Below are 71,685 nucleotides of genomic sequence, written 5' to 3' on the forward strand. Positions count from 1 at the left end.
GAATAGTAAAGGAAGGTTAGCAGTGGATAGTCAGGAGTGATTGCAAAAGTTAGAGTGGACGTCTTGTCCCAAGCCCTATGCTTAGTTGACCGCGCTACGCATGCTAGGTCATTTCGCTGTGTGCCCTACGAACGTTGTCTGTATCGGGTCTTTAGCTCCCCGTTTTTATGTGGCCACGGCATTGTGCAGTGCTCACCGTCTTTATGCACTGTGCGTTGCTCCTTTTTCCAGCATCTGGTCGGCTCCTGACTCTTGTGCCTCATCCCTATACCAGACCCCCCTATTTCCCCTTCCCTTTCTTTCTTCTTTTGGTGACACAATCGCCTGCACGCCTGCCTCATCGAGCGGACCCTCCTCTCCTCTCCTTTATTTCTCCCTCCGCCGCTCGCGTAGGAAGCACGCCATGTTTCTGACCTTATCTCCACAGCATGCACCATCTATGTATCCCATCTCCGCCACATTAGCCTCCGGTGTGTTGCTTCCCACCTTCGTTCGCCTATATAAGATACCCTTGGCCCCTACTTTTTTTCTTCATCCCATTCCTCTCGCATTCATAGCAGAGCTATGAAATCCAGTCGACGTTGTGAAGCTAGGTTCGTCAGTTTGAGGTGATGGTGTGATTTGAGAAGAAGAAAGGATCCGGTTCGTCGAAGAAGTTCAAGATCTCGTGGTTAGTTTGGTCTTAGGGTTTGCGATGTTTTACTTCTTAGTCGACTGTTTCTAGATCTGTTGGTGCTACGCCATGTTTTGGATAATCATTATCTTGTTGTTTCTCCATTGTCCTCGTATATCTCGACTTCCAGATTAGATCTTGGTTGTATCAAGTTGCTCTTAACCATGTATCCCTAGCTCCCCATGTGGTTTAGTATTCGAAGTCGTGTAATCTTTCGTGTAGTCCCTGATCTTCGGAATGTAATCACGTTTCCCCTTTTTCTGTTCCAGCTTTGAATCTCAGGACGAGATTCTTTTTAAGGGGGGTTGGTTGTAACACCCCGGTGTTACGATCTTATTTAGCACCATGATTTAGGCCAAAGAAAAATTTCCGAAATGAGTTTCTCGAATGTTAAAATTTTAAATATTGCACTTAGGGTTAAAATACCATTTTTAGCAAACTATATAAGACAATACCACGCAGTTTAGGGCACTACGGATGGGCAGCCCACATCCTTTACATGCATACTTGAGATTTCCAAGCCTAGCGGAGACTGGGAGATTAATACGATGGAGTGACAGAACAACATAGATCGTGTAGACGTCTATCAGTCTACCGATGTAGTACCACAACAATTTCACTAATGGACGGTAAATTTGAGGCACTAAACAATCTGAGGCCCTGTACGGTTGCACGGCTTGCACATCCATAAAGCACGGCCCTGCGCACACACACACACACACACACACACACACACACATATATATATATATAGCACACACATACTGCATTGCCGAACACCCGCCTGCCTCCGTGGTCACGTCAGGATTAATGCCTTGTCGCGGTAGCGCTGCCTGCCTCCGCTGTCCCTCGGTCTTTATCAGCTGTGTTCCATGGATGCATGGACATGTGGCCTGGTGCATGAGACTTCGCCGCGAAGCAAAGCTCAGTCCGCCGGCCGGCCGGGTCTCATCTTTGAAATTGCACGCATGCTCCATCTCCCTAGCCCCTAGCTAGCAACTTGCAACAATAGTCTAATACATGCATGCATGTGCATTTCTCTTTTGTTTAGAGCGAGGACGGGCTGATTGGAGATGATGGGATGGCGGCACGTTTCTCTCCCTGTGTCCTTTTTCCTGAGAGCGCTTTAAAGAAGGTTGGCTGAACCCTCGGTGTGTCTGTGGCCTACGCCACTGCCCGTTTGGTCTTGTCTTGCCTACCGTGGTCTGTCGCGTGTCCTGTCGGTGTCCTGATTTTCTAGTGCCTGTCTCCGTCTGCCTCCTGCTCACATTGCTTTTCTCTCTCTCTCTCTCCCTTCCTTTTTCTACTGAGTTCCGGCCATCATCGCTCGACCACAGCGCAAGTGTTGCCTTCTCCCCTTTTCTGCTTGCTGCTCATCGACATGTCGAGCCACAGTGCCCTCTCCTTCCCCTGCTCTGCTCGCCGTGGTCACCGCTGTCCCGCACCACCGCCCATAGGTACCGGCTTTCCTCTGCACAAGGGCACGCGGTCGTCCGCTGCTCCTTCCATGCATGCGTGCACGCTTTTTCCCACGGCTATGCCGGTGCTCTATCCGTGCCACAACTGCCACACCCGTAGGTGCGCGCGTGCCATTGCCGCGGCCTACCGTGGCTATGCCCGAGCAGCAGTGCCCTTGTCCCACAGTGCCCGTCGACGCTCGGTGCCCGCGCCGCGTCTCGCCGGGGCCACACCGAGCCCCGCTTAGCTCTCGGTCGCTGCCGCTCGAGCACGCACCGCCCTCCTTCTTCCTTCCCAACGCGCGCGAGCAGCAACTCCTGAGCCTCCATTCTCCGACCTTGTTTTCCTGAATTGTCCGCCGTGGCTCCACGCTGCGCCTGGAGCGCAGTCCCATGCCTAGTAAACCGATCTCGACAGCCACAGCCAAAGCGCCTCGCCATGGAGCCATTCCGTCCCCACGTCGCGCATCCTCGCCGTGGCCACGCCTCACGTCGTGCGGGCACCGGCGTCCTGTGGTCACAGCCCCACGTCGCTGCTCCACATCATGCCTGGAGCACAGCCCATGCTTGGAACGCCGCACCGCGCGTGAGCGCGCGTGACTCGGCCGAGCCGCAACCTCCTACGCCCGGTCCCGCTGCTCCTCGGCCCACCACCGTCCGAGCTTCCATCAGCGGCCGTGCCTCTCACTGCCGGTCACCGTGCCTCTTCCCGGACCCATCGCGTCGTTCTAGCCGCCGACCCACATTTCCTGTCGCCCCGCTATTTTGAGGATGAAGACAAGGTGAGAAGGGCATGGATCCAAGAAGATATTTTATACGGGGTTCTTTACGCAAATACTAGACTCAAGTTAATAGTGTTGATGGACCTTATCATAAATTAAAGGAAGTTCAGTGACCATTTCACATATGTGACGCGCCTTGTCCCCTCACCTAGGCCGCTTGGGCCGGTCTATTGTCCACGCGTGGCCTGCTAGGCCACCGGCGCCTGGTCGCTGGGCCGTGCAGCGCTGCTGGGCCACCGCGCCTGCGCTGGGCCAGCTTGCCGAGCGCGCTTTTGGGCTGCCCGCTGCCTACGCGCCTGTGGGCCGAGCTATGCCATGCGGCCTATTTCTGTTTGAATGTTCTCGGTTATTTTGTTAAATCAATGCTCTTCAAAAATTGAAAATAAATTGTAGAAAAATCATAAAAATGTCAAACCAGTTTTGTTGAGTCTATGAAATTAGGACCTGCCAATTAGTATATTTTGTTCACATAGTTCGATGATATTTTTGGAAGCCATATAATTAATCTAAGATATTTAATATTGCAAAATATAAACTTGTAGGAACTTTCGTGACAAATTGGTAATAGTATTAGACCTGAAATCTTTACAGTAGGTTTCTAGCAAAATTAGCTGCTCACCATAATTTTGTAGCTCTAGAATAATTAGTTGCTAGATAAATAATAATGTCCTATTGCGAATAAAGAAACACCATTGGTTTATATAACTAAAAGAATTGTTGAGAAATAATGTCTTGTTCGACAACATGGATACATAGCTAAGTACGGTCGTCGTTAGAACTAGCTCGTTAACTTGAGAGGCGTAAAGCGTATTTATACGAGTCACGATTGCAGTCAATTAATTATATCTTTGCATGGCATTACATTGCATATCATAATAGGGACATCGGTGGATCACAGAGTTGTCGGGAGTTGCTGGAGGAATGGTGCTTTTGGAGATCATGTCGCCATGATGGAAAGCTAACTTCTGATTATATTTTTCCCAGGCAAGCCCCGGTGCATAACCCCTACTTTTTGCAGTTTAAATTATATTTGTGCATTAAGTTTTAAGGAGTTGAATGAAACCCACTTGCATATATATATATATATATATCTTTATTCCTATGAGTCTTACTAGTATGACAGGATCGTGTAGAATGCTATGCTACAGGACTCCGGTAGAAGTCGAGTGATTGCCTGTCACTCGTGAGAGATAGGAAATATATTATTGGATTAATATCACTTGGAAAATATAAAATGGTGGAAAGGAAAATGGTGGCCGGGCAGGGATATGGTTTGGGTATTGGTGGGTGTAAGAAGTTGTGTCGCCGCGGAGGCGGGTCATAGCTTGGTTACACTGTTTTTCTCTGTCTAGTTGGTTAAGGACCGATCATTGCATATGACTCTAGGTAGGTCACAGACTTATTATCCCGAGCACATACTTGTGTATGGGCGCTTGGAAGACTTGTTGCTCTCTTGTCACGGATCCGGCTCTTTCCGGACCGACTGCTTGAGTTTGTTTTTTTGGAGGAGATCCTTGCACCGCACTGAGTCCAGGACTCAGGGGCAGGGGCTTGGAGTCCCAGTTTGGATGGGGACCTGGACACCTGGGATAGGAGAGTGACGGGTTGGTCCTGCTCGTGCCTGGGGTAGAAGCGGGGCGTGTGTTTTTAGGGTACCCAGCTGGGGGCATTGATTCACGAATCGCCGGGCTATCCGGTACGGCTTGTCTACGGTTTAGCATTATAGTAAGAACTGATAGATGGAAGATAGAAAAAGGAAATCTGATTGCTTACTACCTGCTTGAAAGTAGCACAGGTGCTTACATAGAATGGTTAGATAATTAACCAATACGGCTATTAATAAAAATCGAACATAAGGACGCACACTTAGTAATGCTTCCTGCAAGTGCAATAAACCCACAAGCCAGATAGCCTTGCATATCCTTGGAGTCTTTTCTTTTCTCCTGTTGGGTAAGTCTTGCTAAGTACAATTGAGTACTTAGGGTTTTATTCCCCCTGTTGCAGGTAATAGGTGGATGCTTGAGTTGACCTTTGTGTGTGGATTCCTCCTGGTGGGCTTAGAGAGGATTTCCTTTATGCTACGATCGTAGATGTTATTTATAACTCTCACCAAATACTTTTATAAACAAAAGTTTCATAATCTGTTGTCATAGTCTAGATATCAATGCTTCATCATATCATTAATAGATGTTTATTCCTGCTGTAACTCTGTTCCCATGTTTCTATTCCGCTGTTCAATTAAATTGTCTATAACTCTAATAATATGAATTCATTCCGCTGTTATAATAATAAATATTACACTCTGATGTTGTATTAAAAGTGATGTAAGAAATGGTTACGAATGATGTAAGCTTTATTCTCTCATTTGTGATCCTGATGGCAAAAATGTGGATTTTTGGGTTCTCCCCTGGGGTGTGCTTGATGGAACCAAGTAATTTAGTGTTTTCCCTTGAGTGCTTAGTGTCTAATGGAAGACAAGCACTCCTGTGAGGCATTAGACTAGGCGGTTCTACCACACCCTCGAACCATCCGGTTGGTCAAAACATCAGCCCCTGCTGAACTTATACGGTAACCATAACCCAATTCTGTGCATAGTTGTTCATGTTTCCGTGTAAATGCTTGACTCATAAAAGAATGCGATGATCTAGAATCAAATAGAACAACTGCAGGGTTTTGGTTGACAGGAAACTTACCAGCGGTTACGGGCTCTCCCTCAAGAATCTCATCCACAGTTGTACTATGCACCCGAGCATTATAGGTCTGCTGCTTCTTCTTGGGCGGATAGGGACAAAACCTAGAGAAGTGGCCATGTTGGTCACAATTATAGCAGGGTCCCCTTACTATACCAGCAGATCCCACAGCTCCTTTGGAACTACCCTGTACCATAGTTGCGGCTGCCTTGTTAGACTGTACTGCCATCTTGTAAGGCTTCTGGGGTCCCCAGAAATTCTGACCTCTCTGCTGTGCTGGCCTGAACCTAGCGCCAGGTGCAGATGGATGACAGGGAGGACGACCTCCCGCAGGTGCTCTTGCTTGGGACGGACCACCTTCTAGGGCTCTCTTGCGAGTCTTGGCTGCAGTGCTAGAGTTGTTGTTCTTTTCCTGCTTCAAGCAATCACTGGTGAAGTCATTAAATCTGGCGTGGGTGTTGGTACCCACATGCTTCATCATCTTTGGATTGAGTCCTCTCTTGAAACTGGCGATTCTCTTAGCATTAGTGTCAACCATGTTAGGAGCATAACGACACAAGTTATTGAAAGCATGCAAATATTGCGTCACAGTCTTGGTGCCCTGATTCAATGCCAAGAACTCTCCCAACTTCATCTCGGTCAACCCGGGTGGAATATAAACTCCACGGAAGGCCTCAGCGAACTCTCTCCATGTAATCTGAGCATTTGGAGGGAAGGTGGTGCGATGGTGCTTCCACCACATTCCTGCTTGTCCTTTGCAACTGATGTGCAGCATACTCAGTTTTCAATACCTCAGTCATCCTCAACACACGGAATTTATCTTCCATAGTGTTGATCCATTCCTCAGCATCGAGTGGTTTAGTTGCTTCCTTGAATATTGGCGGCCTGGTGTCCATAAAATCTTTGAAGCTGCTATATTGATTCACCCCATTGCCACCACCCTAATTGTTACCACGTTGAACATTGTTGGTGATAGTATGTAGAAAATCCTCCATGTTCTTCTAGGATTGTTCCGTGTTGCACTGACTCCCGAGCAACTGTGCGAGGAACACCTCTAGGGTGAGCGGGGGAGGAGGTGGCAAATGCGGTTCATGGGGTGGCTCATTGTTGTTGCCGTGGTTTCCACCACCACCACTGGTCCCAGCACCATTAGCACCGGTCTCAGCGACCTCATAAGTGGTACGACGAGTATTTGTCATCTGCATATTTCAGCAACAAGTAATGATTGAGTGAAGCTGTAATAATTGTGAGTGAATGAAAAATTATGCCGAACTGAATTTACTGGAGAGAATAAATTCATACAATAAAACAGATGCACAATAATCGCATCCCAATTAAAACAACATCACTAATTAAATTACTTCAAAAGCAAACATCGCGTCCATACAACCAAATTGCCAGCATACATACACTGGACTTTTATGCGTTCAGATATCGCATTACTAGCCAAGTTCCAATCACATGCCAAGTCTCATAAATTCAAAGCAAGATACATTAGGTTACATGCCAACAAAAGAAAGGTCATCGCGACAGGACCTAAACACTAGCGCAAGGCAACTAGCCTACTCCTCGGGGCCGTCGTCGGGATCGGAGATGTCACCATCGCCCCTAGGTGAAACTACAGGCTCGTCCTCATCGTCATCATCAATGTCCATGCCAACGATGTCTGGAGGAGCATATGGGCCAACCCCATTGTAGAGCGCGTGAAACTCCTAGTGCAGGTTGACATTATACTCCTCTAGCTCATCGACCCTCTACAGCAGAAGGTCCCTCTCGTCCCAGGCTTCATTCCTTTCCTGAACCAACTATCCAATCATACGGTCTGCATTGTTGTTGGCTTGAGTCAATGTATGCGCCCGCTGCATAGCTCTATCACCTCTCTCTACCGCCTGGTCCCGCTGTAAGCTCATATCAGCCAACTGCTCCTACAAACTAGCTATAGCACGTGCCTACTTCTTCTTCTGCTTTCTTACCTTGAGCTTATCATGACTATGTAAGCCAGTCAAAGTCTAGTAGGTACTCTCAAGACCCTCATACGCTCTGATGGCGGTGAACATAGCACTCATAGCATGGTTGTCGCTAGCCTATCCCTTAGCTAGACCTCTGACCAAGGCACTTCCCTAAGGCTAAAGCCAAATAGCATCATGAGGATCATCCCTAGGAAAGGTGCCAGCTAGAGCTGCTGCAAGCTCACTAGGAAATCTGCTCATGATATCCCTAATGACACGGAAAGCTACTCCCTCTGCACCTTCAATAGGAGTGCGACCCTCAAACTCCAAGTGCCAACCATCCCATTCTGGAGCATCACCAAGAGCAGAAACTGTGATCTCTACCACTACAAGTCCATCCTCTGCTAATTGGCTCTCATTCCAAGAGTACACCGGCTCTTGACCCTCTAGGTACCCCACATCATGGAGCACTCTCCAAAGCAAGTTCAGCATGTCAAACTCGCTCAAGAAGGTGTCCATGGTGCGGTGCTCCCTCAGGGCTAACGGACATTGAGGTGCTCTTCCTCCGGTGGACTTACGGGCGGTCTGCTTCATGTGGGCCATCTGTAGCAAAAGTTCTTTTATCACTCCGTGGGAACATATTTTAGGTGATGCAACTTTTATCAAAATGAGATAATCAATTTATAAGGGGAGGAATGCGTGACATGAATGAAATGCACAAGTAATATGATGTATGTACGTGCCGTACGTTCTCACAAACTTATGAAATAAATAATTTCTAGCAACGAATTCAGTGGCACACAAATGATCTCTCAAATATGTATCTAATACATTCTACACGATAACGTTGTTATGTACCTGCAGAAGATTCATTTCAGCCCAATTCCCAATGAATGCATAAAAGCAGTAAATTTTATCTACACGCTCTACACGAATCCCTAGATACGTGTACAACGGTAGTAACTACCCAAACCATCATCCTATTGACGGCATCACCTCAACAGATGGAATACCCATACATGAGATACCTTTGTAAAACATACGTAGAACATGTAATTACTCCAACATCATATAAGCATTCACCCTAGATCGGCGGTGTATCCGATCATGCTCTCACAACTCACACTTACCAAGGCGTAGAGGCAATTGATCCATACACTACCACTCAAACAAGTGGCACTCATACAATAGCACGCCATATGAGCAACGAAAGAGAAATATGATGCAAGAACCCTAAGTCAGTACTTAATTAAGCCACCTAGAGTCCTTAACTAGGCGTAAAGGATATGACCACTGGCACACTTTTTAGTTTAGAAATCACATTTTTCAAATGCCTTTTTGTTTTAAATACACTTATGAACAGTAACACGCTAAAACCATGCTCTGATGCCAGCTGTAACAGAACCAACCAATTATACGAAATTAAGTAAGAAAATCATCCGCTAGAGCAGACGATTTAGCAAACTTAAGCCCGTATAACCCGGTAGTCCGTGAAATCATGAAGGATTCCAAACCAACTCACATACCAGCCAAGATCATAATAAGTTTAGCGGTCACCATCACATATTACATAAAAGTTCGTATCTCAGATACATCAGAGTTTAAACATAGTTATTACAAAACGAGTTCAAATAGAAGTAGCGAAAGCCATTTGTTCAAAACCACACACACTCACATGGAGTTCAAATACAGTGCCAGCTAATGATCATCTCCAACAAAAGCATCAGACGAGACATAAGGAATGACCATGCCCATGGTCCTAAGCATCACCCATCGTAGGATAAAGGCAGTTGATACAATAGCCGTAATACATCTGCCCATCTGCAACAAGTGGGAATAAAACCCTGAGTATGAGAAGGTACTCAGCTAGACTTTCCCGACATAACCAAAAATAAAGTGACACCAAGGATTATGAAGGGCTTTATAGTAGGGTAGCTGACTCATTTGCAAAAAGAGGCATTTTTAGCATTTCAAGAACCTTTCCAAAAGCATTATTGTCAAGTTAATTATTATTAACCTGTCGACTATATTTGCACCTATACTAGAGCAAGCATGTGATTAAGCAAATAATGATAACCAATGATCATTAACAACTTCCATAATGTCATATTCATTATAACTGTCCAAGTGTTCCATCAACATTACTACGATGAAGTCACTCAAGTCAAGTGCTCACTATCCAGGAGCGATGGCGATTCGAATCGATTCCTAACCAGCTAGTGATTTATTCCTTACACAAACCTCACTCACCCGCTAAAGTGAGGTATCGGTCACCGAGTCAACTATCTAGGAAAATCTCAAGTTTGCCAGGAACCACATGTACCCGGGGGCCGACCGACTGCCCTTTGGTCTTATCATCGTGCCCCCATGTCCTACCACGCCTGCTCCGGTACAGTGCGCTGCGGGCAATCTACTCAGCCCGAATAATCTCCCAGCTTCACGGTCGAAAGGTACTTTATTCGGCTAGCTAAATGTAAGGCATGCGTTCAACATGACTTGAGGCCCAACAACGATCGGTCCTTAATCGACACAGACGGAAAGCACTACAGTCCAAAACTCTGTAAGTCTCCATTTGGTCTCAACTTCAAATTAACACTTAGTTATACGATGATTATATAGTTATCCAAGCAGATCCAGGTAACCACCTATAGCTCGCAGGTGATAGGAAATCACCTGACTTCTACCGGTCTAAGCCAGCTAAGCATTGACTCAATTGCGGATACCACGGTAACAAGGATATAATATAACAAAGGTAGACAAGGTATAATGCAGCAACGGTTGCAAACAATTCCTGAACATAATGCATCAATTAAAGTAAAGCATTTAATTAATAATTGCAAACCAGAGAGAAAAATGCTCCGGGGCTTGCCTCTCTCGAAGGAGCTCGGGGGGTGATCGGGGCACTCCAGAAGTTCCTCAACGTCCTCCTCATCTGCTTCGGTCACTTCCTACGGCTGCACCTCGAGCTGCTCCTCGGGCTCCTCGGGTATGACGACTGGGCTCTCGATTTGTGATCCTATATGATGCATGTGCGTAAGTGCTTATGCAAAAGGTGCATCAGATGAAATGAACACAATGAATATGCTTACATGCAAGGTAGTCAACATTATCCAAGAACATGTACTACAAGCACATGTCATCTACTGTATTCTCTTCTACTATTAAGATGTTAAGTCAACACATCTCATTAAATACTTCAAAGATACACCAAAGCTTCACTGATTTCTTAATCATGCATAAAGCAACATTTGATTAAACCCTAATTAATAATAGGTTTGAATAGCAACATATATTTTTATAGCTTAGAAAAATCTTAGAAAATTACCATAGCACAGTACTACCCTAAGTAGTCTACCATCAGATTTTTATGACATTTGAATAAGTGGAGTAGCCTACACAAAAATGACAAGCTATGGCATAATTATGAACATGAAAATACTTTGTATTATGAAAAGTGTCAAACAACAGATGTAATATTTTTCCTATGTTCTATACAGTAAATAATCATTGCACAAAAATTATCACATGCATGTTTTCTACAAATTTTGCTCTCTAGCAAAAATAACAAAAATCAGCCATTAAAGGCACTTGAACTACACCTCACAATTTTTCTACAGGACATGCATGGCACATATTTTTCCTAGGAAGTACTTTACACAAGAAGAGTAACAAACTTGGAAGCATATTTTTCTAATCTTTCTATGATTTATTATGACTTTCTCAAGAAAACAGCAATTTCAATGATTAAATAAAACTCCACAGAAAAGTATTTCAAGAATGACATGCAATATTTTTATCATGCAGATCTGGTGACAAGAAGCACAACAAAATTTGTTTCACCATTTTTGGAGCAATATAACTGGAGATATACATTTTACAAGCTTTGTAAATCAATTTCTGAAATCATTTTCTTTAACACTGAAATTCCCCCAACCCAGAACCGCTAGGTGCACCCGGTGCAGTGCACCCAGAGGGGCTGCCAGGCGGGACCCTTGGTCAAACCGGGCCCACGCATCAGCCGGAGCCAAGCAGGGCCGCCGCTGGCCGGCCGGCGTTCGCCGACGGTGAGCTAGCCGGCGGCGCGGTCACCACTAGCAGCTCACCCACGACAAGGCAGACGCAGTGCACCAAGTGAAGGCACGGGAGGAGCTCATAATGAAGCTCGGCGGTGCGCATGGCGGAGTGATGGCGCGGCTCACCGACGGCCGGCCATCTCCGGCCGAGAAGGGGCGCGAGAGGTGGTGCGGGAGCTTCACCGAGCTCGTGCGGTGCTCGTGCGTGCGAAGGGAGAGCAAGAAGGAGGATGGAGGGGCGAGGTCCATGAAGCGGAGTGCTCCGGCGAGCTCAGCCACAACTCCGGCGAGAGATTCCCGGGGAGAGGGAGCTTCTCACAGCTTACCGAGGCGAGCACGAGGTGCGCGAGGAGGCGGAGCTGCGGGCGAGATGGAGGGTTCAACGGCGAGCTAGGACGGCCGGGCGAGCTACTTCCGACGAGGCGCAGCGCGCGGTGGCGAAGGCGGACGTGCGCCGCTACTGTTGCTGCTGCTGAGCGAGCGAGAGAGTGGAGTGGGGAGTGAGAAGGAGCGCAGCGCGGTCGGGAAAGTGAAGGCGCGACAGGAGGGCGCGGGGCAGGCCGGGGCTGCCGCGCGGCGTGCGTTGCCAGCGCATGGCGGCCACGCGGCGAGCGCGCTCTGACGTGGTCAGGCGCGGCACTAAGGCAGGCCGGGTGAGCGGGCCGGCGCAGAGGCAGGCCGGGCCGACGTGAGCGGCTGGGCCGAAAGCGAGGCTGTGGCCCATTCAAGTGAAATGTGATTTTTTTTAATTTATTTTCTATCCCCATTTCCTTCAATGCAAATTTTGAGCAATTTCAAAGCAGTTTTAAAAGTTGGTGTAAAAATGAAAGTTGTTCCATTTTTCAAGATCTACAACTTTGCTTTTATGACCACAGTCCAATTCCAAATAGATTTTGAATTACAAAATAAACATCAATATTAATTCAAAACCCTAATTTTGAAGAATTGTTTAAAAGCAAAATTTGGCAAAACTTTGAATATGAACTTGGCTCCTATTTGTATCCTAAACATTTATAAGCTATCTTAGTGATCAAAACAAGAATCATGGCATCCAAACATGAGCATGGCATTTCACATTGTTTGAAACATGAATAAATTTTCAATCAACTTAAGCATCACATGAAATGATACTTCATTTCTTTCGAAATGAAATGCGTGAATGATGCTTATGCATGAGGTGATGATGATTATGTTCATGGGATGGAATGTTAGTGCATGCTTAACACCGAGGTGTTACAGGTGGGAGGCTTAAGCCCCCCTCTATCGCCGCTGATCTCATGGAGCCCCCTAGAGCCCCTTTAAGATTTTTTTTGTTATGGCTGCTTTGAGGAAAAGAAGCCGGAGATTGAAGAATAAACATTTTTCACAACTCCAAGCTAGCACAATTAAGGAATATGTACCAAAGAAAGTTTCATTTTTCTTTTAGTCTCTGAAGTCTGCAGGCAATAAACTGAGGAGGAAGAATCCACAAAGGAATATGGAGGGTTTCTATAAGCTATAAGGACTGGAATACATTAATAGTGAAAAAGTAGAAGCTTGCTAGAGTTTTGTATTTTCTACAAACGGTACATACATAAATGGCCTAACAAATGTTGAACACCCAACCCAACAACTTGGATGAATTTCTTGCCTGAAAAGGAAAACATATATAGTCATGCAGGTGATTAAGCTTGAATACCCTGTATATAATAAGAATAATGTCAAATTCACCGGGAGTGGCATAATTAGCTGAGCAAATTGGTGTTTTTGAATAATGGATAGCATCAGTGGAAAAGAAAAGCATCATATATAGTAGAGACAATGACAAAGGTAAGTAGGGTAAGAAGCAAGTATTGCAAAAAAAACCCCCTCAAAAGTATGGTGGAACTACTGCTAAGTTTATAAGAAAAATTAAGCTCTAAAGTAAAAGATCAAAGTGAAAGGTGATATCTTAATTGGAAAATACACCTATTCCAATCTGAATGAGACTTCACTTATTGTGTCCAACAAAGCTTTGTTGTTCGGTTGATGGTTTCTGTGGCTGATAAGCCGGCTGAAGCTGATTTGATGTGAGAGAAAAACACTGTACCATGACTGATAAGCCAGGCTAACAAGTTCTAGCGAACAGAATGCGAGCTGTCATTGCAGTTAATAGTTAAATTAGATTATACTAGTTAGGAAACAATTCGATTTTTCCTTGAAAGGTTGGTTATTGTCGATAAACAGTGACGATAGAGTATCTTGCATGGTCTTTGGAGAGAAGCTTATGTACACAAGATTACTGTGCAAGCTGGAAAAGGAACCGATGGGAAGATAAATCATGACTACAGAAGAAGATACTCAAATTCGATCTGAATGGACAGATTGAGTGATTAGATGAAGAAAATAGCATGGCTAAAAGTACCTGTAGGTAATCAGTAACATGGATTAAAGCTAAGCTCAACCGAAGAGGTTTCTGAACTAATTATGTAGTTAGGTCAGTTTAACACAATTAGGAATCACTAAACCACCATGATATATCAAGCATCTTACTATTTTATACTCCCTACATCCTAAATTATAAGTCATTCTAATTTTATTGAAGAGTTAAAGCATCTTAAGTTTGAATAAATTTATATAATAAAATAATGACATCTATGATACCAAATAAGTATTATTAGATTATTTATTAATTATATTTTTATAGTATACCTAGGACTTTATAATTCTCTCTAACTTTGGTCAAACTTGAGATACTTTGACTCCTAGCTCTAGTTGTTGCTCCTGCTTGCCACTGCCAGCCTGCTGCGATGGCGCCGCCACACCAGCCTTCAGGTGAGCGCATGGAGGAGGATGGTTTCTAGGGTCAGGGGCGACGACGGAGGCCAGCAGGTGAGCAATGCTAGCGTTGCCCACGGGCATGGCCGTGGGCGACGTATATTCTGATTTGTTCATGATATTATTATCACATATAATCATCTGATTGGTGCAAATGTTCATGTCATTATCATACATATAGTAGACATTCATATATGCGCCATGCAATTATTATTAAGATATATTGCCCATAGTCTGGCCCACCTAAATTTCCTGACGAGCTCCGCCACAGACTTACCGTGAGTCCACGACGTGCTCAACTGCGTCTGCGTGCAGCCGTGCACCACCGGTCGACCGCTGCGGCTTCTCGACGACGTTGGCCACCTGAAGGGACGATGAGTAGCGCTAGCTACTACTGGTACTAGGGGTCTATTTGGCATAACTTATAATGTTTTTTCTTTGCTAAACATTTATTTTCAAAACAGCTTTATGGGTGAAGTTGTTTTTCTCCTTCTTTCACGTAGACATAAGTTGGAATGAGGCTAAAAATTATACTACCTCCGTTTCCGTTTACTTGTCACCGAAATTTTACTGTAGCAATTTTGATCATATGTTTTTTTCTGCAAAAGATTTTTTAGATACATAAGTTTTCACATATATGATTCTTTATTAACATACTTCATTAGTGTTATGTACGTTGAAGTATCTAAGATTTTTTTAGAAGAAAAAACAGATGATCAAATTTGCTACAGTAAAAAGTTGCTGACAAGTAAACCCAGACAAAGGGAAGTAGCTTATTCTAGCTTTTTTTTTTTTGACATATGTGGGCCCAGTAGATGGAAAGGACTGCGAAGATGTTCGGCTATGGCCGCTTTTTTTTTAGAGCAGTGTTTTTCTCTTAAAAACCAGCATCAGTGAAAACCAGCATGAACAGTGCATCTGTCCCCGCGGGGAAGCCAGACGCGGGCGCGACAACACCGAGGAGAGCACGCCGCCGGGAAGGACCGTGCAGAGAAGGGGCTCGCGCCGCCGCCAGGGCGCAGCCGCCGTGGCTCGCGGCCACCAGGGAGCAACCGCCGTGGCGCGCGGTCACCGGCGCGCGGCCACCGGGGCGCAGCCGCCGTGGCTCGCGGCCTCCGGGGCGCGACTGTCGGGGCTCGCGGCCTCCGGCGGGCGGCCACCGGGGCGCAGCCGTCGTGGCTCACGGCCGCCGGGGCGCGACCGCCGGGGCGCGCAGCCTCCGGCGCGCGGCCACCGGGGCGCAGCCGCCGGGGTGCGCGAGCTGCTGGGCGTGTCCGCAGAGCTGCCTGGCGCGGCCTCGACTCCGCGGACGCCGAGGCTCGCGAGCGCGGGCTTGGCCGGAAGCGGGCACTGCCTCGCGCGGCGCGGCTACCGCCTGAGGCTGGCCGCGGGGGCTGGGGTAGGGGCACGGGCTTCCCAGGACGGTGGGCATGGCCATCGGGATAAAGGAGCTGGACAGAGACAGATGGGGAAGAAGATAAGCAGCCTGGGTGTTTTCAGTTTGCAATGCTACAATATTTTCCTCCTATAGCAAATCAGCACTGATCAGAGTATTTTTCTCTTACAGCAAATCAGCACCGATCAGGCTTATCAGCCCAGAAACCAAACCAAACCAGCGAACAGGCTAAAAGGTTCAGGCGTATAAGGGAGAAGAAGGGTAGTGTAGTCATTTTTCGCTGAAAGGTTCAGGCGTATAAGGGAGAAGAAGGGTAGTGTAGTCATTTTATCCAACTAGTCCACCATGTAAAGCTATTTTGCCAAATAAGTCTTCAAAACAGCTTTAGCTTCACCAAGAAAGTTTGTAAAACTAAAATCCCAAAAAACAATTTAAGTAGTGAAGCTGAGCTGTGCTAAATAGGGCCTATGGTGCTTACTTGTTATTATCTACCAGCTGAGCCTGAGTAGTGAAGACCTTGTGTTAGGTGCAGTGTACGTGGTCACGTATGGCTTCTCTTGCGGCCCCCAACTCAAGTTTATGCAGCTTCCATTTTCAAAGTTTACAGGCAAATAAAAAAAATGCCCACCAAATGTCAAAGCCATCTTCAAAGTTTACAGGCAGATTTAGAGAAGTGAAGTCATTGCTTGCCCAGGCTCATAATCACACTTTGACCTGAACTGCTATTGCATGCTATGCTAAATCAAAGCCTTAACATCCACCCTACCTGTAGTACTTTTCCCCTGAGAAGGCAACTTCGATGAGTTGTTTCAAACAAGCCCTGATCACATGGTAGTATGGCCCTCTGTTAGGTGTCAGCTGACAAGCTTTCACCAGCAGAGAGTTAAGGGGTACGGGCCAACCGGATTAATGCATATATATCCATCTTCCACTAACAAATGGAAGAGGAAGACGAGTTTCTCGTTGATTTCTTATTCCATCTGATTCTGAGCCCATTTTTGAAGGAAAAACCGGCTACCAACTTGGGTACTTCTGCTTGTTTGACGTTCCGGATGGCCAGTCTCAACTCTCAGGCTCAGCCACCTTTCTTGGCAACTTGCGATCCCTGAACCGGGACATGGTATTGCGATAAGATGGGAGGTTGCTATACCTCTCGCTGACATGACATCTAGTTCCGCAATGCGACATGCCAACACGAGGCACGAAATGATATTACGACACCTTGTTACCATTATAAGCTTGAATTCAGATAAGCAACATTGATGCCATAATAAAAAGGTAAAAACATATCCAAACACCTTGCTTTCAGTTCAGAAAAAAAAAAAGACGTCGTTGATATCCTATGTCTCGTGGCTACGAACAAACAAGAGCACGAAAGTTTCATCTAACAGAAGCCTGCCGCCAACCCAACCGTCAGGGCAAGCAAGCAATTGTTGTGTTACTTTCAGATCTACCAGCTAGTGCCCAAAAAAAGTGGCACATCGCTCTCCAAAGGGTGCACATGTCCAATAAAGTATAAAGCGGCACCCATCACTCCAGTAGCGTGCGGCTTCAGCTGGAAGCTCAGCTCACGCCTGAAGCCTCCAGAATTCAATCGGCTGAAGATGCAGAGCAGCCATCAGCATGACATAGCACCACTAACCTTTTTGCTTGTTTCATTAGGAGCACATGAATGAATTGAATGAATGAAAAGGAGAAACGTCTGAAGAGACGAGACCTTCCCAACTTTTCCAGAATTAATTGTTAATTAGTTAGGCTACTACTATTATTGATTAAAATTTCAAGAGGCCACCAGATCAGCTAGAGAGAGTAGAGAGAGACCCTTCTTCGCAAAGCTTCGGCCCTCCGTTGCGTTGCAGCTCTCATGGCGGCACCAACCACACCACAAATATGCTACGTGTCTTGCAAGCAAAACCAGTATCTAAAGCCACTCGCAGCAGCAGCCACCACTGTATTTCTCAGCTTTTCTGTCATATACACTTTGCTAAATCTGTTCCCCTCCACGGACACCTCTAAGCATGTAATGTACAACTGCGCACAGCTGAACTCAGCCCAGCAATATCTGCTCTGAGTTTGTCAGGTCCTTGAGATGGGATCACTCAAGATGACTGAAAAAGCTCCCGGTGCTGCGCTGCCAGAGTCTTCAGGTGCCTACTTGCTTCAAGAACTCAAGGTACACAAAGTTTTTTCAACAAAAAAATATATATCTGTTCTGCTCTAGCTGAAATGCTTACTAAACTCTGCATGGTGCTTAGATGATATGGGATGAAGTTGGGCAAGACCAAAATGAAAGGGAAAGAATACTGGAAGAGCTTGAGCAGGAGTGCCAAGAGGTTTACAGAAGAAAAGTAAATAGTGCCAATATGTCCCGGATTCAGCTGCATCAAGCATTAGCTGAATCTGAGGCTGAATTTACCAACCTGCTGCTATCCCTTGGAGAAAGACCATTCCCAGCACGAGTAAACATCCAAATCTTGCGGGTCTCATCATTTATCCATATCTAACAAGCAACGGTTGGAAACTAACCTGAAAACCATTTCTGCAGCCTGAAAAAATGGCAGGCACTCTAAAGGAGCAGCTGAATTCCATTACACCGGCTCTACAAGAAATGCAGATGAGGAAGGAAGCCAGAGTAAAGCAGTTCATGGAGGTTCAAACTGAAATACACAGAATTGCTTCTGAAATTGCAGGACGCTTAGGGAATGAAGCTGTTACTGTGAATGAAGAAGATTTGTCACTAAAGAAGCTCGAGGAGTTCCAAAGCGAATTGCAAAGACTGAAAAGAGAAAAGGTACACATGCCTCCTTCACTTGATGATAAGCATGAACTGTCATAAACATATTATAACACTCCTGGATCTGATTTCAGAATTTTATTTTCTCCAGAGTGATCGCCTCTGCAAAGTGGAAGAATACAAAGTTCTAATTCACAATTTTGCAAAAGTAATGGGAATGGATCCTTCAAAGATACTTGCTAATGTTCACCCAAGGTTGCTAGATGGACCAAATGAGCAACAGACGAAGAATATCAGTGATGACATCCTCAACAAGCTCAATATGACTGTTCAGCAGCTAAAAGAAGAGAAGAGCAATAGAAGGGAAAAGGTGATCTGTCATCCTTCTTGGTACCAACCATTGTAGCCAGTAGCCCCATTTCACTTGGTCACAGTGGCAGCATGAAAAACAGGGGATACATTCAGGTTATATAAAACAACCAAATCGCATACTTAGTTCAAGAATAGCATAAAGCAAAATGGCATAATGCATCCAGAAGATACTTCATTGGTCTTCTTACAAAAATTATCACCTTTGAACCCATTAATAATGTTAGCATTAGCAAGTTATTTTTGTTGCTAGTTCTAACAGGAAATATACCATGTGAATATTCAAGAAAAAGTGAGAGAATCTTGAACTGCATTAATACTATTACTAAAGCAGGTATTATTTTGTAGCTCCAAAACCTTGTAAAAGCATTAACAAACTTATGGAATACTCTGGATACTACTATGGAGGAGCGTCAACCATATGGGCAAATTAAGGTACTCACAATGACTTCAATAAATGGTATGTTAGGTCCTGGAAGCCTCACACTTGAGACAATTCAACAGGTAAAGACCAGAGATTAAACTTCAAAGCAGACATGAATTATGTCAGACAAGTAACTGTCTTGATGCTGATAGGTTATTAGTTTTACCATATTGAATGACACAGGTTGAATCTGAAGTTCAGCGTCTGAATCAGTTGAAGGCAAGCAAAATGAAAGAGCTATTCCTAAAAAAGAGAGCAGAAGTCGACGAAATTTGCAAGAAATCACACATGGACATGCCTTATCAAACAGAAATGGACAAAATAATGAATCTGATAATGTCAGGTGCGTTCGGCACAGTTATATGCCATTATCTTTGTTTCAGTGCTGAAGTATATTTACCAGTCTCCAATGCGTTGACTAATATAACTATTTGGGGAATAAATGAACAGGAGATGTGGTCCATGATGATCTATTAAAGACAATGGATGAATATATATGCAAAGCAAAAGAGGAGGCCACAAGCCGGAAAGACATAATGGATAAGGTTGAAAAATGGATGGCTTCATGTGATGAAGAGCGATGGCTAGAAGAATATAGCAGGGTGCACTAGCTGCCTGATGACCATAGTCATAGACATTGCCTTATCTAGAAGTATATTTTTTACTAAGTTGATTATAATTTTCTACAGGATGAACGAAGGTATTCAATAAGCAGAGGAGCACACAAGCACTTGAAAAGGGCAGAGCGTGCTCGAATTATAGTTAACAAAATTCCAGGTATGCATCATATCTACAGAGTAAAATGGAAACTGAAATGCCACATATATTTACTAGAAAAATTGTGCAGGCTTGGTAGAACAGTTAATGGCCAAGACACAATTCTGGGAACAGGAGAGAAACAAGATCTTCTACTATGATGAGGTGCGACCTCATAAACTGCAAACATAATCACCTGATCTGAAATCATCCTTTCAAAATTTGGATTTTAACTTGTCATAAATATTTATCCTAGACTGACCTAGACCGCCCATGTTTTCTTTTAAAAAACTGTAAATAGTAACTTCTTTTATGGCTTCCGCCCATCTTTGAACTATTATAAACATGATTTTATATTGCTCTACAAAGAATTAAACTTTCATACTTCAGCGAATGCCAAAATACTGAACAAATGTAACAATTTTGGTATTGTAGTGGCACATAGAAGCATTTTAAATTCGCGCCTTTATAATTTATGGATAGAGAGGCTAGGTATTTTTGGAAGGGCAGTCACTGGATAAGGTGGCAGCAAGTAAACGTTAGCTTCATCAATTCAACCTTCTCCTGTAAAGCAACCTTGTGAATATGCTTATTTGCAACAGCAAACTGAATAACAGAATAAATTATGTATGCAACATTTAATAGAGGTAATCAAGTAAAAACAAAAACTAAAGAGAGTAGAAAGTACAAAAAAGATAGGCCACTAAAAACCTGAAGGGAAGCTGCATGGTCATTTCAGCATTTTTCCAAGGCCATCATCTGAGGGTATTAAGTACAATAACGAATGCTCCCTCCATTCCAAATTATAGTTCCCTATAGCTTTGTCCTAAATCAAATTTCTCTAACTTGGATAAGTTTTAGACAAATACATTAACATCTACAAGTTTAAATAAATGCACTATCAAGGCATATTTCATGGAGAATTTAATGAAATTAATTTGATGTTGTAGATGTTGGGTGCATTTTTCTATAAAGTTGATGAAAGTTAGAGATTTCACTTAGGACAAAGCTAGTTTGGAACAGAGGTATTAGAATAGTTGGTCTTGAAAGCAAAATTGACAGTGAAGAGAACATACTTGGGGCTGGTGCTAAGAAGTATATTTTGCAGACAGCAAGGCATGGAAGAAATGGTATCATGTTCAAACCGGCAAAACTATATATTCCATTCCTGTACATAGAAAAACAAGCAAGAGGCAGCTTACTAGGACAAACCTATTCCTTAGCATTAAAACGTGGCGGTGTAAAAAAAGAATCATAAATTATTGGAGGACAATGCATGAGGGATACATATTGCCACTGCAAAGTCAAAATCGATAAGAGTATAAGACTAAACTCAACTATCAAAAGTCAAGCAATACCAGGACGAGAGCCTAAGCAAGTATCTATACAAGAAACAATTAACAAAATGATTGTGATTCTCAAAGGAAAAATGCAAAATACTGCACTACCAAACAGATCTTATGTTACCATAAACCAATAATTAATTTTTAAAAATAGTATTCTATAAATAGCCATACAGACACCACAAAGAGTACTGGTAAATAAATTAACATATGCAGTAATTCATAAGTAAACATTGCACAAACGACCTAACAAAAAAATACTGAGGTCTGTATTTGCATGGTTAACTCTTTAGTCTTTACCTGTAAAAACAACCTTCACAGCAAATTTCTTGTATTGGAACCATAATTTGGAACATTTCGTTAAAAAAAAAATCAAATAGACATGAAAGTCAGCTAGGTTGATTATCAAGTACTGATTCCAAATGATAGAAAGTCTTAATTTCTTGAACAAAACTACTAACTTAAGCTTTTGCAGCTCCCACTTCTGGCAATGCTGAAAGACTACATGTTCACACTCAAAGAAAAAGAAGAGGAGAAATACAGGCAACGGGTGAGTAGTTATTAGTCAACTGGTTGATGTTACAGGGAATCACATAATCTGGCTCATACCGGGGTGCTCAAATAAGGGGGTTGCTCTAGGAATTTAGTTCAAAGTTGAACTAAATCCTAAGGATTTGGATTCCAACCCTCCTTATCCAAACGGTATCTAAGAATAGAAACCTACTATCAGTCTGGATGACATTGATTTCATAAACATTTGTTTACAGGAGAATAAAAAGATACAGACTCTACTTGTAAAGAGGCATGAGAATTCAATAATGTTAAGGCCCAACACAAGCTTCAGTCGTCCATCAACCAGAGGGTTCAATACGAGTCCTGGCTCCACATCCATCTGGACCAGCCAAGTTTCTGCCAAAGTGCAACTGCCTGACTCAGAGAACTCCCCAGCTGAAAAAGATATGCGTGCAAAAAGAATTAGGAACAGAGGTATGCAGGGCGTGTTGGGAAATAACAGAAGCTGTTCAATCTCTCATGAAGATAAAGCAGAAGTCTCCACAGTGAAGCAAGGCCTTTCACCAATTTAATTTTATTTTTCCACTTTAAATTTCTACGGAAATTTGTCTGCCTAACGTGAAGTTGCAACAACCCCCTTAAGCTATTAGAAAAGTGGAGAAGTATGTTTGTATGCAGCTTATACCATATTCATATATTTATTGATGTATGATTCAGTAAAATATGTTATTTTAGCTGTTTTGGACTTTCGGTGCCGAAGTACTAACAGAGATCATCAAATGAAAAGCACAAAAAGGAAAGGTGACTTACCATGTTAGCGGAACAATTCTACGATGTCTGGCAGCATATCAATCATTTCCTTGCAGAGGGTGTGAAAGACGCCAATTAAGATGTGTACGCCCACTTCTATTATGATATAAAACCTGCCAGGCCAATAGTCAATGAGAGAACCAGCTAAACATAAAAACAAAGCAAACACTCGTGGTTCTGCCCAGCCATAAATGGAAATAATTTATCATACATCAGTCACAGTCCTTCCCTCTTCAGGGGCCACATTAGTCAGTTATGCACATCAAGGCGAGAACTCATACATATGTATAATGAATATGAATATGCCAATAGAATCTTCAAACCATGCCTAATTCACATAACCACTAACCAAGCTATTTTACATTTTTACAATTTTTTATTTGGAATTTCTAGCTTTTCTAGATTCATAGCTTCCTCCATCCCAAATTATAAGACATTTTGGCATTTCTAGATTCATAGCTTTTACTATGTATCAAGACATAACATATATCTAGGTACGTAGCAAAAGCTATGAACCTAGAAAAGCCAAAACGTCTTATAACTTGGAACAGAGGGAGTACTATTCAGTAAACCACATCATCCTCACTAATTGTGTTTTGCTAGGCAATTTTGGTATAATTTACTGGGCTCTCCTGGACTTGAGCGCATTGTACCTAGAAGGAACAAGAGCTTCACTGATTGGTGGAGAAAAGCAAACAAAAAGATTTGAACAGTATGGTGATCCTGGAAGCATGGGCCTTGTGGCTTCACAGGAAAAGAGGAGTTTTTGACAGTGCGACTCCTTCCCTAGCAACAGCACAACATTCCTTCAAAGAGGAATTGAGTCTTGCTGCTTCGCCAGTGCTCACTGCTCAAAAACTTCAGGAGCTATTTTTTGGTCCTGGAGAGATGCTAGTGTAAGTGGCTAGAAAGGTCGGGTCATTTCTTCCTTGTAACAAGGGTTTGAGTGCCGTGTGGTGTTTTTTTTCCTTGCAACCTTCTCTTGTCTCACAGGTGAGGCATAGGGGTTGCCTTCTATGGGTTTCTATCCCCTTTCTTTCTCTCTACAATATAAAGATACGCAGCTCTCCTGCGTGTTTGAGAAAAAAAGGTTAACCACATCAATAATAAGATGTATTGCATTTCTACTGATTTCAGTTGTTGTAGACCAACAAAACAATCCAAACAATACCTCTTCCAGTATGACATACGCAACATAAGAAACTAAAAGGCCAAATAAGCAACTCACAACTTTCTGATCACTTCCTCCTGTGCAGAGGTATTCGTCATTAGGGGCTACAGAAACCTGGGATTTATACCATGAAAAATCAATAGCAAAAGAGGTAAGCTGAAGAGCCCCAGAAGTAGAATATCAAAATATAGGCTCACCGCATTAGCACATCGAGTATGAGCGACGATATGTCTGACACAAGGTTGACCTAGAGTAACATCCCACATTCCAACACTAAAAGCAGAGTAAATTAGTAGTTAAGCATTTTCATAACTTAAATGCAGATTGATGAAAATGACACAATGTGTATGTCATTGGGCTAATTACTCACCTGCCATCACCACTTACAGTGACAAGTACAGGTTCGTTATGCAGCCACTGTGTGGCATTTACCCCCTGATCACCCTCATCAACATGACTGAACATACAACAGAGAAGATACTCAAAGCCTATACAAAGGTGGATAACAAAACAAAAGGATGCTGCATTGGAAGACAATGAACAGAGTACTATTTAGATTTTATAGCCACAATCTGCAAACCATGTGGTAGGAAACAATGAAGACAGGACATGTCCGTAGTATTAGCAGGGGTTATCAAGTGGTCAAACAACACCACATTTAGTCTCAACCACAGGGTATTACCAGGGGTTACCGGTAACCTAGTGGACAAACAACAACTCCCGAGCAGGTGGACAAACAACAACTCCCGAGCAGGTGGAGTAGGCTAGAGATGAAACCCAACAAAAGACACCAAGAAAAAAGGTATAAAACTGAAACTAGCAATAGTCATCATAGTAAAAGGGGATACACGCACTAGACCATTCTAAGCTTTGCCTAGTATTTTTTTCAAAATATTTAGATTTGACATGAGAAAACAATAATATCTTTTGCCTCAAAAAATACTTTTTGTAGTACAAGTTTATAACACCACATCATAAATGAGCAATGTTTTGGAGTTTGGACATTGGCACGTTCTTCAGAGCACAAATTTTGCACTTTTGGTTAAATATTTATAGAACACAGCAAAAGTAAATAAGTATAGAACATGTGTCCTAAGTTCACTTTACCATTTGTCCTAGGTCAAACTTATCTAACTTTAACCAAGCTTATAGAAAAAATGCATCAACATCTACGATATCAAATTAGTTCATTAAATTCTCAATGAAATATGTCTTGATAGTGCATCAATTTGAACTGGTAGATGTTAGTTTATTTTTCTAAAAACTTGGTCAAAATTAGAGAAGTTTGACTTGGGACAAAGCTAAATCTATGCATGGTCTCCAAAATACAACTTTGACTAGCAATATCTATAAAAAAACATACCATCTTAAATTAAAATTAAAATAGTTATACAATATGAAAGTATGTTTCATAATGAATCTAGTAATGCTAATCTTATGTTTCATAATGAATCTAATAACGCTAATCTTATGTTTTCAACCTATACATTTATATATTCATAGGCAAATGGTAAAAAAAATTACTTAGGACAAACCTAGATGGACTTATATTTCAGATCAGAGGAAATAGATTTTATAAAAGTATTACATAAAGTACAAACTCTGAGCACATATGGAACATCTAACAGAATGGAATCATCATGAGCATACCAATGACCAGCCAGAATGATGTATTAAATGTTTCCTCTATTTTTTTTATATAATTTTGCAACTTCAGGAGTAACATAGCATGAATAAAGATCTTCGTAAATGGAGAAGTTTAAATAAACGAGTAAAGCTTTTACTGTAGTTATCTTTTCTACTTTTCTTTCTTTTTTTGAGGGCAAGACAGTAGGGAAAGGCCCTAGGTAAAATAAAACAAAAGAAAGGAAAATACAACAGAAACGTCTACAAAAAGCAGACAGAACTTCACAACAGGCTATTCAGCAAAAAAAAAAAGGCTATTGCTAAGAGAGAACTTAAATCTGTGTAGAAACAACTTTACAGCATGTACAAGTTTTCTACTTTTCTTGTGAAGCTACCTAAATAAAACAGACAGAAACAGTCTACATCAGATTACTAGAAACAGCACATCATGAATCCAGTGAAAAACTAAATTGCAATTCATAGTATAGATGACTTGGGCAGGCCTGGTGCAGTGGTGAGAGCTGTCTCAGTGAGCCACCAGGTCGTGGGTTCGAAGCAGTCTCTCCGCAAATTTTGCGGGGGAAGGCTTGCCTCGGTTTTTCCCTTCCCAAGACCCCACTCATGTGGGAGCCTCCGGCACAGGGTCTACCCCCTTATAGTATAGATGACTTCCACTAGGTTCACAATTGAAGCTCATAAATTGTCACCAACTTTTCAGGCATAACTAATCACTAGATGCCATAATGATTAGTGCTGCATTTTACATACCCTGGCAGTTGACTTGTGTATTCTGCAGTAGGCATCTGACTACCATGGCTAAAGCAATGTAAAGGCCGAAAAAATCGCATATCTCTGCTTCGTGAAACATCCTTGCTTTGATTTATTGGGACAAGCCTTGTGTCCCAAACCAAAGTATTATTTGATGTGCTAGAAGCAGAAAAATAGGTGCCACAGTTGCTAAATGAAACAGATGTAACCTGTTGAGAAGCAACATATTTATTATCAGTTCTCAGAGAAGAAATATGTTAGTAACTAAGAGATCAATAAGAAAGATTTCAGTCTCACAAAAGCAATGAAATAATTTCCATATTATCAATTAAAACTATACAGCCCTTAATTCCAACTTCTATGCAACAATACCTCACAACCAGATCCCACTGACAAGTGGCTAACTGCAGAACAAGTACGGATGTCAAATAAGCCAATTGTCCCATCACCAGAACCTGCATATTGAAAGTAAAGACAAAAATACAGTTCATCATGGCTGCAATAGGGGAGATCCCATGTGACAGAAAGGATAAATAACCTGTAATGAGAGTGTTGCCAGCAGGGTTGACTTTAAGGGAAGTAATGTACTGTGACAGAGATATGTTAGTCCTCCATTAACCTCTAAAAGTCATACATACATAGAAACAAAAGGAGAAGGTACATACAGAGTCACTTGCAGAGAAAGATAAATAAGACTCTGGAGAATCAATATCCCATAATTGTACCACAGCTGAGCCACCATAGTCACAATCGCTTCCACATGCCAGATGATTCTCACTATAGAACTCCATTGTATCAACTGAGGGATAGATCATATCCTGGGACCTACATTAACAAAGATTTACAGGGTTCGAGTCTGGTTTAACAGTTTAAGCATATTAGGATTTTGCACTTTAATCGTTTCCATTTTTCCTCTCTAGAAGCTCAGGCCACATAAAGCACTTTAGTCCTCAGCTTAGGAAATTTTCCTCTGCAAAATGCACCCATATAGTTTCTACTATCTATATAACTGTATCAACATTTTTTTTAATCTTTTTTCCTCAAAAACACAGGAGAGGTGTGTATCTTTGTATTAAAGAGAGAATAAGGAAATTGTCCCTCACAAAGCAACCACTCTATCTCAATTAGGGGATGAGAGGGTTGCAGGAAAAGAAAACGAAATGGTAACAAGCATCAACATTCTTTTTTAATAAAATGCACAGTGGGGGCCCACCCCTACTGTACTTCCCCTCAAAAACAGGCATCAACATTCAAAATGGAGTCAAAAGCATCGTGGATCTCAACTTTTCCTGCGTTCTCATCTGGGTCCATGAACTCTCAAAGCGACCATCTGGGTCCTTTTAACTTTTCAAATGGTTCATTCGAAGGGAGAATAACTAAATACTGTTGTAAACATTAACAATTTATATTCAACAAGTTTTAAAAAGAAAAGGTTAACACAATAATATATGATACAAAACTTGTGAACTAGGGCAGAACAAGTATTTATGAGGAAAAAAAAAGAAAACAAAACGGGATGGAGAAGAACAAATTCACGTGTTACCTCAAGTTCGAATTTAGATCAGAAGCAAGTTCACCTCTTAAAGCATTCCATAGTAGAAGCTTACCGTCACCTTTTGCTCCACTAGTGACAACAAGACCTGTAAATGTACACCATGTTGAGATCAAAATAATAAAGAAAGATGGAATAAAAATAGAGATAATTATGATTCATTTAAGAGAAGAAGCATAAGGCAAACGAACAAACCAGTAGAGTTAACACAACACAGAAAGTTATCACCATTATCTGCAGTTAATATATCCTTATCTTCCATAGATGTTGGCATCACCCAACAAAATCACTATTCTCGTGAGACATCAGAACAAAAAATTGAACAGAACAATATGGTAGTACATAGGAGTATAGGACATAGGAGTCAATCAGCATAAAAACAGAAACGAACATAAGGTTGCTGTATTTTCTTTCCCATGGAAAATCTGCCAGCTCAGCATCAATTGTCTAAGAAAACTACCAACATACAAGAAAAAAAAGGAGAAAGCTATGAACTAAACAAAATGTAAATAAGACATACAAGATGTAGGAGTTTGTGGGATAAAGAGATAGGGTTGATGAAAAGCACACATACATGATTGCCATTTATTCACTGCCATAGCATTTATTTTCTGAGTATGCCCCACTGAATTTTGGTCATCACCACCCAGCGTATAGAGGCAAGAGCCGGTAATGCAGTCCCATACCTATTCTCCAGTACAGGAAGAGAAGCAATAAACAGTTTTATTCTCACATCAGTTGCAGGGATCGGCAAGGAACAAAATCTAGTCACCTTTAATAAATTAGAAGCACAAGACACTACACTTGCTCCTTTGACTGCAAACGCGATAGACTGGATCTGAGAACAATAAGTAGAACTAAGTAACAACACTAGTCAACATGGTAAAAAGTAAGCGTGAGCATGTCAAAAACTCTATGACCAAAGAAAAACGAAATCCAAAAATAAAACATTCTAATATAATGTGAAATTCAGATTGGTTAGCACTTGCACAACAAATACTCTTATCTGGTTGTATAGGGCACGCCCTTTATTCAAATACTCTTATCCACAAACCAGATATGCTTATGAAACATCAGTTTCTCTTTCTCATCATTGTATAGGGCACATTTCGAAGTAATGTGACAAAGAATTGAGGATGAAGCACGAAATGCAAATATTACAAGTGAAAGGTTCAAGCATGTCATATAGTCACATGACCACCTTTACCATTATTTTCATGGGTGTGGTCTTAACTCGTGAGCTTTTGTCCAGATATAGGAAGGGATACTAATACTGTAATACAAGCAACAAAAGGAAGGGGATGAAAAGGTATGGATGCACTAGCTCAGAACATACAGAATCTGTAAATGCGCCAAGAAAACTTATTTGGCATACCTTGGTATTGTGGCCTCTAAGCTGAATTGCCCTTCCAGAAAGAAGATTGAAAAGCAGTAATTCATTGGGTGCCTGGATTCATGAAATATTAAATAAACCAAGAGAATAAAGGGCGTGCCCAATAATCAAAGCTCCCACACAAGCTAAAATATTCAAATAATTTAAAATAAGGATAACAAAATATGATTAAGAACAAAGATAAAGATACTTAAGACAGTACAACAGTGATTTTTACAGTAGTAAGAAATACAAGGTATTCTTGAATAGTAAATGAAACATGAATCATAAATGGCACTGACCTCATTAGAGCTAGAAACAAGCTGAGGCAACCCTTCTGGATGAAATTTTACATCAAGAACTTTGCGGATACCTTGCTGAGGCAGAGCAACATTAAAAAAAAATTAGATAGGAATGTATAGATATAAGTGGTGGAGCTTGGGCTGGAGCAAAGAGCAGAAGCCAGAAAACATAGTAGAGTGAGCTCTAAATCTATAAAAGCTTTACTGGACCAGGTGGGACCATGGCCCACGTTGGCCTCAACGAAGCTCCACTCCTGATAGATACAACAACAAAATAAGACAACACAACCTTATTGTCCATGCAAATTGAGTAGGCTAGAGATGACAACCAAAATGAGCCACCAACAGGAAGGGAAAAAATATTGACATGCTCCAAGTTGAAGAATTTTTTAATGAAAAGCATTTAGAGAAATAGTTATGGTTTCCTGTTGGACCATCTGGTGTCATCACAATTCCTTCATTTTTTTGGAGTGATTTCTTTAGCTAGATTTCTGGTTCAAAGAGGATTTGGCTCTAATCTTTTTTTTTTCCTCGAACACATAGGAGAGCTGTGTATCTTTGTATTAAGAAGAAAAGGGGGGCAAGAACCCTTTTTTTTTTTCTCGAACACGCAGGAGAACTGCGTATCTTTATATTAAGAAGAAAAAAAAGGGGGGGCAAGAGCCCTTACAACACACACTCACACTCCTAAGCTCTTAGACAAACACACGCGCCTTGGTGTCATCACAATTCCTTCATTTTTTTGGAGTGATTTCTTTAGCTAGATTTCTGGTTCAAAGAGGATTTGGCTCTAATCTTTTTTTTTTCCTCGAACACATAGGAGAGCTGTGTATCTTTGTATTAAGAAGAAAAGGGGGGCAAGAACCCCTTTTTTTTTCTCGAACACGCAGGAGAACTGTGTATCTTTATATTAAGAAGAAAAAAAAGGGGGGGCAAGAACCCTTACAACACACACCCTCGTTTGTTAGACTACATGCCCTTTCCCTACAACAAACACGACCACGACCTGATTTGGCTCTAATCTTGCATACTCCAAGGTTATTGTTAGAACAATGGCTATTTGATAGGGGTCTCCCTGTTGTTCCATTAAAAAAGAAGTCATCTTCTTATGAGAGAATTATGGCCTTACTACATCAATGCATGTCAACAGTCAGGCTACCGGAACTTAAGGTCACTGTCAATACAGAAAACTAATAACCAGGGAGGTCACCACTCACCAGACTGTTTGACTGTTAGGATATATCCTTCTCATTTTTTCTGATTGACAAGCTAATCCACTTCAACACAGGAATCAAATTTAGTTTTGTTAATTTACAAGCAGAAACAAGCATGCACTTAATAAAAAAGATGTACACCAGAAGAGTGCTTAATATTTGCATAAAGAGAAGACAGTCAAAGCAAAGTATTAGATATCAAAGGTTCCAACTTCCACAAAATTCCACTGGCAAATGCATAAGAGATCCTTACCCTGCCATGAGGCTGAGCAGAAGGAGCACTTGACGTATAAGCACATGAAGTTGGACACCAAGATAGGTAACTTTTTCTCACAACATGTACAGCAGGCCCTTCAAACTGGACTGCAGGTGAATTCCATCCTAATTGAAAATCAAGAATAACTCATTATGATTTTAGGAAAATGAAAAAGGTAGATACAACTTTGAAAGGAAAAAACAACTGAGCAATAATCATTTGAGAACAAAACTACAAACAAACGTGCCTTCAAGAAATGGAGTCCATCTTTCACAATTTCGTCCAGCATAACCTCCATAAGAAGCAGCTTGAGAGCAGCTGACACCAGTTTCACGTCCCTCAAGACAGAATAATATATTTTTCTTAATATCTCTATGTGAAACTAGTGGATTAGCATGTCCTTTCCAAATATTGAAATTTCTTGAACCATCACTATTTGAGCTAGGATTTGGTTCATTCTTCAAGGTTTCTGCATGGTGTCACCACACTTGGTCAGTTGATACAGATCTGTTCAAACATATTTGCTATTTTATAATAGCTTAAAAAGCAAATTTCATTAAAAACAGATAATTATGGGTCAACATATTCATTTTAAATAAAAAATAAGTTGTTACACACCAGCATTCCTGGGCGCATCTCGGCATGCTAAGGACATTGTAGCTTAATCTTCACAGTAAAATCAAAATATCCAAGATTAACAGGAATCATGACGCCCTTACAAAATCTATGTAATTTTGTGGTGTGAGCAGTCAAACTTGCAAAAAAAAAAGACTAACATAAACGATGGTTTTCATTTATGGCATGGAGATGATGTTAGTAGCTACTAGCTTGTACTTCCAAACCACTGTTTATTAAATATTCTTTAATAAAATTTAGCAGATAGCTGAAAAGGTACTGCTCAAAGGCTTGTATATAAAAAATTAACTTTTTTAGAATAAAAATAGCACATATGAGCCAAACAAAAAAGAATGTATCTAAGATCAACTGGTAGAAGCTATAATAAGATGATTAATCCTATATTAGGTAAAATGACAAACCTGCTGATGCTTCACTATAACACCATGCAGGTGTAACGATGATAGGGTTTCTCTTCCTCTTATGCCCAGGTTCACTTTCTGGGGCTCCTCCGGAAACTGACTGTTCATTGATAAACACCTTCTTTGCCTCAGAAGGGGCTGAAGCATTTGCAGTAGTAACCCCTTGTATACTCATGTTAGTCTCTTGATTTGGAAATTCCACATATGATGAATCTGTTTCTTTAATGGCAACAGTACGACATTGCTTTAACAGCACAGCAGTCAATTGGTTCTGCAAGTCTGTCAAACTGAAACACATCAAAGAACATGTTAGCACAAACTATTCACATGTTAACAGATAAATAGTTCAGAGTTAACCACATACAGTTCATATTTGAGCAAAGCTTCTTTCTTTTTGGACAATGACGTCTTCTTATCCCTTAGAGTTGCATTTCCACCTTGAAATCTGCCTGCAGTACCGCTTTGTTGTTTGCATGCACTGACACTGGGAAATCTACCTGCAATTTTCCTTATCTTACTTTTCATGGAGACACTTGTAGCACTTCAATAAAATATGTAAATATATAGAAAGTAAACCTGTCACTAGAGGTATAGTTTTCTGTAATGGCACAATGTTTTCTTCTGGAGTGACTGCAGCAGCAATTGGTCGAACTGTGGCTCTAGCCGCAGAAAGTTGCAGAGTCTGCAAATCAAGAATCAGCTTTTGTAATCCCTTGCCAGGATGTCAAGCGCCAGTTTAGCACTCATAGAAGTTAGGGGGAAAAAAGATTTCTTGCAGCAACCGTCAAATGGTCAAGAAAACCATGTGTACCTTTGGCAACTTTCCCTTCTTTTTTAGCATCTTCAAGTGCATCCTCTGGGTGTAGTGAATCAAATGATATTTTGAATGTTTCTCAACCAACCTGTCCATTATCTTTGGGTTCGATGTAAGCCAGTCTGATATCTGCTGTGTAGCAACTAGTGAGTCCAGCTCAAGAGATTCCAACCACTGGTACACAGGCTTCCATAGATCAGTTCGCTGGAACCTGTACGGGAATGCGCTCTGGTCTGCATCTAAAACCTGACAAAGAATAAAATAGAAGTGACCCTGACTCAGTTTTGTTGATCAATATGGCCTTATGGGGCTAGAATACAAGCATGTATCAAAGACATATGGAGAAGGATAGTTCCATCAGTGCTATCATGCAGAAGCAGCAGACTACATGAAGTACAGAGCTCTGAATTGAACTAACTGACACAGTAGTTCAAACATTCATAGAAACTCTGATAATCAGGAAACTAAACTAGCCATTATACGACTCCAAATTCCGAGGGCTGGAAAGTGTTGGCCTTTCTGTTACAAACCCATAGTAACTATTCAATTCTATACGACTGAGCAAGAGAGTAATCCCAGATCAGTGGCCATTGGATTGATTCAGGAATAAACCACACCCCCAATCACCAGATTTGATGAAGAAGAAAAAAAACAGATAAACCACGCAAGCCGATTAATTTCATCAACTCGACAACCGGGGGAGTCACATAACAATTCACAAATAGTTGAGGTGTAGTTGGGTTACCTGGTCGCCGCGGAGAGCGAGGAGGCGCTGGTGTAGCTGGGAGCGGGGAAGGGAGGGGAGCTCGGGGCGGTGCACGTCGATGTAGGCGTCGACCTCGGGCTCGGTGGGCGGCCGTCCGTCGGGGAAGGACTCTAGCCAGGCTCGCGCGGCGATCTCCCATGGGTGCGGCGGCCGCGTCGAAGAGGAGGAAGGCGGCGCGGCGGGGGTTTGCGGTTGCGGAGGGGTCGGCTTCGGGGGCGTGGCCGGGGCGGTCCCGCCGGGGCCGGGGCCAGGGGTTTGTGGGTGGAACGGCGCGGGGACGGGGAAGGGCAGCGGCGCGTCCGGCGGGAGCGCGCGGAGCGGGAGGATGGCCTGCGGCTCCGGCATTCGCGGCGGCGGCGGAGGTGCGGTGCCCTGGTGGGTTTTGGGGGGTTTGCTTGTGCTGTGTGCCTGTGTCTGTGTGCTTGGCAGCTCGAGAGAAATGTGAAATTGCAGCAGTTGCCTTTTTTTTATTTCGAGGTGAAATGGAAAGCGTAATAACTGCAAGCCAGGAAACTCTTCTCTGCATGCAATTTTGGGAATTTTGACAAACTCATAAATTAAGCTTTTATAAATATAGTACAATGCTGTTCACATCTTTAGTTATGTTTTCTTATATGTTTTTTTCATGATCTATTCGGTTCAAAGCTTTCAATCAAGACATCGCATTTGGCAAGCTGCAGTGCTGCACCACGCCAAAGAATCTAGTGGCACAAAACAAAGGCAAAGGACTAGGACAAGGATTGTACTCTCCTCTTAAAAATAGACTGCGGTTCCATTCGAGATACAGCCATACAAGTAGAGGAACAATTTGAGCACACTACATACCAGTAGTTTTGCAATCTAAGAAATCGAAACGAACCAAAGAAGTTGAAAACATAGTGAACAAAATTGTGAGTTGTGACAGGTCATAAAGGCTATCTTGTTGTTTGATTCGTGAAGAAGTTATCCATAAAGGATTTGTAACTGACAGAGTTAGCCATTGATTGTCCACAGCTCTTCACTACCGCTTGCACTTTGCCTTCGCCATTTTCTTCCTTTTCTTCTTCTCGGCCTTTGGGATCTTGGTCTTGCGGGCCTCCCTCTTCTCTTCCTTCACTTTCTTCTTGTTTTCCTTCCGAGCGGCCTTCCTTTCCTCGGGTCCCATCTTGGGATCAACCTCGTGCCACGAATCATCTTCATCGGAACTCGAGCAAGATTCGCTATCATCTTCCTCAACCTCCACTATATTTTGTGCCGATTGTTCTTGCTCCTGCTCCTTTTCAAGGTTTGTGTTTTTATTCCGCACAAATCCTAACAATGGCTGGTCATAAAGCTTATCTGCTGTTGGCTCATAGCCAGAGGATGAGCGTTGCATTATTGACAGGTTGACAATATCTGCCTCACATTGCTTCACGTAATCCAATGTCTATGCAAAGAAATCGATTACATTAGTATTACGCATGGTATTGGAAACAATAAAAGGAACATAATAAAATATAGACAGTTGAAACTAGTGTGAGATATCTAGGAGAAATCATGCCCTATGGCCTATGCACTACAAGCCAAAACATAGTAAGTGCAAGTGAGCTCTATCAGCAGAATCTGCTATCAGGATATTAATGATTCAATGAAGCTATTAAGATGTTAATGATTGAATGAAGCTATTAAGATGTGTGAAGCAACATTCATGGCACTGCCAAGCTGATGACAATACTGAACTAATCTTACCTGCACCATGACTGTTGGAGTAATTTCATCATCGTTTGGAACTGCACCTCCATTTTCCAAAATCTTTTGCTGAGCCTGTGATTAAAATACAATATTGTTAATCAACCAGATTTGTGCCTGTAGCTTTTATAAAGTGATGGTTAAACGGAAGTGTGGCACACTCAGACAAAAATACCTTTTCCAGGTAATCATCGACATCTTCATCCGAAATGCTTTGGTCAATAACAAAATTAAATAAATCGGTTACTGTCATGACAGGAACACCTCGTTTTTTAAAGAAGTCCTGCGTATTGTTGAACATGTCAGTCACAGGAATTTATGAGTATATATATGCGGTGATGGGTTCAACTTTCACTTACAGAAACATGCAAGCAATCTTCCTTCAGAAAGTCCAAAGCTGAAGGGTGATCTAGATCAACGGATTGCGAAACATCAATAATGTACAAGTGGCCCTGGACAACAGGTAGATCAGAATGGAGATAAGGAACAGTTGACCTGAAAAGTAAAATATGTTGGGAAAGGGTTTATTTAACAGGAGTTTAAGTGTTTAACTACCTCAAAATATAGAATGTTGTATTCACTCAAATCACCATGGACCAGTTTGCATTTTTGGTAGAGAGTCCGCATTGTTGTAATTATCTGAAAAGAAGGTCCAGTAAGGAATATGAGAAAACTGAAAATAATACATACAATGAATTCTAACAGTAAAATAAATCTAAACTGAAAAGAGATACTTTTATGCATACACATCAGCCACGGAATAAAAAGGATAGCTTGCTGCCAAGGATCATCTCTAAAATTTCTAAGACGGTTCTCATATGTGAGCAGTTAATCACATAAACTTTTCATGGCAGCTGGTGAAAAATATAAATTACCATTATAAACCAGTCTGAACTACAACTGCCCCCAAACAAAGCTTTATTTACACAATCCCAACTATTTTCAAATCCATAAAAACAACGAAAACTACCACAACCCCATTTGTATTTGTGTACTCTACTACGATTTTCCTAACATGCACCAACAAATAATCAACAAGGGGCATGAATAAGTCAGAAAATGATAAAGCACAAGGTTTTGTACCATCATCAATCCCAACTCCCAAACAACAGGCAACATTCAAGACTAATATTATGGTCAGTATGTTAAGGTAGAGGAAACAGTGTTTGGTTTACAAATTCGAACCATGCAAGTGGATTATCAATACTAAAGATAATGGTTCAGATCTTTCCTTAGGTTCCCTAATGTTACTAATTTGATAGAGATTTAATTTAACTATTGTGTAGCTCAAATTTGCAGCTCTCTTTTCGTCTTATGCTTTATATCAAAAGGATATGCACAAATGCAGCAAACTCCCTACAAGCTATCTTTGGTCACTGACCAGATATGCATGGCACACATCAATCCAACAACTACAAAGTTGCAACTGTGCTGTTTGACATATCGTGTACCTCAAAGTAACTTTCACGCAACTTGTCATCTGACAAAGCAGCGTCCTTGAGACGAGGAGCAGCCCAACCTCCTTTCCCTGATACCAAATCAACTTATTAGGATGCATTCAGCAATACAATTAGAAGTACTATTGTAATGCAAGCAAACCTTAGCAAGTTACCAGCTTAAACATTATTAAGTAGACAAGTATCTGGTAGGCAAACACTAATATAAATTTCACCTATGAATTCCATCACCAATACATGAAGCCTCAGGAGTAACGGTACAGGGCATCGGATTCCAGCTGCCCTCACTCTGTAACAAGGGTAGCAAAGAAATGAATGGATCCAAATATCAGAACCAATGCCGTGACTAAGCAAGGGATATTCAATGAATTGATAAGTAAGGTCATTCTTTGCTTAAAAGAATCCTACCGTAGAAGATTTCTCATTTCCTTTTCAGCCCAGGTCTTAACCATTTTCCGAGGATTATGCTTGCAGTAACCATGTCTAAAACGGTAATCTCCTTGAACATATCGGTCTCTATCCCTGCAATAATAAAATAATACATTTTCTTACCATGCATACATTTTGAGATCAAATAATTTATACAAGTACCAAAAGGGCAAATAGCATAACCACATAATCAGCATTTCTGCAGTAGGTTTCAACAACTATCCATAGTTGGAAACAAATAATCATTGAAATGTAATCTTACTTAAAAACAAGGACAGAGGTTTTGTAGACTTTTATTGCAAGCTCCTGGCCATCCGTCTTTGTTGCATGATAGACATTTGCCTGCCCAAAGATAGGATTAATGTTGGCCATGTTAATAATTATACTCAATCAGGAAAATTGAGATCTGTAACTTGGTCAAGGAGGTGTGTATTCATTATGTTTCTAGGTACACAATAGAAGAAGTCATTCCAATGCGCACTGTAACTTAAAGCTACCTCTTTCCCTGTAGAAATGCAGCCATTTATGTTATTAAAGACACCACGGTTTAGCATCTTGAATAGAACCATGCGCGTTCTTGGGTCAATAGCCTGCATATATAAACAAAAAACATTCAGGGTTCAGAAATGATTCACTTGGAATAACCTTCATTAGATTTAGGTAAGCCAATTCATACACCCTTTTTTAAGACAAGGCAACTAAGGCATTTAAATGCGCTAAGCATCAAGAACAGCATAGTTAATACTCGTATAAAGGAAGAAACTTCTGCCACCCAATTGTAGGTATACATCAAGCCATGGATAGTAAAAACAAAGGCAGTAAGGTAAGGTCTGATGAAAATTTACAGGCAAATAATTAGAATACTCCAGCTAGAGATGTTTTTTATAATGCATCCGACCCTTGGGCCATTTGGATCAATACCAGAGTGGTTTGGGTTTTTGGAAATGCTGCCAGCAAAGGTAGAACATGAGGTTAAATGAAGTAAAACAAATTCTTATCATGTACAGCATAAAACCAAACAAAACAGTTATACAATAAATTTCGATTTCTTCCATTGTTGCATAAGCAATACAGGAACCCGCTTCAAAAAAAAAAAATACAGGAACCAAGCAGCAGCCAGTCACTTAACAGGAAAGCTAGCTAGGTTGAAAAGGGTGGAGTGGTAGTGTGGTACAACAAAATTATGCAAGTGCATGAGAACAACACAATTCCAGAAGGAAAAAAAAAACACCAACATTTTACAAACCTGTTCCACTGTAGCACGATCAGCCTTCTCAGTGTTCCTTATTTTTCCAATCGCTGTGTCCCTTATGCTATCCCTGATTGCAGTCGTGACGGAATTTGACATCCCCACGTTCATCCTACCTTCCCATTCCTGAATCATTCAGAACAAATCACAAGAAACAATTAACACAAACCACAGAAACACTCAACGTGTATGTCATGCATTCACGCAAATATCTCATGAGTTAAAGTGCTGTAATTGTGTTTACTATAAGCATCCTATCCTTTTAGACGTGCTCCAAACTGATACAGTATATACACAGAACCTAAACTTGGAACTGTTATATAGATCGTCGAGTCTCGTGTCACCATAGGATTACCACCGTATTTCAGTAGACCCAGCTCCTAAGTCCTAAATCTCTCAAAATTAAATGCTTTCGTAGGTCATAACAGCAAGCTACTTCAAACACGGAATGTAAAAGCTGTATACCTCCAAGGGGGTAGCACGAATGTGAGAGGCCAACTTCTGGGTGCGGTTAGAGAGCGGCTGGAGTGGGCGGGAGAGCACACCGCCGTGTGCGTTGGGCCTGCGCGCCGCAGCCCCGCCTCCGGAGGCCGAGAAGGCGCTGGAGGGCCGAGCTGAGCCGTCAGGGCCCTCCACGGCATCGAGCCAGTCCAGAGCTTCGCCGACCTCGTTGTCAGAAGCATCATCGAAGTCGGAGTCGGACCACTCCTCCTCAGCGTCGGACTTCACGAGGGCCATCGGAGTAGAGCTGGGAAGAATTGAGAGGAGGGCTTGTCGTGGCACGTTGCCGGCGGTGGCGGTGGCGGTGGCGGCGGTAGAGAAGAGAAGAGAGAACGGGCGAGAGGCAGGGGCAGGGGAAACCCTCACTTCGAGGCCTTCTTTTTTTGAGAGGCCTCTAGTATCCTCATTTCTTTCGGGCCGCAGTTCTGGCCCAGGAGGTATGGCTATCGAGCCCAACTTTGGAAATGTATTGGGCCTAGAAGGTTCGGGTTTGTGCATGGGCCGGCTCTATTTCTTGGTGAGGTTACCTGGATGGAACGACATCATCCTTCTTTCGCGACGAGGAGAAAGGAATCACCCCGTTTTCCTCCGGCCTTCGGAATCCGAGCTCGGACGGCAACGGCTTCCATGGCCGCCGCAGACCCCGCCACCGCGGCCTCCTCCTTCTCGCTGTTCTCCTTCCGCCGCGCCGTCTGCCCCTCCCCGCTCCGCGTCCGTTTCTCGCGGCCCCATCCCCCCGGTCGGCTCCGCGTCTCCTCCACCACCGTCGTTGCTCTCCACAAGCGCAACCCCAAGCGGCTCAAGTACGCCGCCGAGCGCCAGTTCTCGGTACTTTCTGCCTCAAGCGCGTGCTCTTCTTTCTTTGTTTTTTTTTTTTTACCTCTCCGCAGCAACGCTCGCCTTTCGCGGGCTTTCTGGCGCTGACTGCTAAGAACGATCTCTTTGGTGGCTGTCTTTTGCGCGCACGAAGAGAGGGGATGCCGGGATGCTGCGGGTGGAGGTGGAGCCCTCCGGCGAGGACTTCTGGAAGCTCGACCCCGTTATCGACCTCATCAATCGCGGCGCCGTCGGGGTGATCCCTACTGACACCGTGTACGCTGATCAATGCTTCACTTGGGCCTTTTTAAGTTTTACTAAAATCACATACTCCAACCGCAACTGTTTGAGCATTTAGTACCAATTTCTATGCGATTGTTGCAAGAACATAAGTTCTGTAATAATGAAACAGCAATTTCAGTGTTTACAAGTTACAACCGCTTCTATGCAAATGTTTTTGTATGTGCTTTGTTTTGAAGCAGCTTTGTTACACTGAATTTGAGCTTTGGGGAAAAAAAGTACAGCAACGGAAATTGATAAGTTGCATATGTGCATTTGTCATATTTTTTGTATGGGTTTTGCTGAGTGTATTCCTATAGGCACGATTGTATGCTTAATCTTTTTATATTTTATATTTGTAACTATGCTTGGTTGACCACAAATAACATGGGGTCATACTTTTGACAGCTACTCCATCGTCTGTGACCTGAGTAACAATGAATCCATTGAGCGCCTTCGCAGGTAAATTCATTGCTTTGATCATTTTGGTCTGATAAGTGATCAAGTCCAATGTTTTCTCTCAATCTTAGGTATGAAACAAGCCATTTTAGCTCTAACTAGTACTATATGCTTGTTATCGATGCAGACTCAAAGGCATTAGAGACTCAAAGGCAAGATTATCAGGACTATAAAGTCAATTTGGGTCAACATGTTTCTGCAACGAAATATGACTTGCAGAGCATAGTACCCATCTGCATAGACACCATGTTCTTATACACACGCTGAATTATGCAGCCTCTCAGCATCCTGTGTCGCTCATTACGTGATATCGATACCTACACAACAGGATTTCCTCGAGGCACCAACCAAGGGCAAGCTAACATTTTCCGTGCTGTCAAGCGTGCAATACCTGGCCCTGTAAGGATATCCTGTTACTCACCTTGTATTGTGGTCTGTTCATGATTAGTTCACGAGTAACTTGATTATTTGCATCTTGTGGACTTCTGCAGTACACATTTATTTTACCTGCAAGCAAGGAATTTCCTAAACAGTGCATAAAGCATGGTTCTTCCACAAGGTATGCAAAAAGGAGGCAGGTTGGCGTCCGAATTCCAGATGATCCCATCTGCCAGGCAGTATTGCAAAATCTTGATGAACCTTTGATCTGCACAAGGTTTGTAGTACATCTCAACTCTTCCCTTACTTTTGCTTCCTGCTCCTGCTTGTGGCCAATTGGGATTGTAGAGTATAAGATCATAAGATCTGAAACTGAAAATGCAACACGGTAGTATATCTTCCATATTGCTGGATATTCATTTGATCAAACTGTTAGGAGTACTTGATTTTGTGCTTGCATATATGACCATTCTCAGTACTTCACTAATGTACGCCACATGGCTCCATGTATCTCTGTATTCTGGTGTAACTACATTAAAAAAAAGAGAGAGGGTATTTTACTTTAAATTATATAAGAATTTCGTGTACAGTTCATATGCTTCCTAAGCATGTAGAGGAATTGGTTATGATAAAAAAAAATAGATATCATGTTTTCACATTGCCGTTGGCAAGTTCCATAATGATTCTACATTTCCTTTATTTACAGTGTCAAATATCTATCGGATGATGAATGGATACTTGATCCAGTAATCATCGCTGATCTTTATGAGCCACTGGTATCTTCTTCCATTTTAATATTGTGCCTGAAACTGTATTCTAATTTTTCATTCGTACAGCCATTATAGTTCATAGTTACACTTCTCTTAGAGCAAGTTAGGCTGTATCTGTACCGTTGTTATCTGCAGTTGCCTTATCTGGTGATTGTTTAGTAAAGTATTATACTGAAAAAAAAAGGTTTCCCGTCTGACACCTATTTCTATCAGTTGCAGCAGCACACATTTATATTTTCAAACAATTGTTTGCCTGGAGAGTGCCAATCACTTTGGTTTATGGAAGTGTTGTAGAAAAAATATATTTCCAGTAGCTGCAGTTACTAAAAAATGTCATATTGATGTAGTTTTTATTTTTATATACCCATAAAATGGTAACAGATCACTGCAAGCAGCTAGTTAAACCATCAAGTGTTTTGATGTCCAGCTGTATCCCAAATCGTTCTTAAAAGAGTATGTCTGAAAGATGCTTGGCAAGCATCATATGTTTCAATGTTTCAAATTTCCAGGGGCTTGATTTTATTGTTGATGGTGGACCTAGAATTGCTGATCCTTCTACCGTGGTGGATATGATGGGAACAAACCCTACTATAATTCGTCAGGGAAAGGTAAGCATTTGATACCTCGGCCTTTTGATTGTGGATTCGTTAGTCCTTCTACTTGTTTTATTTAAGGTAAGCATTCTGTATCACCACCTTTTGCTCGTGCATTGTTGACCCCCATCAACGTATTATGTGTAACCCTGTTTGTTTTAAGTTGAATAAATATAGGGACTTGCCTTACTGTTTGTCTTAAAAAAACGAAATGCACTAGGACTTCAAAAAAGGTTTATGATATAGCGTTCCTCCGGGTACCTTTTTTCAGTGAAGCACAGTGCAGTGCTGAAAAAGTCTGGATGTTTTTTTTTAAGAAAGCATTTAGCATATTGAAGCATATGCATATGACCCATAATACTTTCTGTGTCACTCTGTTATGTATTTGATTCTAATGCGGGGATCCTGTTAATCAGTATGATCATGCAAACTCTTTTCTTTTCTTTTCTTTTCTTTTTTTTTTTTTTTTTTGGCCTCATGCAAACTCTTTTCTGTGCATACATTTGTTTGACACATTTTTTTTTCTCTTGCTATAGGGCCCAAAGCTGGATTGGATGGTAGCAAAAGATGAAGAGGAGGAGGCACAATCGATGTTTGCTTTTAAAGCAGCTTGAAATTTGCCTCGCCTCACCTGTATGGTCCTGGGTCCCCCAACCGAAGCGTCTTCTTTTGGCTGCATAGGATGTTAGCAGTAGCATACATCGAACACGAACCGCGTGCTGTAAATATGCAAGGCGATGTAACTGCGAGCTGGCAGAATTTGCCCAGTAGCGACATTTTGCTGGAGATCATGGAAAGTTTGCTGCTGGCTCTGTTTAACTTGTTGTCGTGTACACTTAACGCTGTTTCCATCCTGGAAGGTTCCGTATTTATGCTAATTCCTCCTGCTTCTGTGATGCTTAATTCGTGAAGCATAACTTCACACGTGAAGAAATGATTAGATCAGTGCAGAAGATCTAGGATTCTGTAGGGTAAACCATTTTGGGGTAATAACTGTCAGTCTTGTTCACCTGAATACCGGATAAGGGATAATACAAGTGCAGCGCCTGTCAGTGTCAACGCGCCACCGCTGTCCCAGGAACTTGTAACGCGCATTGCAAGGGGTCCCGTAGCTGGAGGCAGCACATCCATCGTCATTTTCTTCTTAGCCAGAGCTCTCGGGAGATCTGGCCCATAAGATAAACAGTGCTCTAGCCAGAGCTCTCAGGAGACCTCAGATCTGGCCCATAAGATAATCAGTGCTCTAGCCAGAGCTCTCGGGAGATCTCAGATTTGGCCCATACGGTTTTGGTGTGGACTGGATCATCCGGTGTGAGGTTAACAACTAGTTTTGTTTTTCGAATATCATATGATCCTGTATTGGAAAATTGGATGACCGAGGGGTATTTATGCCTATGGCCCCGTTCGCTTCACTGAAAAAACAAGTCGAAACATTATTCCGGCTGATTTGTTGTGAGAGAAAAATACTGTTCCGGCTGAAAAACAAGCTGAAAAAGATGGATTATAAGAGAAGCGAACAGGGCCTATATCACCCATCTCCTTCCCAGGGTGGTGAGTGACTCCCTATGACTTGCAAGCCTTCCTTGCAACTTGTGTGAGCTCTCCCACCCCCTTCTTTTTTAGATTGGGGATTTGTTTAAAACGCAAAAATTTCACTGACAATAGTTCAATTTCACAAAAAACGTAGGAACAGGAAAAAAAAATCATGTGTTCCAAACAGGCTCTGAGTTTTCCTTGAATGATCCGAGTGTTGGATACTTGGACCGGGTGATCTTGAGTTAGAGAACTACAAAGAGCACAATAATGTTTTTTAGGTAACGGAAAAGAGTTTTAGCTTCACACTTCTTTAGCGAAAAAGAATCTGTCCACATATGACAAACACATCCAAAGAAAAAAAAACAAGTTCTAAATCATTGATCCATCCGAAAGATAAAAGACCATTCATGTGATGCGAAGAACATCATGACTCTTCTTTCTACTCTCAAGAAGCGGACATGCCTCTATGATCTGCTCCTTATAGTCATACAAGTGTTGCAACTGAGTCCAGAATTATAGCCAATGCATTATATAGCTGGGCAAACCTTGAGTACTTGTGGGCACCGTCAAGCACCTCGTGACACATGCAGTTGTTACTCTTAGAGGTGAAACCTCTTAGATGGCTTGGTGTAACCCGGCAAGTGCCTGAACTTGCGTGATTTGCCATGGGATATTTGTATATGGGTTGGTGATTCTGAACTTCAAATAAACAAATCTTGATGTTCCCAATGTTTGTTTTCTTGTTGTGCTTTCTCGACAACATGGGCGTAGACATAAAATGGTGGTGGGACTAAACTTCGGGATAAAATCTTGTATATCGTGTGATTGGTTCCTCTTAGTTTAACTCTTACCTTCCTTTCGAATTTGTTGTGAGCATTGACTTTTAGGGTCGAGGCCCATTTATTTTTTTATTGGGTTTAAGTTGCACATGATTAACTAGTACAAAAGGATTTTTGGAGACAGCAAAAATTGATTTTTTTTAAGGCAGGAACTGCGTCCACCTCTCACACATGATCCAACTTCATATGGAAAAGTTATGAATTGATATAAAACTTCAGCTACAATTTTGATATAAAAGTTTATCTTCATCCGACTTCATATGGAAAAATTATGAATTGATTTTGTGATGCAACTATTTATAATGATGGGCCTATTAAGATACCCATCTCTGTTAATCAATTTTAGAGACAGACTCTTAGAATGGACGCCTCTGTTAATTGGGATTTTCAGAGGCAGACGTTCTAAGACGACTGACTCTATAAATATCGATGATTGAAAGAGACAGCTACCCTTAAGATGCCCACGGTCCATCTCTATAAATGATTAACAGAGGCGGACGTTTGCCTAGAGGCCGCCTAACCATTTATGTATGGAGGTAGTCTCAAGTAGATGTGCTCGTTTCTGTACGTAAATGCAAAGTATAAAAGCACATATAGAGTAATCGATAAATTTATCACAACCAGACAGAGATTATAGAATATCCTTAATGGATATTGGACATCGGTGTTAGGAATTGAGTAGAGTTAAGATAATGATTTTTTGATTGGTTGTGCCCTCAATTTATCCACAAAACTTAGAAAATACTTATGTAGTGCAAGATTCTAGACGCGGATTGTTTGGGCAAGTGATATAAACATGTGTAGACGCTTGGGCATTATTATATTATTTTTTTTAATTTGGTTTGGTCATTTGGTGAACTTTTTCTGAACTTCTCTGGTTGTAAGGCTTTCGTGGAAAGCCATTATATATATTGCCGTTATGTTAGATCTAGGCATCTAGCAAGCTAGTTGCCTGCTGAACCATGTGATTGTTAGGTGCATGTTTAGCGCACGCTTCTCTCTTCTTGATTGATAGGTAGCGTATCCGTAAGTTGTTATAAGACAACTAAACTTTTGTACTAAAACACATGGATCGCACGATAAGATAATGATACTGTGAAATTAAATATCGATGTTAAAGTGATATTTAATCTAAAAGGCAAAGTTCGTAAAATTAACACAGTCATAGAGAGCGCGAGCGTCGCAGGCTCACCTACTCTACTGTATAGACCTTTCCATGTGTTGCAACGGGAACAAATAATGTCATGATAATTTGAGCATGAACGTGTTGTATTGTTACAAAAAACGATAATGCGGGCGTGATGTTCGGAATGTCAATATTATAATTTGAATTTTGTGCATGGCTAAAATTTTCATTGATGATTTACAATCATCAAAGTATGCATTTATAGTATTGTATTTTTGTGCATACGTACATAAGTTCATATCACTATAACAAGATTAACTGATTCCTCAACCCTTTACTAAAAACACACAGATCGCACGATAAGATAATAATATTGTGAAATTAAATACCGATATTAAAGTGACATTTAATTCAAAAAGCAAAGTTCATGAAATTAACCATCACCGAGAGCGAGGCCTTTCCGTGCGTTGCAATGGGAACAAATAATGTCTTATATTTTGAGTTTAAAAGTGTGACATCAGAGGAAAAAAAAATACTTAAGTGTGATATTTGCAACATTTTATTAGTAGCCGATCATTAATATTACATGGGTTTTTAGTTCACATGTACATCTATTTTAGTGCAAAAAAAATCTTAGATGCACAAACAAAAATACACATCAATCTTCTTCTATTTGTATCATTTCCATCTGCTTGTGGTACTAGTTCAATTTTCTCTAAGCTTCTATCATGTACTCACCTTGTTTCACTCCTTCCTGATAGTTTTGCCAGTCTACAAGAAATCAATATTAAAAAAACAAAACACACCCATCGACACTACCTGAAAAGAAAATTATCACATGACACATTATGCCCATGCTACGCTATGGCGGCTACATTAAAAATATTTCACAAACCACGGTAACCTCTAAAAGTTTGTACCCAACCTTTTCATTTTAATTGTTTTCTTTTTCAACAATTACATTGCAACTCCACTTATCACAATACGACAAAAACATTTGACGGGAAATATAGATTCTATAACCTCTAAATGCCAACCCAAGATATGTGCTTCAGAAGAACACACTAAATGCCTCACTGAGATTGAGCCCTGGACCTAGGTCCCACTTGATATACTCAGCAATCAGCACATGGGATTCTTCTGAATCACAAAGTTTAGGGTGATATTTACCTAAAAATTCTTAGAAAATGCAATCCAAATATTTTGAAGTTATTTTTTGCTTGGTATGAATTTTGTTGTAAGTACCAAACAACAGGGCAAATAAATGGGAGAACTAAACTATCAATTTTAGAACAATAATAGATGACTTAAAATATCTGGAGAATTATATTTGACATGAGGGAGACTAATGGATTTATCTAAACTGAAGAGTCTCTGATATAGCTTGGAATTAAACTCTTGAACCTTTCCTGACCAGCTGTATCCCTACAAAGAAAACAAAACATGCATAAGCAGTAGTAGAGAAACGACTTTTGATCCACTTCGAAATTTGACTTTAGTCCCGGTATTTTTTGCGTCCGGGACTAGAGAAACCTTTAATCCTGGTTGGTAGCTCCAATCGGGACTAAAGGTCCCTGCCCAACGGCTACTGCGGCAGGCTTTTGCTGTAGGGGACCTTTAGTCCCGGTTGGAGCTACCAACTGGGACTAAAGGTTAACTTTTACTCCCGGTTGGTCCCTCCAACCGGGAGTAAAAGTCTACTCTCGGCTAGAGGCTCCGTCCGGGACTAGAAAGGGACCTTTAGTCCCAGTTGCTGTATCCAACCAGGACTAAAGATCCCCTCCTATATACCCCTTCTTCCTCTCCAAGCCTGAGCCACTTTGAGCTCAGTGTTCTTGCTTCATCGCCGGCCTCTCTTCTTCCTCATCGCCGGTAATCACAAGATTTCTTCGATTCCTCCATCGATTCTTTGGTTCTAAAGGTTACCAACTTTATACTCTCATGTTTCATCAGTAGCATATCTCATTTTGTGGACTAGATATATGTGGTTTTTTATGGTAGATTTTTTTTATTTGTAAGCCATTTAAGCTCAAAATCACTTAAAAGTTTGCATATTTGGATGAAGGAAGGTTAAAGTAGTTATTCAAAACTAGTATTCAACTTTCATTTCTAGCATGCATAGCACACTTCATGGTTTAGAGATATAGAGAATTTTAGAGTTTTTTTAATTTTATTTGTTTATAAAATGAGAAATTTATATTATATTAAAAATGAGTATAGAGAGTAGATGGCAACTGCTTTCGGGTCCTCGGCCTCTCATCGGGTTCCAAAGCGACTAAGGCCGGACCTCCCTCTCATTGCATGTGGCAAGTGTGAGGAGAAGATTGTGATAGAGTACCGGGTGAGGAAGGAGTGTCCCAACAAGGGTCGTATCTTCTACAAGTGTCCGGATCGCAATGTGAGTTATTTTGTTACATTTGATGATTATGGTTAATTTATACTTATTTTTATGATGATTGTGATTAAAGTTATAATTTTTTATTTTAATTTCAGTGGGATGGCACTGGATGTTCAGGCTGGTACTAGGAGGAAGAGTATGTTGAACACGTGCAAAACTCTCTTGCACAGGTGGCTACGGCGGCTGATGAGGCAGTGATCCTGCGAAAGAAGCCTATAGATGTTGAACAAATGCATGATCTGTCTGTTTTAGTTGGGATTGGTCATGAAATCCTTATGCTGCTAAAGTGCATTTTAGCTTTAGTTTTTTTAGTGGTAGTTGGGATTGTCTACATTATAGCGAGACTTTCATAAATTAATACCTTATGTGGTGGCATACATGTTGTATAATTAACTAATTATGTTCTAGGTTTTAATATGGTATGTATGTCATGTAATGTAGATAAGCCGGCATTGGATGTACAATGCTAATCACCACTCCCAAGAGTTCATTGAGGGCATACATTCTTTCTTACATGTGGCCGGGGCAAACAAACGTGATGGTTTCATGTGCTGCCCATGTGCCATATGTAAGAATTTGAAGGAATATGCTAGCTCAAGGAGTCTTCATTCACACTTGTTGAAGTCAGGTTTCATGCCAAACTATATTTGTTGGATGAAGCACAGAGAAACCGGGGTTGTAATGGAAGAAGGTGAAGAAGAACAATGGGACAATGATGACATTATTGCTGAATATGGTGCCTTCAATGATACTGCAATATGGGAAGCTAAAGAAGAGGTAGGGGCAGAAGATGAGCTCGTTGATGATCTTGGTCAGGCCATTCATGATGTACAAAGAGAATGCGAAAGTGAAAAAAAGAAGATCAAGTTCGAGCGCATGCTAGAGGATCACAAGAAATTACTATACCCAACTTGTGATGCAGGGCAAAAAAAGTTGGGTACCACACTAGAATTGCTGCAATGGAAGGCAAAGAATGGTGTATCTGACAAGGGATTTGGGGAGTTACTGAAAATCCAAAAGAAAATGCTTCCAAAGGATAACGAATTGCCCGCCACTACGTACGAAGCAAAACAGGTAGTCTGCCCTTTGGGATTAGAAATCCAGAAAATACATGCATGTCCTAATGACTGCATCCTCTACCATGGCAAGTACGAGAAGTTAGATGCATGCCCGGTATGTCATGCATCGCGGTTTAAGATCAGGCGAGATAACCTTGGTGATGTTGAGGGCGAACGTCCCATGAAGAAAATCCCTGCCAAGATTATATGGTATGCTCCTATAATACCATGTTTGAAACGTCTGTTCAGAAACAAAGACCATACAAAGTTGTTGCGATGGCACAAAGAAGACCGTAAGGTAGACAATATGTTGAGACACCCTGCTGATGGGTCCCAGTGGAAAGCAAACGATAAAGAATTCTTGGAGTTTGCAAATGATGCAAGAAACTTAAGGTTTGCTTTAAGTACGGATGGTATGAATCCTTTCAGGGAGCAGAGCAGTAGTCATAGCACTTGGCATGTTACTCTATGTATCTACAATCTTCCTCCCTGATTATGCATAAAGCATAAGTTTATTATGATGCCAGTGCTCATCCAAGGCCCAAGGCAACCTGGCAACGACATCGATGTGTACCTAAGGCCACTAGTTGAAGAACTTCTACTTTTGTGGAACAGACCAGGTGTATGTGTGTGGGATGAGCACAAACAGGAGCACTTTGACCTGCGAGCATTGTTGTTTGTAACAATCAATGATTGGCCTGCTCTAAGTAATCTTTCAGGACAATCAAACAAGGGATATAATGCATGCACGCACTGTTTTGATGACATTAAAGGTATATTCTTGAAAAAATGTTGAAAGGTCATGTACCTTGGCCATCGTCGATTTCTTCCTGCGAATCACCCCCTAAGAAAGAAAGGCAAGCATTTTAAAGGTAAGGCAAACCACTAGACCAAGCCGGGCAACCGAACTGGTGAGGATGTACTCAATATGGTTAAGGATGTGAAAGTAGTATTTGGAAAGGCACATGACAGGGAACCTGTTCTGAACGACGCCGACAGTCACACACCCATGTGGAAGAAGTCTATATTTTGGGAGCTACCCTATTGGCAAGTTCTAGAGGTCCGTAGCGCGATCGACGTGATGCACCTGACGAATAATCTTTATGTGAACCTGCTAGGCTTCATGGGTGTGTATGGGAAGCCTAAGGACACACTTGAAGCACGATAGGACCTATGGTGTTTGAAAGAACGAGACAACCTGTATTCAGAGAAGACAGATGATGGACGCCATTACTTAAGTCCTGCTAGCTACACTCTTAGCAAAGAAGAGAAGGAAAGCATGTTTGAATGCCTAGCAAGCATCAAGGTACCATCTAGATTCTCCTCGAATATAAAGGGTATAATAAATGTGCTAGAGAAGAAATTCCTAAACTTAAAGTCCCATGACTGCCACGTGCTCATAACGCAATTGTTTCTAGTTGCATTAAGAGAAATTCTACCTCCAAATGTACGTCTAGCCACCGTGAAGCTATGTGCATTCCTCAATGCAATTTCTCAGAAGGCAATCGATCCAATGGATCTAGCTAAACTATAGAATGGTGTGGTTCAATGTCTTGTCAGCTTTGAGTTGGTGTTCCCTCCTTTCTTCTTCAATATCATGACACACCTCCTAGTTCACCTAATCAAGGAGATTAGCATTCTCGGTCCTGTGTTTTTGCACAATATGTTCCCCTTTGAGAGGTTCATGGGAGTCCTAAAGAAATATGTTCACAACCGTGCTCGGCCAAAAGGAAGCATTGCCAAGGGCTGTGGAACAGAGGAGGTCATTGAGTTTTGTGTTGACTTTATTCTCGACCTTGACCCGATTGGTGTTCCTAAATTGCGACACGAGGGGAGACTAAGTGGAAAGGGGACACTAGGGAAGAAACCATATATTGGTATGTAGGACAATTATTTTAATAAAGCACACTATATAGTTCTACAAAACTCCTCCTTGGTAGATCCGTATATCGAGACACATAAAGAGTTGCTCCGATCCGAGTTTCCAGGGAAGTCTGAAGCTTGGATTATGCGTTAGCAAATAGAAACTTTCAACGACTAGTTGCAAAAAGAATGCCAGGGTGATGAGAGTATTGATGAGCAACTGTATTTGTTGGCAAGGCAGCCATCATGGTATATCCTCACATACAAAGGGTATGAGATAAATAAGAATACATTTTATATAGTAGCCCAAGATAAAAGGAGCACTAACCAAAATAGTGGTGTTCGCATAGATGCCACCGACCCTAATGGAAATAAGCAAACATATTATGGATGTATAGAGGAGATATGGGAACTAAACTATGCACCTACTTTTAAGGTACCTTTGTTTAAGTGCCAATGGGTAAAGGCGACTGGAGGTAGGGTAGAAGTCGACAACCAGTATGGAATGACAACCGTGGACCTCAACAATATTGGGTACAAAGACGAACCGTTCGTCCTTGCCAAGGATGTGAATCAGGTGTTCTATATCAAGGACATGTCTACAAAACCGAAGAGAGGGAAAAACAACAATGGCCTAATCAATGAGCCAAAGCGCCACATAGTTCTTTCAGGAAAAAGAAATATCATTGGAATTGAAGACAAATTAGACATATCAGAAGATTATAAAAAGGATGACCAAATTTCACCCTTCACAGTGAACAAAGATCCAAGCATCTAGCTAAATGATGAGGACACTCCATGGTTATGGTGCGATCATAACCAAGGGATATACGTTAAGAAGAAGTTCACTACTGTGCCCGCTTGATATATATATAGTGATGTTTAATAGTGTGTATTAGAGGTATTATGTAATAATTGTGAATTTAGAGATGTTTATTAGGTGTTTTCTTTTTTCTATGTTCAGATTAAATTTGTGTTTGATGGTGGGATTTTCATGTCGCTTTTGGACAATGAGTGATGAAAAAATGAAAAGATTTACATTCAAATGATGTGAAAATAAATTTCCAATCGAAAACAAAAGTTTTAATGATTTAAATTAAATACTACATTTTTGCATTAACAAAATATTAATTATTAATGACATTATGTTTCAATATTTATAAGTAGAAACAAAAAACTTTAGGTCACACAATTTTCCTGTGTGCAATAAAGCAAAAGTAAATTCATATTCTTTTAAAACAATTCTATGCCTTGTATTTAATTTACTGTGCAATTAATAAGGCTTTAACATTTTATAGAAAGAAATATATAAAAAAACAAACAGAGCTTGAAACGGGCGGGAAGTGAAACTGTAGCACAACTTTAGACCCGGATAGATCTACCACCCGGGACTAAAGGTGGGCTGTATTTTTTTTGCGGCCTGCCAAAATACATCTTTAGTCTCGGCTCGTAATACCAGCCGGGACTAAAGGTCTTTTCATCTCGGGCGTTTACAGGAGCCAGGACTAAAGGTCCCTCCCCTATATAAGACGGTCATTTCTTCTTCCTCCTCACTCTTCGTCTTCGTCGCCCATCGCCACTACCGCCGCCGCTGCCCTCGTCACCGTCGCCCATGGCCACCTCATCATCCTTGACCTCGCCGCTGCCGGACCCGACGCCGATCTTCTCCTTCCCGACCTCCAACGCGCTCCAACGCCAGCCGCCCCAATGCTGGCCGCCCCACGCGCCACCAACGCCGCCGACCCCAACGTACTGTGTATTGATATATACAAATTTGTTATATATATATATATATATATTAGAGAGTTATAAATTTGTATTGTTATATATATAAATTTGTTATATATATATATATATATATATATATATTAGAGAGTTATAAATTTGTATTTGTATATATATAAATTTGTTATACATCTATATTAGAGAGTTATAAATTTATATTGTTATATAGCTAAATTTGTTATACATATATATTAGAGCTATAAATTTATATTGTTATATATATAAATTTGTTATACATACATATTAGAGAGTTATAAATTTGTATTGTTATATATATATATTTGTTATACATATTAGAGAGGTTTAAATTTATATTGTTATATATATAAATTTGTTATATATATCACTTGCTAATAAATATTTATAGAAAATAAGAAATCAAAGTTATGCTTTGGAGACTTGAATTTCGAGTGTAGTTATTTAATTAATTTTAAGCACATTACTCAATCCATTTTATAGATATATGGTTTTTATTTTTTGTAGATATATCTAGCGGTGTAAAAGCTAGATGGCTGTCCCGAGAGACAACATGGATGAAGAAATAATGGATATTATCAACACCAACACTCAATTTGCCGATGGTAACCAGCAGGATGTAGATAACGGGAGTCAATACCTGGCTCTTGAAAATAAGCAAGAAAATATTGTGCAAGAAAATACTGGCGAGGTATATATATTTATATATATATTTGAATATTATATATATATATATATTTGAATATCTATCATCTATTATGTGTACATATGATATTTATTTATTCTTTTTTTATATGTAGCCCTCTGGATCGACGACCACAACGGCAAAAAGCAAAAATATTTGAGGCCCAAAAAAGCCATTGCAGGGGCGCTATATAATATCATAATTCAATATCGAGACAGGCGAACCACTTGGTCTACATACAAGGAAATTCGTGCAACACTGTAGGTACCTTATAAGAGACAGACTTCCGATCAGTGCCCATGAATGGAAGCAAAAGATCAACGAGCCTCATGTTAGTTTTGTCTCTGACCTTGATAAGAATTTAATTTGGGATGATATCCTTCAACATTTCACGTTGTAAGCGGATGATTATGATGATATCAACGATGATGAATTGAAGTAGCTAGTTCGAAAGTGGGCTATAAAGAAGATGGCCACACAATTTTAGACTTGGAAGAAATCCCTATACACGAAATATGTCAAGAAGAACCTAACGTCCAATTTCAATACTAGGAGCCCGCTCGTGAAGTTGAGACCCTACTGGAATGATTTTGTACAGTACAAGACATCGAAAGAGGGTGAGGAATGGGTGAGAAGGAACCGAGAGAATGCCCGACAGAAGGTATACCACCATGGCATGTGATCAGGTGACTATGCGACTGCCATTCCTAAGTGGGAAAAAATGGAAGCGAACATTCTTGTCAAGGGTATCACACCAGAATCACTCAATTGGCCTAAACGCATAAAGAATTAGTTTTTTGCTCATGGGGGAAGACTGGACCTAGAGACCGGGAAGCTGGTTTATGGCCCAAAACTCAAAAGAGCAACACAAAAATTTTCTTATGCTCTACAAGCTAAAGCTATTGGTGCGTTCAGACCCAATAGAGAGAAGGATGGACTGACGTATGCCATCGGGACTGTTGAACACAGTGGCCGAACGAGAGGTTTAGGACGGAAATTTTTTTGGAAGCATAGTTTCCCTAACGATAGAGATACCTACAGAAGCCGATAGAGAAGGAAGGATGAGGAAGCAGCGCGGATCAGCAGGTTGGAGGAATATGTTGGTGAGTCACGGGAGGCGTTGCTTCAAGCACAGGAGCATAAAAAAGACATGCAAGCTAGAATGCAGGAGGAAATCATAAAGCAAGTGCAAATAACAATGAGTGCCCAAAGGCAGGCATCAGATCCAAGAATCAACATTAATATTAGCCCCCTGATCAGTTGAAAAGTAGCTATGCTTCCATGGAGTTGCTAAATTAAGATGACGCAATGCTACGTTTCCCCATGGATGATATCACTGCACCGTTTACATCATGTGAGCTACATATTCCAAAAGGGAATCCCACAATCATGATGGCTCTCGGTGTTTTTTCTCCTCCAGATCCTACCAAGACATCAAGAATCTATGGGGCAATAATACCACCTGGATATGTTAGCGTCTTAGTGGATAGAGTTAACAAAGGTTTTTATGATCTGGCTCTTGACATTCCAGGAGGTGATGGGGAGAAGACTCTAGGAGAAGCAGAGAAGACATTCATACTATGGTGCAAGCGCTACATCATTATTCCTGGGGTCTCTAGTCCACCGTCGCTTCCTCAACTGCTAGACAATAGGTGCGGACAAAAGTGAACGAAACAATTTTTTCACTAATTTTCTATTGACATGCATGATTAATAATAACAATTTCTTATACCTAATTATTCTTTTTTGTACTCACACAGCAGGGCCTTCACCAACCTAAGTCTAATTATTCAATCTCCAGATCATCATAATGCTTCGGGCAATGATTATGCAACGCCGCCACCGTCGCCACCTCCAAGGAGGTCTCCAATGACTTCAAGGAGGTCTCTAATAACTGCCCCGCCTCCCTTGATGACCAAGAAGCAGCCAGCTCCTAACAGGTCTGCCCCGTAAACGAAGCCGTTGGCCCACCAGCCGGCAAAGAAGAAAGCCTCCTCTAATCTAGTTATTCCTCAAAACTATCTTATGAGAAAAGTGAAAAGGAATTAAATGCTGCAGTACAAAAAGATATGAACAATTTCTTCAAAAAAGTAAGAAAGCAATGAGAAGCGAGGGAGAACCTAGAGAAACCGTACTTCTACCTACCTTCAGATCTTCTAAGAAAGATGGTGGACTAGAAAAAGTGAGAATCTCAAAAGACCCTACCAAAATCGGACTACGACCGCTCTCTCACCAAGTCATTTGAGGCAGCGCAGAAAAAGACTAGAGCAGGAAAAGGTATTGCACAACTCGGACAACAATCGCAACAATCAGTCCCCCCTCTTGTCATTCATAATGAATATGGTTCAAACTTAGATTTACTAGACGTCGATTTTGAGGACCTGGTTCAGTTTTACGAGGATACTGGTTTAGACCTTGCCCAAGTGCTCGCTGAAGGACCATTTGCACTGAAAGTGGATCCTTGGAAGAAATTTGAACATGGAAAGAGTCTATACAACCCTGAGGCCTTAGGTGAACTGGGTATGCAAATGTACCTGCTAAACAAGTGGTACATGGCAGCGTGTGAACGGGGAGAGACGACCTTTGTTTCTGTTAGAGTTAGAAACCAACATTACTTCTGTGGCGATGATGTTATATATGTTGAGTTTTTAGAATTACACCAACTATGCCACCTGGACTCTCTCGACAAAAGTCTCATTAGCTGCTATTGTCTATAAGTGTGATTATTTTCTACTATTAAAGTGTATATATATAAAGCTACATGTATATATATATAAATTATATATCCTCACACTATATTTTTTATATATGCAGATATGAGATGACAGAACTCAGAAAAGAGAAAGGATAATGATGTTAGTTTCGTTAATCCAAATGTCGTATTCAAACACCCTAATCCCCCACCTGAATGGAAAGCTGAACTCGAGAAAAAACTCATGAGGTTCTTAGTGAACCAACAAAACAAGGACATACTCTTCCCCTACAACTTCAAGTGAGTATTAAATAATTAATGTCGATCATATGGACATTTGTTCAATTATTTGCTTACTAGCTAAGCTATCTCCCACACACACACACACACACACACACACACACACACACACACACATATATACATATATATATATATATATATATGTTGACTCTAGTTAATGTCGATCATATTTGTGTATAAAAACATATGCAGCAATCACTGGATATTGATGGTCATCGATATGGTCAATAGTCGGTTGAGTATCTTAGACTCGTTAAGAAAAAAGCAAACAAAGTACCAAAACATGATAGATATTATCCAAGGGTAATTTGGTCCCTCTAGCAACTATATATACCCCGATCTCTTAACTGCAATAATTATTAATGGCCAAATTAATTTTTTATTTTATTGGGCATAGTGTTTGGAAAAGTTTCATTGAGGAACACCACATGAAACATTACAAAGCGCCCACTAGATGTAATTGCACACAAAGTAAGTACTAGCTACATTTATATATATATAATTCAATTAACATCATGCATGCTTTCAATTCACTAGATCTTTTTTCTCGTAAAAGTGGGTTCTGAGGCAAGAACAGGGGACCAACTACTGCGGATACTTTGTTTGCGAGTTCATCATGGCGTACTCAAAAAGAACTCTTAAAGAGATAATCAAAGTACGTTATATAAATATATTCATATATTCACAATTTCTTTTATTGCTCATATATATAAGTAATCATGTGACCAATACACACATATATATATTAATACTTTTCCTTTAACTTTTATTGAAGACTCTATGGTTGAAGGAAAAAGTCACACGATGTGATCAACTGAAAGCAATTCAAGAGACCATAGCAGGATTTCTTAATGACCAGGTCTTAAACCCCGCCGGCGAGTTCTACAATGACATGAACGAAACATGGAAGCCAAACCAGATGGAGTGAATTTATTATCCCAAGGATATGATAGAATATACAATGCAAGCTTTATTTGTAATATATATATACATATTATATGTACATAAAATAACGTACAATATATGTATATGCATGTAATATATACGTTAGTTTCATACTTTAGTTTGTACAAAATGTTCGAACATTATAAGCGCGTAGAATACATATATTATTAGCAGCGTAGAATGCGTATTCGAAAACTCATTCGGAAACCAAAATGAATAATCAATTGAAAATAGAAACAAAAAAAAAGAAAAAAAGAAAACCTTTAGTCCCAGTTGGTAATACCAACCGGGACTAAAGGGCCGGCCCACGTGGCCAGGTCGGGAGACCTCTTTAGCCCCGGTTGGTATTACCAACCGGGACTAAAGGTGGACCTTTAGTCCTGGGCGAGAAACCGGGACTAGAGGAGGGGTCCTTTAGTCCCGGATTCGTGCTCCTGGTTGAGAAACCGGGACTGAAGGGGTTTCCCAACCGGGAGTACAGCTTGTTTCTATACTAGTGAAGGTCAACAGTCTATAGATCTCAAAGGGGCATACAGGCTAAATCTCTCCTACCAGCTATCCCTCTCCCTGATTTATAAGGGTTCCCTCTCCCTGATTTATAAGGGTGCAGCAGCTGCAAATAGAAAACTGTGTTAGTGATGCTCTTCAAATAAAAAAGCAAAGAACTAAAAGAAAAACAACAAAAATCGAAGTATCTGGTATTTTGATTTTGATTTTCTGAATTCCTTAACGCCAAACCAACTTTCATCAGATGTTAGATGGGAATAACCTGTTAAGCCCTTTCTTGAAGCTGCAACATGATGTACCAGCTACAAATTAACCAAAGAAACTATAAATCTAGGCCATACAGTGTATAAAGGATTTTATCCATATCAGCTTCGACAAAGGTGAAGGGTCGAGATGGCGACTAGAGGGGGAGTGAATAGTCTTTTCTAAAACTTAATCGTGTCGGCTAACCGATACAAATGCGGAATTAAAACTATCGGTCTAGCCAAGACTATACCCCACTATATATGTTCACTAGCACCTTGCAAAGATAACAATTATGCAACAAAGGTGCCGGGCTAGCTAGAGCTCTCCTAAACAATTCTAGAAGCACGGTTACACAAACCAATGCCACTAGTACTTTAAGCAACAAGGGAGCTCCTACACATGCTAGTAAGCAAAAGCACAAAGCTAACGATACTCACTAGCAATGCTCAATAACAAGGCAACCAATGCCTAATTAGAGAGCACAAATACTTAGCTACACAAACTAAGCAATGTGACTAACAAGGTTACTAAAACCAAATTAGCCACGCAAGGGAGCTACTTCTATGCTACACAAGCAAGAAGGTAATTAGCAAGCTACACAAGCTATCTAATTACAAGAGCAACTACACAAGCTTAATATGTATAAAAGTAATTGCAAGCTTGTGTAACGGGGATGTAAACCAACGGGAAGAATAAGGTTGACACGGTGATTTTTCTCCCGAGGTTCACGTGTTTGCCAACACGCTAGTCCCCGTTGTGTCGACCGCTCACTTGGTGGTTCGGCAGCTAATTAGCATCACCCGCTAAGCCCGCACGTCGGGCACCACAAAAACCTACCCCTTGAGTGAGGGTAGCTCAATGACACGCTTTACTAGAGTTGCTCTTCGCGACTCCCGCGGGGCGAGCACAATGCCCCTCACAAGCACTTCTCCGGAGCGCCGCACAAGCTTCTTGCGCGCTTCAACGGAGACCACCACCAAGCCATCTAGGAGGTGGCAACCTCCAAGAGTAACAAGCACCACCGGCTTGCAACTCGATCACCTAGTGCCACTCGATGCAACCTCACGATGCAATCGCACTAGAATCGCTCACTCACACAATCGAATGATCACTATCAAGTATATGTGTGATGGAGGGCTCCCAAGCACTCACAAGCATGGACACTAAGTCCCTTGAGGTGCTCCGCACCAGCCATGGCTGAAGGCCACTTCTATTTATAGCCCCAAGGGCTAAACTAGCCGTTACCCCTTCACTGGGCAACGGTCGGGCCGATCGGACGCTCCGGTCGAGTTGATCGGACGCTGGACCTCAGCGTCCGGTCGCTCGCAGACGACCACGTGTCCCGGTTCCAATGGTCACTTGACCTGACCGGACGCAGCAGCTTCAACTGACCGGACACTGGACCCTCAGCGTCCGGTCGTTTCCAGTAAGCTCCCGAGCATGACCGGACGCGTCCAGTCGAACGCGATCGGACGCAGCCAGCGTCCGGTCACACTCCAGCTACTGCGTCACCGTACGTCAGCCTAACCGGACGCAGCCTTCCAGCGTCCGATGCATTCAGATCCAGCGTCCGGTCAGTTGACCGACGCCGGCATCTTCGCGACTAACTCATTTTCACTTCTAACTTCTTCACCCTTGCACCAATGTGCTAACCACCAGAATTTGCATCCGGCGCAATAGAAAATAGGCATTCCATTTTCCCGAAAGCGCCGAATCCCGCCGAGCTTGTGAGGTGGGAGGGAGAGAGGGACCCAAACACCACCTCCTTTGTAAATGTGCCAACACCACCAAGTGTACACCACCATGTGTAAGTGTGTTAGCATTTTCACAATCATTTCCCAAAGGATGTTAGCCACTCAACTTATCACGCCACTCGATCCTAGCGACAATGCAAAGTTAGATCACTCGAGTGGCACTAGATGACCGATATGCAAACAAGTTTGCCCCTCTTGATAGTACGACCATCTATCCTAAACCCTGTCATAAACTTCTCTACACACCTATGACCGGTGAAATGAAATGCCCTAGGTTATACCTTTGCCTTGCGCATTCCATTCCATCTCCTTCAAAGTCGATGCAACACATGCACCAACACGATCAACAATGATATGATCCACTTCATATCATCACATGATCATATTGGTTCATCGATCTTGACTCTACTTGCTCTTCACCGTTGCCATCGTCCATCGGCGCCAAGTCTTGCTCAAGCTTCACTGCCATGCGGTCCATCACTCCAAAGCCTTCGACTTGCCCTTCACGCTTGCAACCGGTCCATCAAGCCAAGTCTTGTCTTGATCTTCTCCGCCTTGATCACATGACTCAATGTCATGTCTCATGTGCATTTAAGCTCCTTCATCATCACATGTGTGAGCTTTGCAACGTCTCCAAGCCATTTTCACCTTCATGGCATATGTTGCTCACACACATGTACTTGTGGACTAATCACCTATGTATCTCACATAAACACAATTAGTCCACCTAAGTTGTCACTCAATTACCAAAACCAAACAAGGACCTTTCAAAAGGACAACTCTTGAAGCAGGTCTACCTTTAGATTCGAAGTCTGATTTACTTTTTACCTGTAAACATTGAGACAATCCTCCTCCGGTTGCAGTATCATCCTACCTTTCCATTTCATTCTGACCAATTTCTTCCCATATTTGAATGCACACAAAATATACAATAGCACAAAGGCACTATATTAGTGATCATCTCTTGAGTTCACATAGTGGACATGCCAAAATCCCATGGTGACAGTGTGGGTGAGTGGAGTCAACCAGTCTAGGGTCGACCACACAGGTTGGGACAAAATCAAATGAGAGCATTTGAGATGGTAAACAGGCAATCACTTTAACCATATTTGAGCTCACATCACAATGACCATACATGAACAGGAAGCTAAAGAAAATAGCAGGGCATGAAAATTAAAGCACATGACAGGCAATATTCAATCAAATGGGAGATATAATCGATCACTATTAGGAAAGTAGATCAATGGACTGGATAATGGCACTATATATGGATTGAGAGTTGGATTGTTTTTTAAGTCGGAATTCTATAGTGAAACAACTTGATGAGGACAGTCAAATAGTTGTCAGAAAGCATATAACAACAACCTATAGTGTTCTACAACTATATTGATTCAGGTTTCCTGCAAAACTCTAAGTTTACTATCCGGAACTACATACAAGTTTATGATATTATGATATATAAATGTCATGCACAATTTGGCTGTTGCACTGCATTTTAGTGCAGCTGAACTGGACCGTGTATATCAAAAATTCAGTTTGTGAGTATGAATTATAAATTCAGTGCGTTGAAACAGCTACCAGAATAACTTTGATCATTTAAAAAAGTTGACCAAGATAATCTTGAAAAATTAATGCATAGAATTAGAGAGGACATATCAGATTTAGGTAAATAACACAAAAGTCAATGGATGTCAACACTGAATTAGCATTTTTTATGGTAGCTAACTAATTCTATAATTCATCAAAACAAATATATTGATTGAGAAACAGTAGTGTGATCCATGTGTGCGACCATCATCCCTAATGCCGACGTCAAGATTGGGGAGATGACAGAGTAGGAAGCGGGAGAAACGGGACACGGTGAAAGCAATTCGCATCTAACTGAATCCTCTCTACTTCTGAATCCAATTGTTGGACCGTGAATGATTAAGAAATTACCTGGTCAGGCAGACTCTGATTTCAGGCATTGCTTGGTTGAAGCCCTGCAATCATGCTTGTGTGAATGACAGGGGCAGGCAGTGGTTTGATTTTTTTTAGTTCTTGTGAGTCCCAGTAAAGAACAAAAGCATGTGTCGTTATTTATATAAGAGAAGTTTTAAAATATATGTTGGACAGTTATGCAGTTTAGTCATTCTATCTTAAAGGAAATAATATCAGCATGGCTTGCGGTCTCACGAGAAAGGAGTATAGGACTGATTTATATTTATAAAAATTTTGAGATATTGACAACACCAACATACTAACAACATCAGATTGTGATGGCTACTAACCTATTGTCATAGGCATAATTACTAAACAACTGTTGCACTTATGGTGATTGGGGAGATACATCAGAACGTGTTAGCATTTTAGTAGTCTATTAAATTATTTGACTGAAAACTTCACGACTTAGCTGCCTTCTTTTCCTGACAATTTGGACATGAATTTTAGTGAACATTGACAATGTCTGTTGTTACCTTATTCTCACCGGAGCTCCAAATCATTACAGTTGGTACTGTTTCAACTGTCTCTGACCCTACTGTTAACAAAGTGCAGGCACCTACAAATGCAAGCAGAAATGCAGATGCTAAACCAAGAATAACAGAACAAATGGAAGCAAGCAGAACACCAGATTGATGCAATCATGATTCATGAAAGAGCATGATGAGTCCTAGCTTAATATAAAACAAGGCACAAACTATTTAGCACACTGTGATTGCCAAAAAAATGAAAAAAACATGCTCAACCCTGCATTTAGAAGAAAAAAATTCATCACCTGCTCATCCATCGCAGGCACGGGTGCCTGTCGTCACCGTCCATAGCGTCAGCGAGCCCCACGTGTACTCCCGTGCGTGCGTGCTTCAACAAAGGCGAACCGGCAGTGCGGGGACATGCACAGGCTGGCACAAGCACCCGTACGCTCATCGTGCGCGTGGTGTGCGTAAGCCCAATGAACCTGACCGTAGCAACACCAGATCCGACGACCCCGACGCACAGCCAAGAAGACAACCCGATCCCACTGCAGTAGAAAGGGAAGAAAGGGAGGGGCGGGGGTGCAGCAGTACCTGTGGCATGGCAGGGACAGGGCCACCAAGAGGAGTAGGAGAGGAGTACGGGAGCTTCCTTCTGCTGACGCCGCCGCCGCACCGGGGGACGGTCGCCCAGGCCGACGCGCCCAGCCCGCCCGTGTTGGGGCTACCGCTCTGGGATCGCCTTCCACGACGACGAGTAGGCAGGATGGCGTGCACGTCGCGAGCTCACGATGAGGACGACGGCACTGTTGCAAGGCTGACGAGGAGGGCGACGGCACTGCTGTGAGGCTGAGGGCAGGGCAGAGCAAGGACTACGGGCGAGAGGGATTGATCTTGCCTTCCCGGGGCCGAGCGTGATTTGGGGCGGGACCGACGCCTTTCGTCAGGAGTCGCGGGATCACACCGTGTGGACAGAGCGACGACCCCAAAACAAATGTTGCACTAAAAAGTATCCACGCTTTGTTCTTTTTAGTTGTAGGAGAAACCTAAGCTAGCCAGGCGATTTCCGTTTATGCTTACTGTAGCTCGCATGCTTTTCCATTAATCAATGGAGAAAAAGGATGACCCGGGCCCCGGCCCCGGCCCCGCCGGCCCGTTCAAACTGTGCGAGAGACCGAGAGTACACAAAAGCAAACAGTGCCATGCAAAAAGCAGCAAAAATAAAGCTTTTGTACACACTAGGACAACGTACGCGCACCGGCAAGGCAACGGAGCGAGGTTTGGATGTACCCTACGGGCTGGGGCATGCATGCATGTGCAAATTAAACGCGATCAGCCTAGATTAATGGCGCTCGATGATTGAGCGGTGGCAGTAGACGAGTAGACGACGACGCAGAGATGTACGGACGCGGTGGTGCAAAATAACGCTCTGCCCTTGCGCGACGACGACACACGCACAAGCAAGCAGGGGCGGATCCAGCGGTGGGGCGGGGGGGGGGGCTCAAGCCCCCCTTACCCAAACCAAATCAGTGCAAATTACTGTAGAGCCCCTATGAATTTTTAGGCAAAGTTCTATAGTGTAGGGGGGCTGAGACTTAAGATCGAGCAGCAGTGTTGTTCAGTCCCCCCTAAAATATTTCCTGGATCCGCCGCTGCAAGCAAGGACACGCCGTGATGCCATGCATGTGAAAGGTGGCAGAGACGACGACGCGAGATTGTGCGACCAATAACCAAGCCCAAGCGATCGATACGTAGCTGAGCTGTAGTACGTGCAGAGATCGACGACAGTAGTGCAGCTAGCATACAGGGGCGGACACAGCGGTGGGGCGGGGGGCTCAAGCCCCCCTACCTGTATCGCAGCAGTGGAATTATCTGTGGAGTCCATATGAATTTTTAGGCAAAATTTTATAGTATAGGGGGCTGAGACTTAAAATCAAATATCAGTGTTGTTCAGCCCTCTAAAATATTTTCTGGGTCCGCCACTAGCATATATGTGCAACCGCACGCCGGTGCATACGTGCAGCCGTATCCGTATGTCCTGTCGTCCAGGGCTCCAGGCACAAGTGAGCAATACCACCCTTGCAGTTGCAGACACGGACACGAAAGGCCAACACGTACGTACCTACGTTACGATCTGCTCCCTCCTATGCATGCACACACACATAGGCGCGCGCCGCTCGCGGTCGACCCCGTGCATGCAGGCCGCCGCGCCAAATTGGGTGCATAACGCGCTAGCTGGCTGCTACTATTCATCACTAGCTAGTACCTGCCAGGATCGAGCAGCACTGTACTAGGTTTACGGCCTTTGGCAACAATAGTATAATTTTGGCGTTTACGGATGCAATTGCAAACAGCAGCAGCAGCTAGCCGTGCTGTGTACGTACGTGGCCGGCCTGTGGTCCAGAAACCACAAAGTAATACAGTCTGTTCGTTTAGCTGTGGCTTATCGTAAACGATCGTAAATTTTTAGTCGAAACAATATTTTTTTCTCACACAAACCAGCTAGCAGTACTTCTTCACGAACCAGCAATGATACGAACCAGCCAACCAAACAGGCTGAAATAATGAGCCATTACTAGTACCAGCTCCTACAAGTAATAATGAGCCATTACTCCCAACAAAGTCGGAGTAAGGGGGTGTTTGTTTTCTTAGACCGGATTTTAGTCCCTGTTCCATCGAATGTTTGGACACATGTATGTAGTATTAAATATAGACAAAAAAATAACTAATTATACAGATTGCGACTAATTTGCGAGACGAATTTTTTAAGCCTAATTAGTCCATGATTTGACAATGTGGTGCTACAGTAAATATGTGCTAATGATGGGTTAATTAGGCTTAATAGATTCGTCTCGTAAATTAGTCTCCATCTGTGTAATTAGTTTTTTAATTAACTCATGTTTAGTCCTCCTAATTAGCATCCGAACATTCGATGTGACACGGACTAAACTTTAGTCCCTGGATCCAAACACCCCCTAAGGCCCTGTTTAGATTCAAAAAATTTTTACCCCAAAGTGTCACATCGAATCTTACGGCACATGCATGGTGTACTAAATGTAGACGAAAAACAAAACTAATTACACAGTTGGGTGAGAAATCGCAAGACGAAACTTTCAAACCTAATTAGTCCATAATTAGACACTAATTGCCAAATACAAACGAAAGTGCTACAATAGCCAAAACCAAAAGATTTTACCAACTAAACGCGCCCTAACCACGTACTGGGACGACTGGGGCATTCAAGCGGCAGCGTAGTAGAAGCTACAGCATCGAGACTGCATTGGCCGTCAGCACTCAGCCTTTTCATTTCAGCTAGATTGACTTATAAATTATGACTGAAAATGCTGCTGACTAATTTAGTATGAAAGAAAAATATTATTTATTGACTAATAAGCCAAAGCTTATAAGGCAGATACAGCCTGCCGAACAAGCTGACGTCGTCTGCTCGATCGAGCCGACGAGCCCGGCCCGCATCGCCCCGACCGGAGCTGCAGTGCTTGCCTGCCTACATGCCCCTCGTACGTCGTAGGCCGCCCACCGCTGCGGTGCCCCCTGTACTTGCAAATTACTAGGCGTACGTTACGTTACGTTACGTTACGTAGCAGCTACTCATACAGTAGGCTCTCGACCGGTGCAGTGTGTCCTCTCTCGATATCGATCTGTCTGATGCTGCCATAGATCTACCCTCGATCGTCGTCGTACGCTAGCTAGCTGCCCCGCGCGCGCACCGCATCCATCGTGTTTCAGTTTTTTTTATAGCCTGATGAGTGCAGGCTATGGCAACGCTCTGACATCGAACAGCTAGCTCCAGCGTGTATATGGTCTTAGTCTTAGCGAGCTCGTACGTTACTATGGGATAGCTAACATTTTGTACTAAAAACACATGGATCACACGATAAGATAATAATACTGTAAAAATTAAATACCAACGCTAAAGTGACATTTAATCCAAAAAACAAAGTTCGTGAAATTAACAATCATGGTGAGCGTGGCGTCGCAGGCTCTCAAACTCTACTATATAGACCTTTCCGTGATGTGGTTAAGTCATGACGCACACCTCTAGAAAGGATATGTGAATGATGGGCAACGTGCATTACAAGGGGAAAAAATATTCACCGGATAACATATATATTGTAAAACATCAATTGTTGTGATCAAGGCGTCAAACTCAAGAGATAGCAGCACATCTCTTGGGCATGGGAGAAGCGACAGATGGTTGAACTTCCACCGGTCTCGTAATGCCACGCAGTGCAGTCCTGTTGTCTTTCACCAGGATGCTTGGTCTTCAAATTTCAGTAACATCGCAAATCTTTTTGCTACAGTTTCATCCGAAGAGTTTTTTTTCGAGCAGAGAGAAAAGCTTTATTAGCTAGCTATCGGCGAATTACAATCGAGATGATGGAAGGATAGAGCACACGCAGACACTTGTCCTTGCCAAGCCGCAGAATGTTTACGACGTCTAGGCAAAGAAGCTAAAGTATTTGCCACTTGATTGCACTATTTCTTTACTTGGGAACACTTTCAATCACTCATTGAGAATCGTTTAACCGATGCAACCATCGAAGACGGCAAACACGGGTACTACCTATTGGTCTCAGGTTGTCCCTGAGGAATAAAGTTGTCCCTCCATATCCTTGTACTTCTCCCGTCACCAATTTTGTACACCACACCATGCATGTTTATCTCCAAGCCATATCCAATTCGTCTCCATGTTTGGGATCTTTCAGCCGCTGGAACATTATCAAGTAAGTTACATGAGAGAAATATTTAGCTTTCAAAAGACGCGCACAGAGACTATCTGGCAAGGCCACCAGCCTCCATGTCTGTCTAGCAAGTAAAGCCTGATTGAAAAGTCTTAAATCCTTGAAACCCAAAGCTCCAGAGCTCGATCTTAGGAAGTATCATTTGTTCCCATGGTTTCGACTGAATCTTCCACATTGCCATTTTCAGCTTAAATCCTTGAAACCCAAAACTCCAGAGCTCGATCTTAGGAAGTATCATTTGTTCCCATGGTTTCGACTGAATCTTCCACTTGCCATTTTTAGCTCCCCAGCCAGAAGACCCATATGTGCTTCATCAGATCATCACACAAAGTCAGTGGAAGTTTGAACACGCTCATCACATATGTAGGGAGGGCTTGTGCAACAGATTTGAAACAAGACCTGCTAAAATTCATCCGAAGAATTGTGAAATGACCTATAAGCATCATATCTGTTATTTTTTTTTATCAAAACCAATTCATCTACAAATGCTAAGGAAATGTATGATCTATAACAAATACTAACAAAATCAATGTTGAGCAATACTAAAATACTTCTATAATTCCGATGGTGCCTTATAAGGTCCAACGCGGGTCATTAACATGCTAACCAGTCTGGATTTAATGTTTAGGACAAATATACAGTAGAAAAGATCCAATTGCAAGAAGAGAGAGGGTTTACCTTAAGAGGACAAATATATAGTGACCCATAATTTAGTATTGCAGCTATATCTCAATATTTGGGGATCTTGAAATGTAATTAGGAAGAGCTTTTACTCTTGAAAAAAATAGTGGAGTGCACATGGAGGAAGAACCAAAGTGCCAAGGTTGCCAAGATCAAGCTGGGACCTTTGGATTAGGAGGTAGGAGGGCAGCGACCCTTGAAACCATGGCACAAATCACCATTGAAGATGGCATCACTGTTTCAGATACTATTTCCATATTAGTGCTGCACCTGAAAAAACAAAAGTACAAAATGAATTAACCAAATCAGCGAGAGCGCAGTTAACCAGCTATTGTTTAATTCGATGCATTCTGAAAGAGCAATTATTTAGGAACAAAGGTCATATATAACGTTAAAATTATGAAAAGTGTAACCAGCTACAAAATGGAGAAACCATGCGGCTTTACTGCATACTCGCGTCGTTCAAGCCATCCGTATGGCTGTTTCTTGGTGAAATTCTTTTGAAAATATAAGCATGTTGCTTTTTAGTAGAAAACATGAGGCTAAATCTTATCAGGGACAGGAAAAAAAACATTAGTATTGCTCCAATACCTGCACTGTTGCAGCTGTCAGTGTCAAGCATAGTATTGCAAGTATAACTGATTGGCCTCAGCTTAATTCTCTTTGGTTCAATATTCACTGATGTCTACGGCTGGAATGCAAATATAGTTGAATCCAAAACCTAAATAAGCAGAGCAAACAAACATTAATATAAAACTGTAGCCAACTGACCTCTCATCTTGTCAGTGAATCGAGGGGGATAAATCCTTAGGGTCCTGCATGTACTTGGATCAAGCGTGCTTAGGGTACTCCAGTAAATTAGCAGATAAAAAGGGATGGAGAAATTGACAATGATAACAGAACCATCACTTGGAATGAATATTAAATAGGCATGTACACTGTAAAGATATACGAGAGACCTTACATTTTGTTAACTGATGCTGTCTTAATGGAATCAATAAGTGATATGTATTTACATATAGAGAAAAAAAAACCGCCAATACAGAAACATAAGATTCCACGAGCCAAAATATTTTCCATGCATAAACAATGAAACAAAGGAGAAGCTAATTTCACAATGGCTTTCCACATAGCTTAACGATCAGAGACTCATACACTTTGTACTCAACAAACTAATCCTAAAAAGTAGCAGAATAATACTACAACGTTGCAGGCACTAACTAATAAGGTTATGTGCTTGTGCTCCTCTGTACTACTGAAAATCAGGATAGCACCATCATCATCGCTGAAAAATCTAGCACGAGCTCAAGCTGCTTTTTATCTATGCTTCTTATGATCTCTGCATTGCCAAATCATAGAAAATAAAACAATGTCAAACTGTCCCTGCATTGCCAACAATGTTTTGTCAGTTACTGCCTAATCTCCTAATGAGTTGGTAACCATCCCTGACAGTTTCAGACTGGCACATTACCTTCAGTCTTATGCTGATATTGGATTAGATTTTAAACAGACATCTTCCCCATGTAGTTGCATCTGTAGGACAAATCTTGACAGGAATTAGGAAGCTGGGAAAGCGAATGAAGTATCTCGAGGAAACTATAGAGAACACATGTTCAAGTCCACTAAATCAAGTTTTATTTTTGAGGACCAGTAATTGGACTTCTGAATCCACTACTCCTGAAAATAAGAGTTTTTTTTATAGAAAAAACTATGAACTTGTCGGTGTTTCGAATAAACACCAACGAGTAAATTTGTGTTATTGTGCGTCTGACCCGGATGGTGTGTTAAAAGACACAAGGTTTATACTGGTTCGGGCAGAATGTCCCTACATCCAATTTATGGCTGTTGCTCGTGTTATTAGCACTGAAAAGTTCATAGTAGGGGTAACAAACGGGCGAGAGAGAGACGGGTCCCAAGTCTCTTATGGAAAGGTCGACTAGACGCTGAGAGCTTGGTTGCTGCTCAGCTGTGTGTGATGTGATGCAGTGGTATGTGGAATTGATCCATCCCTCTAGTGGGGTGCCCTGTATTCCCTTTTATAGACTAAGGGGAAGCAGGGATTACAGATGGGAGAAACAAGAAAAACTAGAGGCAAATGAGGTCATTCGAAGGTGCCGGGTCTTCCTTTTCCTCTGAGCGAGCCCTGCTGACACGGACAGATGGTGCTAGGGATAGCTCCATGCTAGGGCGTCTGTCCGCTGATGATGCCATGCTCTGGCTTGATCAGCAAGTGGTCACGTCCCATTCCTGCCCCGGCGGGCGGTGCGACGGGACAGGATGCTGATCTGTGACCCTATGGGGAGCAGTCGACGCAATGACCGTACGCTCGTACGGTAGACAATGCGAGTGTCCTCTAAGACCATAGTGGTTGTCATATTCTTCCATCAAGATCTGTGTTCGAGGGCAAATGGCGGCGCTCACAACACTGTAAGACAAATGTCAGCACCAACAATACTGTTCAGGCTCTAACATACCTGGAAGGGCTTAAAGCGCCCGTCTTGTCATATCCTGACGATACTTTCCTACAGACAGTGCAGGGTATGATCCTCGGTATTGTGGCTGACTTGAGTGTCCTTGCCTTATCTACAGCGCATAGTTATGAAGGAGCATCGCGCAGACTGTCGGGCGAGGCGGAGCCACCCCCCGAACGTCGAGCGAGGTGGAGTCTGCTCCCAGACGTCGACCGAGGTAGAGTCTGCCCTTCAGACATCGGACGAGGCAGGAGCCAGCCCCCGTATGTCAGGTGAGGCGGAGCTAGCCCCCAGACGTCGGGTGAGGCGGAGTCTGCCCTTAGACATCGAGCGAGGCGGAGTCTGCCCTCAGACGTCGAGCAAGGCGGAGTCTGCCCTCAGACGTCGGGCGAGGCGGAGTCTGCCCTAAGATGTCGGGTGAGGCGAAGCTAGCCCTCGGGGGTTGGGTGAGGCAGAGTTTGCCCTTAGATGTTGAGCAAGGCAGAGCCACCCCTCGGGAGTCAGCTTGAGGTGAGGGCCATGGTCTCGGTGGACGGACGAGGAGTGACTCAGCAAGCGGTGTAGTTGCGCTCTTGATCGCATGGATGAATCAACGTTTGATGATCATTAGCTCCTCCTTGGGTACCCTAATATTGGTCCCCGACAGTAGCCCCCGAACCTCCGGGCGTTTTGAGTAGAATTGCCTGGGTGAATTTTTGACTTGCCAGTGGGTGCACGCGAGCGCACCCGGTGGGTGTAGCCCCTGAGCCCGTGGAGGAGTAGGATACTCCTTCGGAGGGTGTTCCAAAAGAGAGGATTTTGAGAGCCCTGGCCCTCTATTGTTGCCCACGGTGTGCCTTGAAGATGGTGATTTCTTCTTCACTGAGGGTGGACCCTTCGTGGGTATGGTCATGAGATTTGGTGATTGTTTAGCCAAATAGCTCAATTGGGATCCTGGTATCCCGTTCACGGGGATCCTAGTCAAGGTTAGCCCGATTGAGACTCGATCGTGGGCCGAGACTCCCATGAAGCTTGTGCGCCTAAGTTTTGGCTGATCATGGGCCCATCCTTTGTCATAAGGGTGCCTTGGGACAGCCATCGAAACCGTTGATGGGCCTAGCCCTCGAACTCCTAGGCCTAGCCTGGCCTGGAGGAATGCTTTTTGACCCGTATCCCTTTTGTTGGTAAAGAGTCATGGCTGCCCGTGGAGGCGAATCGTTCGGCGTTACTTCGGAGGGAAAGGATAGGGATTGGGGCCGCATATCCCTGCGACTGTGACTGTGGTGGCAGACTATGGCTAGGTGCAGAGATCTAGGTGGATGGTTGCCTTCCTTGCATCCATCGCCC

The 71,685-nt window shown here is 42.1% G+C and overlaps 4 protein-coding genes across 4 annotated transcripts; 2 read left to right on the forward strand and 2 right to left on the reverse strand.

Annotated features, from left to right (window-relative positions):
- The first annotated feature begins 17,600 nt into the window (after window positions 1–17,600).
- Window positions 17,601–22,656, forward strand: LOC136476925 (65-kDa microtubule-associated protein 8-like). Its single transcript, XM_066474906.1, has 11 exons — window positions 17,601–17,989; window positions 18,072–18,275; window positions 18,362–18,607; window positions 18,702–18,920; window positions 19,268–19,423; window positions 19,527–19,686; window positions 19,794–19,945; window positions 20,033–20,120; window positions 20,191–20,264; window positions 21,918–21,992; window positions 22,210–22,656. The coding sequence occupies exons 1-11, from the start codon at window positions 17,906–17,908 to the stop codon at window positions 22,525–22,527; spliced, it is 1,776 nt and encodes a 591-aa protein (XP_066331003.1). The 5' UTR covers window positions 17,601–17,905; the 3' UTR covers window positions 22,528–22,656.
- On the reverse strand, window positions 22,248–34,062 carry LOC136476924 (uncharacterized). The gene is made up of 21 exons (XM_066474905.1): window positions 33,623–34,062; window positions 32,875–33,123; window positions 32,640–32,745; window positions 32,428–32,560; window positions 32,064–32,350; window positions 31,274–31,495; window positions 31,024–31,151; window positions 29,557–29,631; window positions 29,258–29,329; window positions 28,655–28,720; window positions 28,457–28,568; window positions 27,874–27,970; window positions 26,996–27,155; window positions 26,869–26,917; window positions 26,703–26,785; window positions 26,331–26,539; window positions 24,307–24,393; window positions 24,134–24,209; window positions 23,994–24,050; window positions 22,766–22,878; window positions 22,248–22,390 (listed from the first exon to the last, which is right to left on the reverse strand). The coding sequence occupies exons 1-20, from the start codon at window positions 33,986–33,988 to the stop codon at window positions 22,804–22,806; spliced, it is 2,709 nt and encodes a 902-aa protein (XP_066331002.1). The 5' UTR covers window positions 33,989–34,062; the 3' UTR covers window positions 22,248–22,390; window positions 22,766–22,803.
- Window positions 34,063–34,374: 312 nt separating this feature from the next.
- LOC136476926 (uncharacterized) lies at window positions 34,375–39,340 on the reverse strand. The gene is made up of 12 exons (XM_066474907.1): window positions 38,951–39,340; window positions 38,483–38,611; window positions 37,734–37,826; window positions 37,499–37,578; window positions 37,216–37,329; window positions 37,023–37,096; window positions 36,802–36,878; window positions 35,906–35,989; window positions 35,710–35,802; window positions 35,526–35,633; window positions 35,351–35,425; window positions 34,375–35,048 (listed from the first exon to the last, which is right to left on the reverse strand). The coding sequence occupies exons 1-12, from the start codon at window positions 39,221–39,223 to the stop codon at window positions 34,644–34,646; spliced, it is 1,605 nt and encodes a 534-aa protein (XP_066331004.1). The 5' UTR covers window positions 39,224–39,340; the 3' UTR covers window positions 34,375–34,643.
- A 143-nt stretch (window positions 39,341–39,483) lies between these two features.
- Window positions 39,484–43,102, forward strand: LOC136476927 (uncharacterized). The gene is made up of 9 exons (XM_066474908.1): window positions 39,484–39,814; window positions 39,957–40,078; window positions 40,490–40,543; window positions 40,668–40,692; window positions 40,817–40,939; window positions 41,032–41,195; window positions 41,625–41,694; window positions 42,198–42,296; window positions 42,818–43,102. Exons 1-9 carry the CDS (start codon window positions 39,518–39,520, stop codon window positions 42,893–42,895), a joined length of 1,032 nt encoding a protein of 343 aa, XP_066331005.1. The 5' UTR covers window positions 39,484–39,517; the 3' UTR covers window positions 42,896–43,102.
- Window positions 43,103–71,685: the final 28,583 nt, after the last annotated feature.

The sequence above is a fragment of the Miscanthus floridulus genome, chromosome 8, assembly GCF_019320115.1.
Source record: "Miscanthus floridulus cultivar M001 chromosome 8, ASM1932011v1, whole genome shotgun sequence".
In the NCBI taxonomy this organism is placed as follows: Eukaryota; Viridiplantae; Streptophyta; class Magnoliopsida; order Poales; family Poaceae; genus Miscanthus; species Miscanthus floridulus.

Coding starts and splice junctions, on each gene's coding strand:
- LOC136476927 (XM_066474908.1), top strand. CDS start 39,518: ATGGAACGACATCATCCTTCTTTCGCGACGAGGAGAAAGGAATCACCC. Junction 40,079..40,489: donor GTGATCCCTACTGACACCGT/GTACGCTGATCA, acceptor TACTTTTGACAG/CTACTCCATCGTCTGTGACC. Junction 40,940..41,031: donor AGCGTGCAATACCTGGCCCT/GTAAGGATATCC, acceptor GGACTTCTGCAG/TACACATTTATTTTACCTGC.
- LOC136476926 (XM_066474907.1), bottom strand. CDS start 39,223: ATGGCCCTCGTGAAGTCCGACGCTGAGGAGGAGTGGTCCGACTCCGAC. Junction 37,330..37,498: donor ACCTCTGTCCTTGTTTTTAA/GTAAGATTACAT, acceptor TTATTATTGCAG/GGATAGAGACCGATATGTTC. Junction 35,049..35,350: donor CTCCAACAGTCATGGTGCAG/GTAAGATTAGTT, acceptor TTCTTTGCATAG/ACATTGGATTACGTGAAGCA.
- LOC136476925 (XM_066474906.1), top strand. CDS start 17,906: ATGGGATCACTCAAGATGACTGAAAAAGCTCCCGGTGCTGCGCTGCCA. Junction 18,276..18,361: donor AAAGACCATTCCCAGCACGA/GTAAACATCCAA, acceptor CCATTTCTGCAG/CCTGAAAAAATGGCAGGCAC. Junction 19,687..19,793: donor AATGAATCTGATAATGTCAG/GTGCGTTCGGCA, acceptor ATAAATGAACAG/GAGATGTGGTCCATGATGAT.
- LOC136476924 (XM_066474905.1), bottom strand. CDS start 33,988: ATGCCGGAGCCGCAGGCCATCCTCCCGCTCCGCGCGCTCCCGCCGGAC. Junction 32,746..32,874: donor AGAAGGGAAAGTTGCCAAAG/GTACACATGGTT, acceptor CTTGATTTGCAG/ACTCTGCAACTTTCTGCGGC. Junction 28,721..29,257: donor TTAGAGGCCACAATACCAAG/GTATGCCAAATA, acceptor TATTGTTCTCAG/ATCCAGTCTATCGCGTTTGC.